Consider the following 72,089-nt stretch of genomic DNA (forward strand, 5'->3'; position numbering starts at 1 on the left):
ATCTTTAAAAATGCAACAGGTATGCCTTGCACCACACTTTAATGTCCATATTCTAAAAATAGTCACAACTCAGGTTTTGTTTTACTATGGGCAACAGGACATAATTTTAAACATTGTCAGATATTCTAACCAAAGATAAAAGTTTTATTTAAGGAAAAAATTAAGTGTATGCTGCATTATGTTGGTCCTGATATTTGGGATATACAAAGGTAACATTTTATGTAGTTTAGATGTTGCTGATGTAGTTTTGAAGTTTTGTTAATTTCACTTGTTTGCATTTGGTAGTATTCAACACATTAAAACATGCACTTAACATGAATGTTTATCTAAAAACTTGACTCACAATAAAAACCTTATTTGGCAGCGTTACAGATTTATAGGTGCTTAGAATAAACATGTAATGTGTCCACACAATTGCTGTTTGCAGTACTTCAGCAGAGCAGTGTTTAGCAAGTAATTGGACAACAGATGAATGGGCTCTCCAATTAACTGCTAATTATTGCATACACACTTGTAACAGTACTTCGCAAATGCAGAGTAACTGCAGACCTACTCGGCTGCTGCGTCAAGATTGCGAGGAATTGCTATGTTAAGTTTAACTGCGAAAACACGCCTACTGCTAGTTGCATACTCCCACACTAGACGCCCACTTTAACGCCCATGTCGTCAGATTGCGAAGTCGCGCCTCTGTCACGCCTTCGCCACTCCCCGTTTTCGTTTCTGTGTAACGAGCAGTTTTCTTTGTAGTATTTCTGCACAAGTGTCGTATCGCTATGCTCGCGCATGCGTATATCCGCTTTTGCGCATGCGCGTTTAGTTGTTTTCTGCCCGTTTGCGATGCGATGATTCACTGCGATCAACTCGGAATGAGGGCCCTTATGCATATCAATCAACGTTATAAGTGCTTCCTTAGTGCCCGTACATAATAATAACAGGTCGTCTATAAATCGCAAATAAAGAAATATGTTAGAAGAAATTGCAGTATCTGAAAAAAATAGATCGTCTTCAATCTGAAACAAAAAACTGTTAGCGAAAGATGGGGAAACATTACTTCCCATGAAACAACCTTGTAGTTGAAGAAAATATTGGTTATTGAACATAAAACAATTACGCTGTAAAGTGAGTTGTTACAATTCCATAAAGGTATCAATATTGGGTCCCTTATATAGAACATTATCTGTAATTAGAGACCTCACTGCCGATAGTCCCCGATCATGGGGTAAGCACGTATACAGATTGCTAGCATCTATAGTAGCCAATATACAGTTGGATGGAATCACCAATAACTTATCAAGTTGGTTAAGTAGATCTGTGGTGTCCTTTAGGCAGGAGTATCAAGCTTGGATACAAGGCTGTAAATAAAAATCAAGAAAAATAGAAACAGATTGATAAAGAGATCCGCGTGCAGAAATAATTGGTCGTGCTGGTGGGATTTGACTATTCTTATGAATTTTAGGAATGGAATAGAGGATAGGTGTGACTGGAAACTGAGTTGTTATGTATCACACAGCTTACGCTGTTAATTGTTTACACTGGTGATCCGGGGCTCTCAGTGACGCCGCAGCCGGCGCGGCTCCGTGACGTCATCATTGATGTACTGAGACCCGGCGGGCGGTGGGCGCCACGGACTCCCTCGGACGGGTATAAAGGTATGTACTGTGATTGTATGTCTATTATGTCCTGATGAAAATGTTTATCTGAACAACATTGAAACGTTGACCGCACATTGACTGTGTCTCATCATTTCCCTATTTGGGAACCGTGAGTGCCACTGACTGCTGTGTATATTTATGGACACCCAATCCAGGGTTGTCATGTGGAGGGCACCGGCCTATTTACTATGAATTATTTTTGGATGGAGTGCTGCTGATTTCTATACATTATATTGTGACATGCTGCCCTTGCTGGAAAACATGTCTATCTGCGAGCACCCACAGCAAGTACCTCATTTATTCTAAAGGAGCTTACCTTTTATTGGACACTGTTCGTTCCACTGTTTGTTATTTCACACCTGTTTGTCATGTCAGCACAATTGCACTTTAAGCGCTGGGATCTCCCCTTGGCAGCAACTATAGTGTTCAGCTATGACTACCCAAATTGATGCAGGTGTGGATGCACTTATCGCTGCTATTGAATTATCTCAAGGAGAAACCTTTAGTTACTCTGACACAGATGCGACCAATATACGTTTTAAAGAGAACCTAACCCCGACCAGTGACGGCATTGAAAATATTCAATTATACAGAGAATTGCTTAAGATGAAACGTAAAGAGCAAGATTATTTCTATCACGGTGTAACATTATCAGATTACCACAGAGAGGGTAAAATCCCTTGTGGATTTCGCATAAAAAATGTCCCAACCATCGGACGTTTTAACGTTCAGTTATGCAAAAAATGGATCTCCATTTTAAATAAGTGTTCTTATGATTTAATTATTTTAGTTATAGAGGAGGTTACCCGTGAATTAACAGCTATATGTACAAAAATTGACACGTTTGAAACCTCCCATAAAGTCACTTTAGAGGCTGATGCCTCTAATGATTGGTATAACGAGATCAATACTCAGATTGACAATTACCGCAAGGATATTATCCAATATAAGAGAAATAAACTGGAGAAGGTCAATAATGACTATCTAAAATGACAAGTGTACCCATGGATCTCTGGTACCCAACAAACAAGTGGTCCTTCCAGACGTCATCCGTATAACCGATTTCGGGTAACACAACTTGATACAGAAACGTCTACAGATGACTCAGCGTCCGTTAGTGAAAATGATCTGCAAGAAGGTTTCCCAGGTCGTCCCCCTTTAGGGGTACGTACCCGAGCACAGCGGGCAGACCCCGACGGCGTTACACGAGGAGGGGGCAGAACCAAAGGGAGAGGAAGAGGAACGGGACGAACCCCGTACACACGACGGAAGTAATACATAATCTGTCCAGCAGAACTTTCTCTTCCATTGAAAACAAGCTTCTAGCAAAAGACCTTAATTTTGTTCCCACTAATAAAATCATTCCTTTTGAGTGGAAGGTAGAGCAATATAAATTAGGCCGGCAATTAAGACGAAAAGAACATTTTAATTTGAGCCAACCTAGTGCTACAGATGACATCACGTTACCCCCTACATTACGTAGAAAATCAAAATTTGACCCAACTTCATTGAACCAGGCAATACGTACTTACTGTAAAACAGTGGATCATCAAGTACAGGACTGTATTAAACATGATCGTCACAATTATTCCAACCTTACAAAAAATGAATGGGAAGCTCTACTTAGGCTTAGCAAAAACGACGATGTAGTATTTTGCCCGGCTAATAAAGGCGGAGCCCTAGTGGTCCAAAATACTTCTGAATACGTCACAGAGTTGAACCGTCAGTTGGACGATATTCATACATACCGTAAATGAACACACGATCCCACAACACGTTTTAAGCTAGAATTGGACCTTATTCTATCAAGGGCCCTTAATGATGGAAAGTTAACTAAGGAAGAATGTGATGTTTTAACAACTCCGTTTCCAGTCACACCTATCCTCTATTCCATTCCTAAAATTCATAAAAATAGTCAAATCCCACCAGCACGACCAATTATTTCTGCATGCGGTTCTCTTTATCAATCTGTTTCTATTTTTCTTGATTTTTATTTACAGCCTTGTATCCAAGCTAGATACTCCTGCCTAAAGGACACCACGGATCTACTTAACCAACTTGATAAGTTATTGGTGATTCCATCCAACTGTACATTGGCTACTATAGATGTTAGCAATCTGTATACGTGCATACCCCATGATCGGGGACTATCGGCAGTGAGGTCTCTAATTACAGATAATGTTCTATATAAGGGACTCAATATTGATACCTTTATGGAATTGTAACAACTCACTTTACAGCATAATTATTTTATGTTCAATAACCAATATTTTCTTCAACTACAAGGTTGTTCCATGGGAAGTAATGTTTCCCCATCTTTCGCTAACAGTTTTATGTTTCAGATTGAAGATGATCTATTTTTTTCAGATACTGCAATTTCTTCTAACATATTGCTTTATTTGCGATTTATAGACGACCTGTTACTATTATGGACGGGCACTAAGGAAGCACTTATAATGTTGATTGATACGCATAATGAGTCTTCATCTCCTGTAAAATTGACATATTGTATTGACATGACCAGTGTCAATTATGTTGACGTACAAATCACGATTTGTGATAACAAAATTGTCACTAACATGCATGTGAAACCCACTGATCATAATAACATTTTACTTCCTTCCAGCCATCACCCTATTTCATTACGGAAAGGGCTTCCATACTCGCAAATGCTTAGAGTACGAAGGATAGTAAGTGATGAGACAAAAGTAAGTGCAGCATTAGATAAAATGATAGGAAAATTTGCAGATAGAGGTTATCAGCTCTCTGAACTAGTAGAAGACTAGAAACAGTCAGACAAGTCCCCTGGGCGCAAAGCCGCCTGTACACTTCTGGTGTCAGAATAAATGCCACCACATTTACAAAACACAGATATTTAACACAACAAATAGACACCAGATTGCGTCCTAGGCGCTTAAAGAAATAGATAATTTGTACAATACGTTCCTTTTTGGAGATAGGATGACCTCAGAATTGGTTCCCGCCTTGTATTGTAATCTCGTCCGATTGTATTGTGCCGTGATTATTCAAACATGCGGAAGAAAAAAATAGCATACAATGTGTAGTATTTCTAATAGTCCAATAATGCCAGACAAATGAGGAATGGTTGTAGTGAGAAAGATGCTCCACAGATATCTTGCGTACCCCACTCACAATAAGGTGAATGTAGGTGTATCCATAAAGGTATCTTTTAGTGTGGTGATGTTAACTGCATCCAGACAACCAGACACTATATTGTGATGGTTTAATCAAACACAGGCGTACCCAAAACTCACACAAAGGAAGCAGAGGGCACTCCTTGAAAGGTATCTTTTACATTCAATTTTCTTCAAAGAAATAAAGCGTACCCCAACTCACACTGGCACAGAGAGTTGTAATCCCATCAAGGTTTCTTTATTCCGTAGTAGTGCTGTCAATAGACTTCAGTGCTTTGGTTTAATAACTCGCAGATATGCGGAAAAAAGGAAGTAACAACAAACAATGTGTGATATTGTTTCAAACCAAAAAAATGCACAGGATAGAAGGCACCGATACTACGTATGACAATCGTGTTTAACGTACCCCACTCACATCAAAAAGGGTAATGGTAAGCCCATAAAGGTATCTTTCACATGGAAGCTGCCATACACTATAAAGTAGAGGCTTAATCTAAGATGGATTGCTGTATGCAGGCGTACCCCAACTCACACTGGATAGATGGCATACGTTCCTATAGCAGTATCTTTCACACTGTGGCACTCAAATATAGGCGTACCCAAACTCACGTTGCAGTGGAATAGATGAATCCTATCACGGTATCTTTTAAGGGCTCAAAAGCCTTCTCCAATCAGTGTATAATGGTGGGCAGATTCACAAAAAAATATGTACAAATTTTTCCAAAAGAAAATAAAATGTCCATAAAAACAAAAATGTGCTTTATTCCAATCCAACAGAACAAAAGGTTTTTCAGATAAGAGAAAAATCCAGGTTCAATGTAAAACAATAAAAGTCCATAAAAAATATTTTCTATTAACCGCTAAAAAATACTTGAAAAAGAAAAATGGAAATCTTGCTACTCACAGTCCAGATAATGTCGACGCGTTTCGGTCGTGAGACCTTTGTCAAGACATATCTGAACTGTGAGGAGACTGGGTATTTATAAGGCCACTGGCCTATCTGTGAGTAGCAGGAAGTGATGCCGTCAATTAGCCAACTTCCTGTTCCTTAATTTCATTAATCATCACATTATGAGCAAAAGGCATAAAAGATATAGAATACATTGCAGTTTAAATGATGTTATTAAAAACATATCCATAGAATTCATATATTTGGCACAGAAGCATTCATTCTTAATCAATCGCACTGGTCACGCTTGGCCTTATGGGATTCGTAGTTCTCTGCATCCGATTTGAGGTCCATATATGGTATTTCCGCCGGAACTGGAAGCGGAAATGACGTCACGGTCACTCATGCCAGCGCAATTTTCCGATGCATTCTGGTCTTTGTAGTTTGGTGTCCCGGACTTAATGGATAGCTGTGTACCATAACAATATGGTATTTCCGCCGAAACCGGAAGCGGAAATGACGTATCGGCCGCTCGTGTCAGCGCAATTATCTCAATGCATTCTGGTCTTTGTAGTCTGGTGTCCCGGACTCAATAGATAACTGTGTGCCATAACAGTAAAGAGAGCATTTAGGGGAGAACACAAAGAACAATCACCGCATTATAGCAATACTTTAAAAAACAGTGTAATAAAACAATATCATATATTAGTGATTAATATGGACACTAATGACATCAGTTAAAAAAATATATAATAATGGAAATTACAAAAAATAAAAAAATATAGTGAAAGTAGGGCATAAAAACCGCTACTTAATGAAATGCTTCCCGGTCTCATTTGTAAACATATAATGTTAGCAACCCTCATACAGCCCATAATTCACGTTATTTTCAAATATATGTATTAGGGTATTTCTGGTTGTATCATATCTAAGATATGTCTATAAGAACCATTTAAGCTCAAAGTCACTGTTGAGCCCTGTTGGAATGAGGGTATTATATGTGAAGATAGCCTTCATTTCTGCTTTGGCAAGTTGGGACAATGTGTCCCTGTATCTGATATTATTTTTTATGTGTTTAATTCCATAGAAGCCCACAATGTTAGAAATTGCACAATTGTGGACCTTTTTGAAATGCAGTGAGAGAGAATGAGTCTCCAGGCCTTTTTTAATATTTCTTATATGTTCGCCCATCCTCACTTTTAAATCTCTAGTGGTTCTTCCGATGTAAAAAAGTGAGCAGGTACATTTTATAGCATAAACTACATTTTTAGTGTGACAAGTGATAAAATCTATGATTTTCACTTCAGTGTCGTTTATGCAAATGCTTTCGATCTTATTATGTCCCTCACTGGTGATATTTTTGCAACCTAGACATCCCCCACATCTGTAAAAACCTTTTGAGGTGATCCTTGATAAAGGTTGCACGGAGGGGAGACTGCTGGAGACAAGTTTGGATTTCAAATTGGGTGCTCTACGGTATATGTGAATAGGTTTTTCTGGGACAAGGGTGCCTATGACAGGGTCTTTCCGTAAGAGATCCCAATGTTTCCTGAATACCCCTTCAATCATACGGTGTTGAGAGGTGAACCCAGTGATGAATGCCCAGTCGAATTTGGAATCCTTTTTTAGGTCCAAATCGCTGTTGGTTTTTTTCTCAAGGAGGCTCTCTCTATTGATGTCCACAATTTTGGCTTTGGCAGTATCAATCTTGTCTCGATCATACCCACATGCCACAAATTTTTCTGTCATGGCATGTGCCTGTAATTCGAAAACTTTGTTGTCAGTACAGTTGCGTTTAAGACGTTTAAATTGACCTGTGGGAATCGAGTTCAGCCAGTTGTTGTGATGACAACTGGTAGCCTCAATAAAAGTACTAGAATCCGTGGGTTTGGAGTATGTTCTGGTGTGAATTGTATTGTCTTCTATATAGACGGTTATGTCCAGAAAGTTGATACTTGTATTGCTGTTTTCAAAAGTGAGTTTAATATTTAAATTGTTGGTATTCAGAAAGGAACAGAATTCAAACAAAGAATTCATCTCGCCCTTCCAGACGAAAAATATGTCGTCTATATATCTGGCATAGGACACCAGATCCGCCCCAAATGGGTTGTTGGACCAGATGTTGTTCAGTTCCCACAAACCTATAAACAAGTTTGCATAGCTTGGGGCGAATCTGGTGCCCATAGCCGTGCCCGTTTTTTGAATGTAGAAGTCGCTCCCAAACATAAAGAAATTATTATTGAGAATAAAGGTTATACCTTCTACCACCAACTCTTGAAGGTTTTTGGATAAATTGGACATGTTAAGAAAGTGTTTAACTGCTTGTATGCCGTCTGAATGGTCAATGATGGTATAAAGCGAGCTTACGTCCGCTGTTACCAAAATATAGTTACTCTGCCATTGGATCTTTTCTAACTGGCATAGGAAATCCCCAGTATCTTTCAAGTGTGATTTGTTTTGAACCACTAGTGGTTGTAAAATAAAATCAATAAACTTGGAGAGATTGGATGTTATCGAATCAACCCCTGAGATGATGGGTCTCCCCGGTGGTGCTGTTGCATGCTTGTGTATTTTCGGTAGAATATACATCACTGGTACTGTGGGATTCTCGATGTAAAGAAATTTCGCCTCCTTGGTGGTGATTGTACCCTTTTTCTCAAACGTCTCTATCATTTCCTTGAGTTTGGATAAGACTTGTTCAGTGGGGTTGTTTCTTAATTTCCTATATGTAGATACGTCATTGAGTTGGCGTAGGACCTCTCGTTCATAGTCCTCAAGGTCCATGAGGACTATGCCTCCACCTTTATCTGTAGGTTTAATAACCACAGTGTTCAAATCTTTTAAATCCTTTAGAGCTTTTCTTTCCTTGTATGTAAGGTTACATCTTGACTGTTGGTTCTTTTTGGTAGATTTGTCTGAAAGATGTTTGCAATCTTCAATGACCAAAGAGCCAAAAGTCTCTATAAATGGGCCCTGTAGATATTTGGGGTAAAAAATAGATTTTGGCTTGAAAGGGGTCACTGGTGATGGTTCTACTTCATTATTAGCTTCCTGGTTTGCAAAAAATTTCTTAATCGTTAATTTCCGTAAAAATCTTTGTATGTCAAGATAAATGTCAAAGGGGTTGGTGAAATTAGTAGGGGAATACTTCAAACCCTTTTCCAACACCTTAGACTCAACATCGGTAAGTGTATGTGAACTCAGATTAAAAATTTTTACTGCTGAAGAGGTTTGTGGGGATGCCTCTGGGGTAATTTGAATCGGTTTCTTATTTTTCCGAATTCTTTTCTTCTTGCATTTCCCTTTGTGTTGTTTCTGCTTCCCCCCTCTCTTACCCCTGCGGGTTTTGTGACTAGCTATCTCGGGTTGTATGAATCTCGATTCCTCCCTAAAAAATGACTCGTTCCCTCCAATGGTGAAAAGACATTAGATGTATACACAGAGTCTCTTCGGTTTCTCAGAGGTCTTTCTCTATTGTTTCTTTTGGGGATTTCTCTCCATTCTGGTGTGTGGTCCCTTGTGGACTCAACCCGATTCCTATAAGTATAATGTTCTCTATAAGGTCTATAGGTTTGGGAATGGAACCCCTCATTTTTGGATGTATACCTATTGCCCAATTCGTTTTGTTGTTGTATGGGACTCCTCCCCCTCCTTGGTCTAAATGGAACTGTCCTTTTTAATGGCTTATCTGATATTTTCATAAGTCTTGGGCTAAGCATTTCTTGTGAGGCCTCATTAGGAACAGTCAATTCCTTTTTGTCCCTATTGAATTTTTTTAATTTCTTGTCTATGAGTTGTTTTTGAGATCTTTTTATTTTTACTTCAATGTCTTTCTCAAATTCCTTGTATTCCTTAGAGTCACAATATGGGGTTACAAGGGATTTGAGAATGCCAATTTCATCTTCTAGCTTGGAGAGTTCTTTCTTTCTTTCTCTGATGATTAATTTCATCAGGGAAAGGGAACAGTTCTGTAAAATATTGTCCCATTCAGTCCTAAACTCCTCATTAACTGAAGTGAAAGTAGAAGTTTTTATAATTTTAAGACCCCGTGGGACAAGGTTATTATCTAGGTATTTGTCCAGGGTAGCCACCTCCCACCAGATTTTACTCTCCTTTAATAGGGTGGTTTCTAACTTTCCCATAACGGAGTCTAGGTTGTAGTCTAAAAGTTCAGTGACTTCTCTATTGTCTCCAAAGACATTTTCAAATAGTGCAGAACGTTGGTCTCTGTATGTGAACATTTTAAAGAAGTTGCTGCCAAATGGGACTCGCCTTAACAATGGTGAGAAAAATGAAACAGTAGAAGACTAGAAACAGTCAGACAAGTCCCCTGGGCGCAAAGCCGCCTGTACACTTCTGGTGTCAGAATAAATGCCACCACATTTACAAAACACAGATATTTAACACAACAAATAGACACCAGATTGCGTCCTAGGCGCTTAAAGAAATAGATAATTTGTACAATACGTTCCTTTTTGGAGATAGGATGACCTCAGAATTGGTTCCCGCCTTGTATTGTAATCTCGTCCGATTGTATTGTGCCGTGATTATTCAAACATGCGGAAGAAAAAAATAGCATACAATGTGTAGTATTTCTAATAGTCCAATAATGCCAGACAAATGAGGAATGGTTGTAGTGAGAAAGATGCTCCACAGATATCTTGCATACCCCACTCACAATAAGGTGAATGTAGGTGTATCCATAAAGGTATCTTTTAGTGTGGTTATGTTAACTGCATCCAGACAACCAGACACTATATTGTGATGGTTTAATCAAACACAGGCGTACCCAAAACTCACACAAAGGAAGCAGAGGGCACTCCTTGAAAGGTATCTTTTACATTCAATTTTCTTCAAAGAAATAAAGCGTACCCCAACTCACACTGGCACAGAGAGTTGTAATCCCATCAAGGTTTCTTTATTCCGTAGTAGTGCTGTCAATAGACTTCAGTGCTTTGGTTTAATAACTCGCAGATATGCGGAAAAAAGGAAGTAACAACAAACAATGTGTGATATTGTTTCAAACCAAAAAAATGCTCTCTGAACTGTACTCCTTAAAAACCAAGGTTATGAGAATACCCCGATCAAAATTGTTGAAACAAGCAAAGAAAAAAACAGGCCATAATAAATTTATTTGGGTTAATAAATTTAACACCTTAAGCCATAAAATGAATCACATTAGTAAAAATTTTTGGCCAATCATCCAATCTGACAAACAGTTGAGTTCAATATCTAACACTCGTTTGATGCCAGCCTACAAACGTGGACGCAATTTGCGTGACCACTTAGTTAAAACTAACATCCAATTTCCACTACCTGTGGTGGCATCCACTTCTAAAACCTTTCTCAATCCACAAAAGGCAGGATGTGTCAAGTGCCTGGGTTGCACTACTTGTAATCACATGATAGTGGGCACCAGTTTTTGCCACCCCTATACGGGCAAACGTTATAAAATCCGGTACAGGTTGACATGTTCCACCAAATTTGTAATATACCTGTTAAGCTGCCCTTGTGGCCTACACTATGTCGGCAAAACTGAATGCTCATTTAAAGAGCGCATGGCGGGGCACCGTACATCCATCAGAGCAGCTTTGTCAACTGGCAGAAGTGACCAACCAGTCACACGACATTTTTTAAATGCTAAACATTCACTAGCCGTCCTCAGATATCAGATTATAGATCATGTTCCTCCTCTTAAACGAGGCGGCAACAGGGGACTCTTGTTACTCAAAGCTGAAGCCAAGTGCATTTTCCTATTGGACACACTGTCACCTAGAGGGCTCAACGAGTATTCTGGTTTACATTGTTTCCTTTAAAAAAAATGACATGCCTTTTGGTCCATATATATTTATTCATTGATTGACATTCCACTATATAATTCTAATATATTGTTTCCTACAGGGTTCTAACTTTGTTTTCTTTTAACCCTAACAATTTACCAGCATGACAAAACAGGGTTTAATGTCACAAACCGTTTTTCTTTGATTTAATGCAATCCCTCACTTCTTTTTAGAAGGGTTAACAGGGTGCATTATCAGGTTAATATGTCAAGTCTCTATCCCTACCATTGCAGCTTTTTAGCAGACCTTGCATTACATTGTATCCATATACAGTATGCAGTTATATGTTGCTTCATTGTATCACTTCGTACTTAGAATGTTGCTAACCATCCAAGCTTATCCCAAACATTGAAGAGCAATAAATTTGTTATGTATCACACAGCTTACGCTGTTAATTGTTTACACAGGTGGTCCGGGGTTCTCCATGACACCGCGGCCGGCGCGGCTCCATGACGTAATCATTGATGGACTGAGACCCGGCGGGCGGCGGGCACCACGGACTCCCTCGGACGGGTATAAAGGTATGTACTGTGATTGTATGTTTATTATGTCCTGATGAAAATGTTTATCTGAACAACATTGAAACGTTGACCGCACATTGACTGTGTCTCATCATTTCCCTATTTGGGAGCCGTGAGTGCCGCTGACTGCTGTGTATTTATATTTATATATATATATATATATATATATATACATACAGTGTGATTCAAAAGTCATAGTACACCCTTTTGTTTCAAAAACTGTTGCAAGAAATGGGAAAACTGAATACTCCAGTAAGGTACGGGTGAGGTGGGCTATCTTTTAGGGTTCAGAACATGGGTGCCATCTTGAAATCGTTCATCTTGAATCTAAGTCAGTTATTGCAAATGGAAAGGGGTCATGTAAATAGTCAAACAACATCAAAATTTGCTGAAAAGTTTATTGCTGCAAAGAGATTTGAAATAGCAGTTATGATTCCAAAGTTACAACAGTTTTCTTGTTGCAGATAACTGAAGATGGCTTTGACAAAAGAGGAGAGAATTGAGGTAATTTTTATGTCAGGAGAATGAAGTTTCCATGCCATATCTGCAGATTTGCAGTTGCTATGGAACTCTTAATGGATGGATCCTGTTTCATTAAGCCCTTTATATCAAGGTAGCAGCATGAAACTCTAAATTTGTCATATATTTGCTGTGCTGTCCATGCGGACAACATTATGTGGGAAAACCGGAATATAGTTTTAAAGTGCGCAATACTCAGCACAGGTTGGCGATCACAGCGGACATATCAACAGAGGCAGCTGAACAACCTGTGGCCAGGCATTTTGCTATGGCCAAAGATAACTTGTCAATATTGAGGTACAGATTAATAGACCAGGTTTCCTACTCGGTTAGAAGGGGGGGGGGGGGTGCGATAGGGCGAGACGCCTGTTCCAACTAGAATCCCATTGGATTTTGCTGTTAGAAACACTCAGTCCTAAAGAGCTTAATGAAACAGTTGGCATGAACAACTTTTTATAGTTAGCAAGTCCAGATGTGAGAACTTAATCTGATAGTTAAATTCTTTTTTGTAGTAGCTCAGGATACAGGGCAGACAATTTTTGCTTAGTTTACCTCATCTACAGTGATGATGGTGACTCTTTAATATAACTAGGTTTATTTCACCATAGTGTAATAAGCAAGAGGACACTGAACAATCAATACAGCCATCATATCAATACAGTGAAATTTTCCAGTGATCAATACATATGTATATTCTTGCACACTGAGATGCTTTATGGATGCTGATTTTCCATGATGAATAACATGTTTTGAACATTAATAATATGGATGGCACATTTTGGAGCAACATTCTTTACTAATGAAAAGAGGTGATATATATACAAGCTTTAGCAATTTTTGTACATGTTTATACTGAGTCTGCAAGACAAACAATTTGGGTTTTTGCATTGATAAAAATTATAATATACCTTGGTTCAACCGTATATTAAGTAGAGATGAGCGGGTTCGGTTTCTTTGAATCCGAACCCGCACGAACTTCACTTTTTTTTTCACGGGTCCGAGCGACTCGGATCTTCCCGCCTTGCTCGGTTAACCCGAGCGCGCCCGAACGTCATCATGACGCTGTCGGATTCTCGCGAGACTCGGATTCTATATAAGGAGCCGCGCGTCGCCGCCATTTTCACACGTGCATTGAGATTGATAGGGAGAGGACGTGGCTGGCGTCCTCTCAATTAGAATAGATTAGAAGAGAGAGAGAGAGAGAGAGATTGTGCAGACAGAGTTTACCACAGTGACCAGTGCAGTTGTTGTTAAGTTAACTTTTATTTAATATATCCGTTCTCTGCTATATCCGTTCTCTGCCTGAAAAAAACGATACACAGCAGTCACACAGTGTGACTCAGTCTGTGTGCACTCAGCTCAGCCCAGTGTGCTGCACATCAATGTATAAAAGCTTATAATAATTGTGGGGGAGACTGGGGAGCACTGCAGGTTGTTATAGCAGGAGCCAGGAGTACATAATATTATATTAATTTAAAATTAAACAGTGCACACTTTTGCTGCAGGAGTGCCACTGCCAGTGTGACTAGTGGTGACCAGTGCCTGACCACCAGTATAGTAGTATATTGTTGTATACTATCTCTTTATCAACCAGTCTATATTAGCAGCAGACACAGTACAGTGCGGTAGTTCACGGCTGTGGCTACCTCTGTGTCGGCAGTTGGCACTCGGCAGGCAGTCCGTCCATCCATAATTGTATAATTATATACCACCTAACCGTGGTATTTTTTTTTCTTTCTTTATACCGTCGTCATAGTCATACTAGTTGTTACGAGTATACTACTATCTCTTTATCAACCAGTGTACAGTGCGGTAGTTCACGGCTGTGGCTACCTCTGTGTCGGCAGTCGGCAGGCAGTCCGTCCATCCATAATTGTATTATTATAATATATACCACCTAACCGTGGTTTTTTTTTCATTCTTTATACCGTCATAGTGTCATACTAGTTGTTACGAGTATACTACTATCTCTTTATCAACCAGTGTACAGTGCGGTAGTTCACGGCTGTGGCTACCTCTGTGTCGGCAGTCGGCAGGCAGTCCGTCCATCCATAATTGTATTATAATATATACCACCTAACCGTGGTTTTTTTTTCATTCTTTATACCGTCATAGTGTCATACTAGTTGTTACGAGTATACTACTATCTCTTTATCAACCAGTGTACAGTGCGGTAGTTCACGGCTGTGGCTACCTCTGTGTCGGCAGTCGGCAGGCAGTCCGTCCATCCATAATTGTATTATAATATATACCACCTAACCGTGGTTTTTTTTTCATTCTTTATACCGTCATAGTCAGTCATACTAGTTGTTACGAGTATACTACTATCTCTTTATCAACCAGTGTACAGTGCGGTAGTTCACGGCTGTGGCTACCTCTGTGTCGGCACTCGGCAGGCAGTCCGTCCATCCATAATTGTATTATAATATATACCACCTAACCGTGGTTTTTTTTTCATTCTTTATACCGTCATAGTCAGTCATACTAGTTGTTACGAGTATACTACTATCTCTTTATCAACCAGTGTACAGTGCGGTAGTTCACGGCTGTGGCTACCTCTGTGTCGGCACTCGGCAGCCCGTCCATAATTGTATATACCAGTGACCTAACCGTGGTTTTTTTTTCTTTCTTTATACATACATACTAGTTACGAGTATACTATCTCTTTATCAACCAGTCTATATATTAGCAGCAGACACAGTACAGTGCGGTAGTTCACGGCTGTGGCTACCTCTGTGTCGGCACTCGGCAGCCCGTCCATAATTGTATATACCACCTAACCGTGGTTTTTTTTTCTTTCTTTATACATACATACTAGTTACGAGTATACTATCTCTTTATCAACCAGTCTATATATTAGCAGCAGACACAGTACAGTGCGGTAGTTCACGGCTGTGGCTACCTCTGTGTCGGCACTCGGCAGCCCGTCCATAATTGTATATACCAGTGACCTAACCGTGGTTTTTTTTTCTTTCTTTATACATACATACTAGTTACGAGTATACTATCTCTTTATCAACCAGTCTATATATTAGCAGCAGACACAGTACAGTGCGGTAGTTCACGGCTGTGGCTACCTCTGTGTCGGCACTCGGCAGCCCGTCCATAATTGTATATACCAGTGACCTAACCGTGGTTTTTTTTTCTTTCTTTATACATACATACTAGTTACGAGTATACTATCTCTTTATCAACCAGTCTATATATTAGCAGCAGACACAGTACAGTGCGGTAGTTCACGGCTGTGGCTACCTCTGTGTCGGCACTCGGCAGCCCGTCCATAATTGTATATACCACCTAACCGTGGTTTTTTTTTCTTTCTTTATACTATCTCTTTATCAACCAGTCTATATATTAGCAGCAGACACAGTACAGTGCGGTAGTTCACGGCTGTGGCTACCTCTGTGTCGGCACTCGGCAGCCCGTCCATAATTGTATACTAGTATCCAATCCATCCATCTCCATTGTTTACCTGAGGTGCCTTTTAGTTGTGCCTATTAAAATATGGAGAACAAAAATGCCACTCCTAGATGGGCCCGGTGTTTGTGTCGGCCACTAGGGTCGCTAATCTTACTCACACAGCTACCTCATTGCGCCTCTTTTTTTCTTTGCGTCATGTGCTGTTTGGGGAGGGTTTTTTGGAAGGGACATCCTGCGTGACACTGCAGTGCCACTCCTAGATGGGCCCGGTGTTTGTGTCGGCCACTAGGGTCGCTTATCTTACTCACACAGCGACCTCGGTGCAAATTTTAGGACTAAAAATAATATTGTGAGGTGTGAGGTATTCAGAATAGACTGAAAATGAGTGTAAATTATGGTTTTTGAGGTTAATAATACTTTGGGATCAAAATGACCCCCAAATTCTATGATTTAAGCTGTTTTTTAGTGTTTTTGGAAAAAAACACCCGAATCCAAAACACACCCGAATCCGACAAAAATAATTCGGTGAGGTTTTGCCAAAACGCGTTCGAACCCAAAACACGGCCGCGGAACCGAACCCAAAACCAAAACACAAAACCCGAAAAATTTCAGGCGCTCATCTCTAATATTAAGGTGACACAATAGCATTTAACAGTAAAAGGCACCTTTTTTATGCATAGCACTTTGTGAAGGCTATATATAGATTCCACACAGAGAGACTATACATGATATGGTTATAACTTGCAGCTTAATTACACGATGCTGATCTGTAAGTCAGAATCTGTTATATTTTGTGTCAATGTAGTGGGATGCCACAAAACTTTGGAGTAATTGGATAAGACAAGTTACTGATCAACTCTATGTGTAGAAATAATTTTTGAATATGGCTGATATACTCTAATTCTATATGAAGAGCTAATTTCAATTCTCTATGATCATTGTATTTGCTTTTTTCTGCGTGTTTCTTTTGAGTGTGTCCCAAAATGAACCATTATACTAAACTGATGTTTTCTTTCAATGCTACTCATCTAAATGCAGAAATCTCTATCATTGTAACTGTTTTTTTTATTCTGTTGAGAGTATATACAAACTGTACACAGAGAGACCATAAAATGATCTGTTGTATCAAATGAATGGTGTTATTAATGCTTCCCAATTTGGTGCAGCAATTTCCCTCTTTCTAAATAATTCCCTGTTTTGGAGGGTGTATACAAATGCCACAAAGAGAGTTTAATTATTAAACCCAATTTTTATTTGCATGGTGGTTGAGGGGAGAGTATAGAGAAGCCTAATCTCTCAAAGTAAAATAATGTCGCCATGTCGCTTTGTGTGATAATTTAACTATAAATATTAAAAGTTATATTGTATATTAACAATTTAAATAAAGTGTGCCATAGGAGACGGTAAGAAAATTTAATGGATAGGTAGAGTGGGAGTTATTAAAATAAATATTTTACCTAGAATCCTGTACCTTTTACAAACTTTACCAGTTGCTATTTCCCTGGTCCTGATTTATTGCATTGCAGTGAAAGATCAGGGATTTTATATGGGCGGGCTGTAATCCTTGATTTAAGCTCAAGATACTTTTTAGACATAAACATCAGGGGGGCCCCAATTGCTACACTTTATCTCTTGTTATCATGCTGTACTCCTTATGAGAGTCATGGAATGGAGTCGTGAGTCTATTAGGAAACATTGTGTAGATATTGAACTAGCCTCACTGCCCTCTCTCCACTTGGACTCCCACTGGCTCTATAAAATCCCCCTTGTCTTGCACCCGCTTGCTGGACCCACTTTTGCATGCTGGTGCCACTTACATGTGCAACTTCTTTTTCACCACTTCCTTCCCCACTCACGCCACTGTTTAGGAACCCTGCATTCCTGCCAGGTTACCAGTCCTCATCGTTCCAGCTATGGCGAGATAGAGGTTTATGGAGAGCGGATCAGCTGCTGGACTCATCAGGCATAGTGAGCTTTCCTGAGTTGCAGACTAAATGGGATCTACCGAACAAGGAAATTTGAAGGTAGCTTCAGATTAAATTTTTTCTCATGAGTCTATTTGCTCTTGTGAATGGTAGACGGGCTTTGACTTTGCTTGAATGATTGTGCCTCTCCCAAACGTATCCACGCCACACCCTCTCCTCGTTCTACAAATTGTTAATAGATCAAAGATTCTCTTCCCAACCTAAATTTGCTAAAGATTGTGAATTAGTATTTTCAGTAATACTTTCTCATCCTCAATGTTTTGGTGCTGGAAACACATTATAAAGTTCTCATGCATTAGTGCCGTTGTCCAAATATACCAGCTAAAATTTATCCTGGGGTCCCAAATACATGATGAGAATGCAAGACGGCAGTTGACACCCCTCTACATATCTGGTGGGAGTGTTCCCTCGTTCAGCCTTATTGGTGCAAAGTGGTAGAAGCTGCTAACATTATACTTGGAGAGGACCTGCCTTTTTGTCCCACCTTTTGGCTTTTAAATCTTACACGCAGACCTCAATCTCAGTTTAAAAAAAACCTGTTACTCCACCATGTCCTTAGTGGCTCTAAGGCAGTCATCCCTGTGCATTGGAAGTCAGACATGATCCCATGTATGAAGGAGTGGAGCGCCCGCTGAGATAATTATATGGCAATGGATGACCTTATCTCAGCATTAGAAGTGAGAAATCAATCCTTAATGGCTACCTGGTTACCTTGTCTGGCATATAAAGAATCAGACCATTATAAATCCTCTCACTAGGTGACACCGTGTTTTCGCAAGCTTGTTCTGAGTCTTCTATAGAATTGCTCTAGCCCTCATTAGGTGGGAGGAGAGAACCTTCTTGTTTCTTACTTTCTTTTCTGGATTCTATTTCTTTCGTTCCACTTGTATTTCTTTTCCTCATGTTTACTTTCTAATTTTCTTTCTATCTGCTTCTGATCAGCTATAAAGTTAGTGAATATTACTACTTGATTTATATGTTCAAAAAAAGTGTGCCCCAGGATAGACTTATAGTCCCCTCCATTTCTTTACCTCTATGTAAAGATCTATATATATTCACTTAGTGCTCCTCTGATTCAAGTAATGAAAGATGGAATAAGAGAGAAGTGGATGTATAACAAAAAGGAGTAATAAAAATAATACATTCCTGAGGATAGGCCTGTGTCCTGTTAGGTGGTTCCTTTCAAAAAAGGACTCCGATGTATTGGGATATACAAAGAGAAAACAAGTATGCAAACTACCAAAAACAATATGTAGTATTGTCAAAGATGGAAACTCTCCTACATAAAAGAGATTATGAGCATGGCAATGGCAAACCCCAACCTACAAGTGTTATGAGTTAAAGATACCTTAAAGGGTTTCCTTGTTTAACCACATTATGTGAGTTAGGGTACACATCCCTATGTTTTAAAACCTCATTGAGATAAGATGTTCGAATAGATCTACCTACTATCAAATTTAAATATACCCTTACATGTTGGATATAACTTATTCACTTGTAAGTTGGGGTATGCCATTACCCTGCTCATAATCTCTTTTATGTAGGAGAGTTTCCAACTTTGACAATACTACACATTGGGCCTAATTCAGATCTGATCGCAGCAGCAAATTTGTTAGCTAATGGGCAAAACCATGTGCACTGCATGGGGGGCAGATATAACATGTGCAGAGAGTTAGATTTGGGTGGGTGTGCTCAAATGGAAATCTAAATTGAAGTGTAAAAATAAAGCAGCCAGTATTTACCCTGCACAGAAACATTATAACCCACCCAAATCTAACTCTCTCTGCACATCTTATATCTGCCCCCCCCCCCCCACAGTGCACATGGTTTTGCCCTTTAGCTGTCAAATTTCCTGCCACGATCAGATCTGAATTACCCCCTTTTTTATTTGTATTTTTTGCATTCTTGTTTTCTCTCTGTATATTCCAATACATCAGAGTCCTTTTTTGGACCACCTAACGGGACATCCTTTTACTAGAGAAGATAGAATACATACAACAAAGACCTATTCCCCCGTAATGTATTATTTTTATTACTACTTTTTGTTCTACATCCACTTCTCTCTTATTCAATCTTTCATTACTTGCACTAAATAATGGAGCACTAAGTTAAGTATATCATCTCCCATTTCTTTCACACTGTACTGAAGAGCAAAACTAGATTGAACAACCAAGCAAGTGTACTACAGCTGGTCACTATTCTCCTTGGCCTGTTCATGCCTGGCAAGCATCTACCATCATAAGGAGGGTGACACCAGGGTGCTGGCTGCACCCCCTTTCTGAGGCTTCTTGACAGCATATGTGTGCTTTCATCTTCCAAGGATAGGTGATTTGCTCTCCTAACACCCCCTTCTTCCCCTACCCACTGCATTACATCTTTTTCTCTGCATCTTCTCTCATATACGTGCAATGAAATGTGTATAAACTGCTGAAATGTTACAAAAAGTATTATTTGATCACAGCTAGTAATATAAGCATAAACACAAGATATTTTTAAACTACACCACATTCTAAGTTTGAATTATAGGAGGCATATAGTCTGATTTTTTACTTTTTCAATTAGATTTGATGTCTGTTGTATGATGTTACAATATTACATTTTAAAGACACCACAAAAAGTTTTATTTTAATAGCATATCAACTTTCGCAAGAATACCCCCAAAAAGAGTTGTGTTTATTTTCCTATTTTGTATACATGATATCAACTGACTCTTGGAAGCACCACCAACCCAACAATCATGGCTACCACTATCTATAGACCTATCACTCCATATGGTTGGTTAGTCATGACCACACACTTTCAGAATTTCACTAGCTAAGATCCAGTGTGGAGTCATCCTTTTGTCCTGTTAAATTTATTTCATTCTCATAGAGTAAAAGGATGCTGTACAATTTGAATGGAAAGCAGTGATGTAAATCAGCATATTATTTGATCAAATATTTGTAACCTCATTAGGGTTCATATATACAAAAACCTCACATTGTTGTAAGTTACATCAGAAGAAACAGTGTTCACTTGTACAAAAATAAATGTTTTATAAAGTTTGTCGTCTCATTAACTTCAACAAGTAATAAACTCAAGAAACTGCATGCACATTTCCTTAATCTGGGTCCTAAAAGTCAATTGATGTAAATGTCCAGATCTAATAAATAATGCCTTTACCAGACTCTTTATAATTGTCACAATTTAGCCAAGGTAATTAACATAATTGCAGTAATAATAGACTAAGTAACAATTTGAAAGTGCTTAAAAGTTCTAAATTAAGTATTATAATGAGCCAGCACAGAGCAGCCCCGCCACACCAACTCAGGGTGCCCTGCGCTCCAAACTCCTCACTAAAACTGACAAATTGTCTACATTTTTAAGACTTGCCATTATTGTGACTTTCAATATGCAGTCTATGAATCATAAAGACCAATCCTAATTAAAAACACTAACGGCAGGTGAGAGGGGTGTCAGTCCAAACTGAAGGAACCTTGCCATTCAAATCTGCCATGTACACAATATAGAGTATATGGGGGAGGGAGATATTGGACTGCACACCCTAATTGCAAATATAATAAGAGGTGCGATCATGCTGATACTTGTAGTTCCACAATGAAAGAGACTTATACCTTAGCCTCTCACTAGTGTGCTGCCCTGTGGTGTCTGACCTTTGCCGTCTTGATGGGGGTCCTGCACCCCTAACTTAAAATTAGTGTGAGGGACCCACCAGAGATGTGGTCATTTGGATGCTGGTTTGTGGGATGGTATTTTTTTGCCAAAAGTTATTCCAAGCACCTCAATTTGATCTATGTTAGATTGCACAGTTTATTATAATTATACAGATCGGCATTGCTTGGTACTATATAGTGTGCACTAGCATTAAATTTTCTCTTTCTTTGTGGGACAGCACATATGAAAGTAGACTGTCCACTTAATTACTTCACATTAGCAGTGCCTTTACTGCTTGCTTATGGCAGTATTGAAGGAGATATTTGTACTAGGCATGTGTGAGCAGTATATCTGCTGGTAAGAAATCTGAATTGTCTTAATTGTCATACTGTAGCCCATCTGTGATAATGACATCTGAAGATGGCATTATTATTTTTTATATGCTTAGAAAATCTTTAATATGAGGCCAGGATACAGGTTTATGTCTAAAATCTAAAGCAGCTCACAACATGTAAAACAAAGATTTCTGTTTTATATTAAGATGAATCTATATACAACAAGACTCTCCTCTAGTCTCCAAACCTTCAAGCGTTCCCTGAAAACTCACCTCTTTAGGCAAGCATATCAAATTCCAGAACCGCCCACATAACTTTGATAAATCTTCTTATCAAACTGCATCCACTCTGTACAGTCCACACATATCCTAACATGTCTTCTCATTCTTCACTTACCCTTCCTCTCAAACCCGGTTCATCATTGCTGTATGGCCATATCATACAGCCCTCCAAGAACCTTTGCAATCTAGTGAACAACTATGCAATAGATAGCACCTTTCCTTGTGTACACATGCCTATTTCCCTATAGATTGTAAGCTTGCGAGCAGGGCCTTCCTACCTCTATGACTGTTTGTTATCACCCAGTTTGTTATTGTTATTTGAAATTGTAAAGCGCAACGGAATTTGCTGCGCTATATAAGAAACTGTTAATAAATAAATAAATAAATAATAAATCTATATATACAGGATACCACAAACAAGGCTAAGGGATTAATCCCAATATACATAATTAAAAAGAATTACATTTGTACTGCTAAGGGTCCTAGGTGAAAAGCTACATCCATCAGATTTTGGCATCTACAAATTTAAATAAAAATATCTGGTTACTTTCATTATATTAGATAACATGGAAACATTGATTGTTGTTATGTAAAGTGTTAATCACTTTAAGTTACAAATATTAAACAAGTAATTTAATATCTGTTTTTAAGAATTAATTGAAATCATGATTAAAAAGTATGCATAGGAACAGTATTTAGGAGGTTTAAAGGTTGATAGGCAATGCTTGCAAATTGTATTATTTGTTTGGTTTTAAAATCGATTACATTTTATATTGAAGGTGAACAAACTATTAAAATGTGAGAATGCAGTGTGTTGACTTTGTCCATCATACTTTGTAATTTTGGAATCTATCTATCTATCTATCTATCTATCTATCTGTCTGTCTGTCTGTCTGTCTGTCTGTCTGTCTGTCTATCTCAGCAGCTAAAGTGTATGGCTGATGTGCATAACATTATCTCTGGATTAAGTGGGATGGGTTTTAATTTAAATAGAATAGCATGCAGCAATTTATTTGTAGAAATGTATGCTTGGCCAGACATATCTTCTAATGAAATATAAGAGGCATTCAATACTCTAGAGGGTGCCATTAATTGGACACCTATTATAGAAAAACTCCCTCTGTTTCCTATCTACTCCAGATGATTACTGTCAAAACCGACATTTAGCATATACAGTACAATTAACATTGATACGGATGTGTCCTCATACACCTAGTATCCATAAGCCATATGGCACGAGACGCTCAGTGTGACTAAGCCTCTCCAAGATGATTAGCTTATATCCTTTTTTCTATAAAGTAAGCATTTTATTAACAACACAGATGCAGTGAAACACCACAGTACACTAGAGACACTAGGTTGCAACTTTAACAGCACAGGTAGTACTTTAAAAGACATGCAAAGTTACACATGAAGCACAAAGGAATTTGGCATGAGGAAAAGCAGCAACCACTGCATTGTAGAATTTTGTATTCACTCCCAGTTCTATTATTTAAGTAAATATGATGCATAAAACAAAGAATCCATAGACCTGGTTTGTCGAGAGGGGCTATTTACCATAACTAGAGCCATAGTGTATGAGGATGCAAGCTATAAAGGAGCCTTCCTCCCAACTTCTCTCAAGCAGGCCATTTAGTAGAACTGTATCTTGTTCAGTTGTCTAATAAATAATTAAGATGGACCACTGGTGACCTATTGTATCAAAGCTTAATTAGTAGACATATTTAAATGTTTCTTCTTAGTATAAGACTGAGTGTGCTCTTTGAAGCACTGTATACTCAATATTATTTTTTTGCACAAATTGTAAAATAATACTTATTTTACACATTTCATGAATAATTAAAATCAATGATTATAACACATTAAAGAAAATTTAGTTGTAGAAATAGAAGGCTGTAAGTCACAAAACTTTAAATATAATGTTATAATTTATAACTGTAGAAATCTAGCCTTTACTGTTTTGGTAATTAATTATTTCTAAAATTATGTATTATTGCATATTGGCTAATACTGTAGTTGTACTATTCCTCAGTGGTAAAGTATGTTACTATTTTAAAACTATAAAGACTCAAAAAGATATTTATGACATTAGGGATATGCATGGGAATATTATAAAATGAAAGCATGGCAAATATATTTAATGATAAATGAGTCGGGGAAAAATATATATATTTCAAATCTGTTTTATATTCAAAATGTATATATTCTGTAGATTATTCAATATAAGTGGAAAATCTAAATTGAAGGAACTCTTTAGGGCTTTTGATCTACAGCTGTAATCATCTATTTATGAAGTATCTGTCCTCATTTCTTCCTGTAGTAGGTGCAAAGCTTCATTGAAGGTCAACAATACCTGCCAAGGAATCATTAAAATATGGAACTTGATAAATGTTTCTGCTTTAAACATTATGTTATCTATTCCCCTCTCCTTCTTGTCACCAAGCAGCAGACTACTAAGGGGCCTATTATTGTTATAAAATACATCCAGAGAATTGTACAGATTAGATTTAGATTTTAAGTAGCCATTTTGGTCACATCCCAACACTGAATTAATCTCTGCCTGAGGCTAAGCTTTGATTTGTGAATACTGTATATTTTTTCCTTTATGTTTTTTACAACAATAAGGTGTATTTGTCACATTGTATGCAAAATTCAGTGATATTTAATTTTATTATTAAATAAAAACAAATGCATTTAGGAGCTTTTACTAATATTAGCTCTAATATTCCATTTACACATTTATTTATTTATTAACAGTTTCTTATATAGCGCAGCATATTCCGTTGCTGTTGAAACTATGTACTTATTTATTAGTTCATAATAATATTGCAAATAAGCAATTTAGTAAATAGCAAGTAATGTGAATGAACGCAATGTGTAAAATGATGACTGTTTGTTTTGAAAATAAATGAACCAATAAATAATTGTCAATATTAGCTACTTCTTTATTTGCTGATTATCCCTTTTATGCCAAACAAATTTTAAGCCTTAGGATGTATCTATTTCATTGAAACACACTATAATTAATGAATTAATGATTTTTTTATTACATTTATCAATGTATGTTGTTTTCCCAGGAGAGATTAATTAATTTACCTGCTATAGTTTACCATTTCTTTCAACAATACTGGTAGCAAATACAGTATGTTTTTTTTAATTTGTTTATTGCTTACATTTTTAGTCTACTTTTTTATTGCACAAGACTTTTTTTCTAGTCTCCAAACAATAGAATAACAAATATTTAGAGGGATGCACATCAAAATAAAATAATGCGACTACAATTGCATATGAGTGTTCAACCAAAACATCATAATCATTAACGTACACCAGTAATACAAAAGTATATGCAATATGAGGTCACCTTACTTATTAAAATATTTTTAAAAAAACTTGAAATACACCTAAGTGTCATACAATAGAGGTTGTGTTCTCAACAAAAACAACAACAACAAGTAAAACTGAGATAATTCACCCTTAAAAGTCCATTGATATGAACTGCAATAAAATAGGCAAAATATTATCCTTAATGATGTAAACTTCATTGATTACTGAGTACAATCAACATAAATACAGGGTAGTCACTTTGCTCCTTTATCCTTCTTGATACTGTATATCTGAAACAGCATGTGAATTACCACTATGGGTAGGAAAAACACATAACAGAGTAGTGCATAGATCCTTTCAAAGTTTAAAACATTTAATGATACATTGCACCTTCAATACATATAGCCTAATTCAGGGTTTATTGCAAAAGCTAAATCTTCCTCTAATGGGCAAAACCATGTGCACTGCAGGGGGGGCAGATATAACATGTGCAGAAAGAGTTAGATTCAATGGATTTTTGGTGCCAGGGAAGATTTGCTCATATATAAAGAGGGTCAAGAAAATAGAAATAAATTCAAAATAGAAATAAAACAGAAAAAATATGTAAAACTACTCAAATATAGTTAAAGAACACCACCCATGTGACAGGAAGGATTAAAGCCAGTACACATAGATCAAAACAATATATAATAGGCAGACCTCAAGATGTCACATAAAAGGACATTTGACTTCAAATTCACTGTAACCCATTAGGTACAAGGTTTCTCAATTCGTGAATTCGAGTGAGAGTTTTTTCCCCAAAAATCTGTCATTCTTCAAATGGGGAGGATTTGCTGAATACCCTAATTTTTTTGTTAATGAAACACTATGGTTTTAAAGTGCAAAAAAAATGTAATAAATGATTTCCAAGTACAGAGCATGCATTTTGTTCTTAAGAAACTAACACATCCTAACATACAGATGTAGCAACATTCATTATTGTTTTGAAGTGGCTCCACAGGCAATCCTGGCATGCCTAGTTGCACCCTCACCGGGCCGCGCTGGGTTGTGCCTTTTGCTGCTCAACGCAATGTTCATGGGCATAGGCTTGACTGAAACACACATTGGTGTGTGCACACATCGCAGAAAATGAGTCACACCTGTGCTTAGTTGCATACACAATGAGCATGGATACATCAGTAGCAACAACAACTTTTCTAAGGTACACAACATAAATATCACATGTCATATATTTTAGCATACTGTATGATGAGCTTCACAAAATGGGAAACTTAGAATCTTAACATTTAGCATGTGCCATATTTCTATATTTCATATAACATGGAACCAGGAGAGCAGGTGCACCATACAACCATTGAAATTATAATAAACTGAACCATACATCATATTTGAGGTTCTTGGCATAAAAGTGGCCAATATTATGAGCTTGTCCACAATTGTCAAAGTGACCTCATCTGGCAGGTCCCAAAACATTATAGGGGTTTCCCTCTGGGGTGCTGGGCACCCTCAAACCAACCCAGGCCTCCACACAAGTAAAGGATAGCAGTGAAAAATCAGAGTGTAAAGTAAGTGAAATTAGCTGCTGAGTGTTAGAAAGAGGACAGCAGTAAATTATCAGTGTTAAAAAGGTGAGGAAAGCTGATCAATGTTAAAAAAAAGTGTTCAAAAAGTGAAATATGTGTGAAAGATGTTTAAGAAAAACAAACAAAATGGTGGATATGGGTGTTGGCAGTGGTTAGTTATATTTACCATATATACATAGCTTGTCAGTTAGGACATCTTTGATAAATAATGCATTATCATCATGATATGTATATATTCTGGTGAACAGATGCAAAATATTACTGTAATGAAGTCATTTTGTTAAGATGAAGAGTATAAGCAAATATTATATGATTTGCATGATACAGAAACTCTTTTGATCCCTATTGTCCATTCTGCATCAGTGTTCAAATGCATTTGGTGGCAGTATTACTAACAGATGTGGCACAGTACTTTATTAGTTTCATAGTTACATAGTTAGTGAGGTTGAAAAGAGGCAAAATGTCCATAGGGTTCAACCTGTATTTTGTGATTAGCTGTTCATATTATAATAATATATCTGCTGAAGTAATGGCTTAGTACCAATTGAAAACAATGATTCTTTCCACTCCCAGATTAATGTCAATATGTTAAATGCTATAGCCCTGTATACCCTTTCCAGTTAGAAATTTGTCCAATTGGTTTTTAAATGCATTTACAGAGTATGCCATTATTACCTTCTCTAGCAGGGAGTTCAAATTTTTATTGCTCTTACCGTGAAGAACCCTTTCCTACATTGTGTACAGATTTTTATCTCCTCTAGCCTCAGCGAATGCCCATGTGTCCTATACAGAGTACTTTTAATAAACAAATCCCCAGCTAAATCCTTGTAATGACCCTTTACATATTTGAAGATATTAATAATGTCTCCTCATAGTCGCTGCTTTTCTAGTGTATACATATTTAACTTAGCATGCCTATACTTGTACCCCAGTGTCTCTAGCCCTTTAATCAATTTAGTAGACCACCTTTGAACCCTTTCTAGTTCCATGATATCTTTTTTATAATATGGTGCACAAAATTGAACACAATATTCCAGGTGCGGACGTACCAATGATTTGTACAGTGGCAGGATTACACCCTCGTCCCTTGTCTCAATGCCCCGTTGTATGCATGCAAGCACTTTATTACAGTACCATTAAGTTGTTCCCTATCCAAACATAAGTACAAAACAATTCAGCCTTATATTCTTAAATTGTGCAACAGATCCAAAACAACAAATCATAACCTGCTTATAGATTTGATCATCTCCAAGTAGAGAGAAAGTTTAGTTGCCCCAATTCAGTTTCATGCTGAAGATTATTCTGGACAAAAATCTCTAGAACTGTTGATAATATTAATTGTATTCATATTCTACAATTGTTTAACTCTACAATGGGATAGTTCAGGATAACATGAAACAATTTGGAATAATTTATCTTGCTTTACTTTCAAGTTTTTTCTACACTATATTCATGTCCACAGGTAGATTATTTATGCTCCAGATGCATCTACTATAAGAATATAGTGGTTCAACTTTATATACATTCATAACCATGCTGGGAACTATAGTAAGTAGAAGTCTTGATCTATACTACTGCTAAAAATGAAACAGTGTTACAAAGTTTGCAAGATGCTATTGTTTTTCTAGTCCCTTTCTCAGGCTAAGTAGTTATATTATACACTACAGTCAAGGCAATCACTTTTTTTTAACACTAATGACATTTGTAGCACTTATAGACAGAGGAGGGAGCGAAGAAAATGGATGAATGACTGACATAAAACTGCCAGTACAAAGGAAAATTAAAACCCACCTTTTTCTGGGTCAATTTCTAATGATCATAGTCACTTATGATGAGTTACAGTGGGTTTAAGTGGAAACAAAATATAAAATAACATATTTTGGTATCAAAATGTATACCTTTTCTGTAACATTCATTTTAGTTATATACTCTATTGTTTCCTACATCATTTTGTAATTTAATTTCATCTGCCGAGTAATATTATCAAAGTTTTACTAATGCACCAGTCATGGTTTAACATTATATTGATGTAATAGCAAAGTATATTTTGCTGCTGAACCAGCAGTCTTACTTTTCTTGTAGAGTAACTTTTAAGGTTACTTAAAAGTCAGATCATCTATCATATTTACATCATAGTTTCTGCTTAGATGATGTATTGCCCTTTAAATATGAATATCAAACAGATGTTTAAATTTCATTAATGGCAATGTTTATACAAATTATTTAAAATCAATCATTATTACAATAACAGCTTCAAAAACATAATCTATCTTTTCACATGTCAAGCTAGCAGAATATCAAGATAATCTATTTTTCTTGTAACAAAGACAAAGCTTAAATGAAATAAAATGCTTCATTAAGATTATATCAAAATGAAAAAGAAGGATATGTACTAATAATAATCTTATGTGTGGGATTAACTGACATCAATAGACAACTGTCTTATATGTAAATAGAATCATGTCTTCTTTTCACTTTTGAAAAGTACGGCACCTTCATGTAAACAATAGGCAGTACTTTAACTAAGCATTGCTTTTGTTGTTATTTGCAGACCAATTGCATTACCATTAGATCGGGTCTAAAAAAAAGTCTGTATTTACTATCCATAGTATTTGCACATAAATAGGAATCCGACGTAGAAGTCAATTGGCTATAGTTGTCCAAAACTATTTTCTGAGAGAATCAAATGACAAATAGAAGTAAAATTTTGATGGAAACCAATGGACATCAAATAAAAAACCAACAGTCATTTCATAGAGCTTTTCTATTGGTTCAAGGATAGCATATGCTATTTTGACATCACAGACCCATTATAAAAATGCCCCAAACCATGCCAACACATTTTGATTGTGTACTTAGGGTCTAATTCAGCAAGACTTGTAATTGTGCAAAAATTCTCACAACTACAACTCATTCCACTAACATGTGTGAGGATGGCCAGCACAGGGCAAGTCCGCCCCACATGCCGGGTCCTCCCACCCCCCCACTCCCCGCTAACATGTGAATGCTTTGCTGATCAGCACAGCACTCACATGATAAGCATAGCCCATGTCTGCACAAGCCTAGCTGCATAGGCAGATGGTGGGCCACCATGATTTGGGGCACATTGGCTGCGTGTGATGTCACGCAGCTGCCGCGGGCCCACCCTGCAAATGGTCCTGGCACACCTGCAATATCCAGACCATGCCCCCCAACACCACATTGCCACCCCAAAAACACTTTATCAATGCCCCCGCCCACCCTGATAATACCTATGCCTGTCAATCAGACAGATGCCTTTGCATAAGTGAGATGCCGTCACATCTCACTGTGCGCACGCAGCACAAGGGCTGCAGTATGCAAATGCATCGCTGATGCATTCCATAATGAATTAGTTCCTTAATTCACTGGTGGTGAGAGAAATTGCAGTTGCTGCAGGTGTTTCAAGGATTTTCATTATTTGCTTAGGTGATTGCTGTAAGTTGTCTTATGTACAGTATTATATCAGAGTCTAGTATACATCTGAAGTATGTCCTACTGTATCTTTTTAGGAGTGTCCTTATTAATTGTCTCATGTCAGTATTAATTTGTGTATGTCTGTGGTGTGCTTGTGTAGAGTGATGTGTTAGTTTAGGGTTTTTTAATGTTTGACTTGTCTGTCTTATTTTTATTTGTTCATATACAGTAGATAGAGGAGGAGGAAAAGAGGGAAAAACAGGGACACAGAAGTAGGAGAGTAAACTCAGGTGGTGGATTCTGAGTCAGAGAAGAAGAGGGTGTCAGAAAAAAACAAAATCTGTATAGAATGTCCACTTCTCGTTTAAGTAAAATGTGACCCTGTTCAATTTACTTGTTGTAAATGATAACGTGCAGTTTGGGAGGTAGGCAGCAAATACATCAGGGAAGAGGCAACTATGAGCAGCAGTACAGGCTACAAATGCTGATGGCCATGCTTACCCAGGTTTGGACTGGCCCACTGGTAACCCCCGGTGTGCACCCAAGCCTGCCCCCCCCACACCTACTCTTCTAGGGATCAGGTTTCAGACTGTGCACTTGAATTATGTATTATATATATGTTACATTATCCTGTACAGGACTGTGGTAAATTTTCTATAGTGCATTGTTATTATTAATCTGGTACAATGTCATGCATGTGCTACCAGTATTTACTACATATATTTAGCAAGGGACCTAGACATGTATTCTCTAATGCTTAGCCAAGCCTCTGTGGTGTCTGGCCACACCCCTAACATATACCCTTACCACTGCATTCTCTCGGTGGGCCCTTCATGCCTCAGTCCAACACTGTTCTTACTATACTGTGAATCACTACAAGAAGCATTACTCAGACATCAAGGTGAAGGTGAAGATACCAGCTGAGATTATAGAGAACATCGATGTTCATGGCAATGATGCACCCAACAGCTGTCACTGAGTACAAATTTTAGTTTCTGTATATACCGCTGATAACATCTGCTATACCTACATGGCATAATTGTTAACACACTTAATATGTGTTTTGGTAAGTATTCAGAATAAAGTTAGGCACACAATATATAGTTTCACCGGTGCACCAAATGACTCCTGCAAGAGATCCAGCAGTAGGCATTCCTGAGTTTTTATGGTATACATGTCAGCAGCGTCTAATGTACTGTTTCAAATAGTCTGCTTCTTGCATAGAGAATTGGCACCTCTCTATTCAGTAAGGCAGCTGCAGTGTGTATGACCAACAGGGTAATTTACTGATTGCCTTAAAACGGGCGCATGGACTATTTAGTTTGTTTGTATTTCTGAGGGCATAGCTGCCTTTGAAAATACATATTGCATGTTAGGCAAAAGTAGCAAATGTCCAGACAAAGTATAATTTACAATTCTAAACTATCAAACATGAACAATATTCAGAGGTTGTGTACAGCCATAAAAGGACACATATCTGTTATCATTATCCAAATCAAATGCTTTACTTGGAGTGTAAAGCCTCATACACACTGGGCCACACACCTTCTTTTTTTATAAGATCTCTCGTTCATATCGTCCAGTGTGTATGGAAAAATGATGAACGATGCACGCACATTCTCATTCATCTATGATCTACCGAACATGCAGCTCAATGTTAACTATATCTTTGAGCTGCATATTCGGGGAGTGAGGGGGGATGACATCACTGAACGATATCGTACATCGGTATTCAGTGTGTATGCACTGGCTATATCCCATAATTAGCAATAAGCAAAATAGTGCTGACTGCTATCTAGGGGAGGTTGCCCATTGTGTACTCGGCTTAAGAGTCACAAACAAATGCAACAAGGAAGCTACAAATGAATATTATCTTTAGGTTTACAAATTGTTGCTTGCATGCAGTACCTGCATGCAGCAAATTATGCAGTACCTGCATGCAGCAAATTACTCTGCACAACCATCTCTGCCCAGTGCTGGTCTCAGAATGAGCAGTGGTCGCACACAAAGACACCATGATGATCCCTTTTCTCCGTTATTTCCTAAAAGGAAAAAAATACTTAATAATTTTATATTTAATAAATGTTTGTTACATTTATACTTTCCTTATACGGTAAATACAATATGTGATATTGTTTACTCAATATATGTTTATACAATATTATACTGACAAATAATATATCCTTGTGAGCCTAACAACATTAAGCATTGTTGTATTCTATTCTGTTTTTAGCAATATATTTACACATGCACAGTAAATCCTTTACTGAAATATTATATTCAAGTTGACTTTCTGTCTAAAAATCAGTGGCTGAAACTAAACTGAGTTATGGTTGCAATTATAGATGTGTCCTGCTACAGCCTTGCTGCATATAGCACCATGCTGTAGCGGGACTGGTATGCAAATGTAGCGCAGCATGCAACATCTGTTTACATTGCTGCCAGCTCCCATAGGAATCAATAGGAGGCAGGCAATGCACACGTGGCTCCCATTGAACTGAATAGCATAGAGGGGTGTACCCATAGCATACAGCCCAATATGCTATGAACAGTGTGCTGTGATGCGGAAACACTGTATAAGGACACATCTTTAGTTTTCGACTAGCATAAAACACAAAGATAACTACTAATTACATCTGAAGAAGTTGTTAATAATTGATTTCCTCGAATGCCTCTGACTTACTGTGCTCTAAGTGTCACTTCATGGTAACAAGACCTCTTACCTGCTCACTCTAGTCTGTATAGCATAATCTGATGGAGGAGGTTGAGGTAATGCCAGACTATGCAATAGACAGCAGCAGTGCAAAATATCTGAGACTTTTTCTAGGCTAAATAACAATACACCACCAGATGCATAGAGACTAGAGCTACACCCAAAGTAAAAGCTTAAATTATTAGTACTTAAATAATTACAATAGCATACAATACTGTATTGTTATCTAGCATTAAAAGTGTAAGAAAGCAGTACCGCTAACATATCCTGCAGCAACCCCTTGGGCATTTCTTCAGATACTAGGAAAGCCAGCTACAGCGTGTGTTTTTTTTCAGCACACAATACCTGCATATTCAATAAAAGGCATGGTTCCTAAAGATATAAGTTTCAGTCCATGTGATATATTTACTTATTTAAAATTTGTATTCAATTTTGCAATGTAGAGATTTACTAATGGCAAAATTGAAAGTAAAATTTAATATAAGACCAAATGACTTTCAAAATCGAATATCGGTAAAACACTGGTTATTTTTCTTAGTAAATGAAGGGATCCTATATTTGTCTAACATTCAATATGAAAATATAATACAAATCAAACACAAAATCAACATACTGTATAAATCCCCAAAATAATAGACTAATACCAGACAGGTAAATTTAGCTTCTAAACAACATTCTATTCCCTAATCCTTCATTATGATGCATATAAAAGTTGAAATGATGGACACTATGCCAATGTTTTTGCTATTGATCTATTATTGGTAAATTGCAGATGCATATGTTTCTCACTGCGCATGCACCAAAGTCTAAAAGCATACCTCCCAACTTCTTAGTTGGGAGGGTCAGAATGGTTGTGTGGCATAGCCGCGCGTGACCTGAAATGGGGGCATGGCAGTGGGTGAAGTGGGCATTGCCTTGAACCACTAACCCGTTTTCTGGCATTTAGGGGCATGCCCAGTGCTCCTGAAGCAGATGGGCAGCACCCTGCTCCTCTCCCGGCATTGAATAGATGTGATGCACTTGCGCATAGCATCTATTCAGTTGCTACTTTGCATATCAGAGCAACGGGTGATCAAAGCCTTCCCAACTGCCCCCCCCCATACCACCCAGGACGATGATGCCTGTGGGAGGGACAGCGGGGCACTGTCCGAATAGTGGGAAGGTTCCGCTGGATTTAGGACAATTGGGAGGTATGCTAATAGATATGCTGCTCACAGTGCTTACCTTTACCCAGAGTAACTGACAGTCAGACACCATTTGTGGGCATGGACGGGACAGTGGTGGAAAATTGCAGGCATATCACAGCTGTTTTGGGGGTATATCTAAGGGTGTGCTTGCAAATCTATACTCAAACAGCATGCCTCCAGTGCCTCTGTTCGGGCTGCTATGCTGCGTGGCTGTTGATTTGATCGAGCTGACAATTACTGAAGGATGTGCGTGTGCACTGGGAATTTGCACGTAGTTGTTGATTCTTTGCGATTGTTCCACTGGGCATCTCTGTACTTTTCAGAACTACTGGGTTTTTTCAATTATTTCAAATATCCTCAACATGTACAATCGCAGCTGTAATTGCCTTAGCGTCCGTCAATGAATCAGATCTGATATTATTAATACTGTAAAGGCTCTATGTGACTGATCCTTTCAACAATTTAAAAAAAAAAGAAGAAACACTTTAAGGTTTGTGCACATTGCTAATAACAAGGGTCCCAAACCTGTGGTTCACTGTGTCTGTAGGAATAATGGATGCAGATGGATATAGTCCACATCACTCCTATGTCTTTGGATTCCATGCCCCCAAATGGTGACAGACTGCAGCTTAGGGAGCAGTGTGTGATGATGCAGATGTGCCCCATCATGGAGATGTATGCAAACCAGCATTAGAGGAATCACAGCAGCTTCTTGAATGTGATACATTTTGTCCAATATAAATACATAAGGAAGTGTTTGTTCTATTTAATTTGATTACATATTTGATTTTATACAGTAGGTGATTTTAGTGTATGTTCACATTCAAAATGGACATCCTAGTCAATATCGACAAACATTGAATTGGATTTTGTATATTATCAATTTGGACAGTGAAAAAGAATGATGATTCAATTTCTGTTGATTTAAATCAACCTTTAAAATCAAATACAAAATCAAACATTAGCAAATATACCTCAGGTGCGCTTATGGATAGATTATAGATAAAGGTATATACCTCTTTAAAAAACCCTTTTGTTATATAGTCACTCTGATTTAAAAAAAAAAACATGCTAATAACATCTAGACAAGTTCTAAAATAATTTTCTTTAAAAATGTACTATTGTTTTGTAGACAGATGTGTGTAACAATTTTACATGAAATACAATACAGAAATTATTTTCATGAACAACAGTGACACACAAACCTGACCCAATTACAGGGTAAGATGTGTGTGACTATATAAATGTATGAGCATGTGTGTGACAGTATGTATGTGTGTATAAGTGTGTGATTGTTTATATAAATGTGTGTGACTGACTATGTACTATATGTATGTGTGTGTGTGAAAGTATGTGTATTTGTATGTGATTGTATGTATGTGTGTGACAGTACATATGTAGGTGTATAGTGTATGTGTGTGACTATGTATGTATGTATGTATGTATGTATGTAAGTAAGTATGAATGCATATCCCCCCAACCATCACGATTTTAGTGGTACAGTCCTTTTTTTAGTACTATCCCACCTGCTGAAGAAAGGTAGAGAAGGGGGGCATTCACGGGGCAGTCAGAGGTAGCGACATGGCTTTGCAGGGGTGTGTGTAATAAAAGGGTTGGGTCCCATCCGTTTTTGGGATGGCCACATGACATCACATGCAGCGGCACAAAGCAAAACATGGCAGCGGTGCATCTGCCTCTGCAGCTAGGCTGTGCATGCAGGGGCTTTCGTTTGTTTTGCGGGGTCAGTGATTTGATGGTATCACTAGCAACCATAGGCATGCTGGGTGGCATTGTCCTGTGCTGGGTGGCCCCCAACATGCGATCGTAAGCAGTTTTGCTTAAAGAGAAAAACTGCAGCTAATGCTACTGTAAATTGGGTTAATGACTATAACCCTTAAATCCAAATGTTAATCTTTAGGATCCCCCAGACCGCCAGAGTGCCCCCTTCCACCCAGCTAAATTAAAGTCTGCTCTGAGGCTGATAATGTTTGGGGAGATGTACTTAGCTTTGGAGAGTGATATAGTGTTGAGAGATAAAGTACCAGCCAATCAACTCCTACATAACTTTTCAAACAGAAATGTGATGTTTTTTCATGTGTATCTTTAAGCCACAACCAGAAGTTTTGCAAAGCATCTTATACAGTACATTGTTGTCAATTTGTAATCTAAATTTGGAATTGGTAGTGACAACAATGGTGCAGGTGCACCAGGACAATTGGTGTTGATCAGGAGAGGGAAGTCCATCTGTTAGAGTAGTTCTCTTATTGATGAGTACCAGAAATACATCAGAAGCATCTTTATAACATTTGTCCAACAGTTGTTTCACAGAATGTACTGCTCTTTCTGCTAATCTGTTGGACTGTGGATAGTGAGGACTTCTGGTGACATGTGAAATGTACCATTCGCTGGTGAAAATCTTATACTCACCACTCATGAACTGCATGGCATTGTCAGTATGTAGCTTGCATTGTATTCCACGTGCAGAAAATTGTCTTTCATTTTGTTAATGATAGTGGAACTTATCAGTTAGGGAAAATAATTTGTTTGCGGCTGAACAGTGTTATTATTAAATGCTACTTGCACATTTAACATAAAAACACACAACTAAGGGGGTCATTCCGAGTTGTTCGCTCATTTCCGATTTTCGCAACGGAGCGAAAAATACCCCAGCTGCTGATCTTACCATTGATAAGAACTCTTAAGTCTTAAGCAGGTAATAGGCTTTAATGTGCTGTATGATTTCATTACATTTATGATAATTGACACAGAACATCTACTTCAATTTCAAGAATGGAATACTGCTCATACAGTAGGTTGTAACTTTCCTGCATAATCTTTGCCCCAGAGATTTCCGTGATCCTACAATATCTTGAACTGTTCTATTCATGGCTGTAGCAGTGGATGGAAACTTTTCCACTTTGAGCAGATGATTTTGGCTATATACTCAATGTTGCGCTGTTAACCAAAGTGTTTTTTCTCTGTATTTCCTTAAATACTGTATATCCATGGTGCTGAAATCTAATTCATCCCACTCATCTGTAACTGTGTAAATTGGTTGTATTGATTAGATATTTGGATGTATTGATTAGATATTTTTCTTTCATTTATACCCCTTTCACACCACATATATAACCCAATATCGACCCGTCATATTGCCGGGTCGACGCGGGTCGGCGTGCGGTGTGAAAGGGGCATAGCTGAAATTGCGGGTCGCCTGACCCGGTAATTCAACCCGGGAATAAAGCAGTGTTATACCCGAGTTAAATACCAGGTCAGTGGCTGGTTAAATGGGCTCCCGGGTCAATGCGTCCCGGGACCCGTTTACTACAGCAGGGAGAGGTGGCGTGGAGATGATCTCATCTCCCAGCGCTGCCTCCACCTCCGCCCACGCCACCGGCTCCGCCCCCCACTGCTATGGCAACCATCCCAGCATATTGCCGAATCAGGGAAGCCTGCAGCAGTGGCCAATGCTGGATCCCACCCGGGAATGACCCGTTTCCAATTCCCGGGTGGGATCTGGCATTGGCAGTGTGAAAGGGGTATTATTTTTTCTTTCATTTAAAAATCCAGGTATAATATCACAGGGTGATATTATATCTGGATTTTTAAATGAAAGAAACAAGCTGTTTACCAAATACCGGTTGAGAAACCTAACTGTACTTGTGTATTGAATATTGTCCTGTTAACAAGGCTACAGGTCTAGGGTCCAAAAAATACACTAAATCTCTAATATCCATTGAGTTTCTCCTTCAAAACAACCTAGGTTGTTCATTTCATTAAGTCCAGATGGAGAAACTGTCCTTAAACAATGGATCCAACGAGCCTCCATTCGTAATAGCTGTGTGTCCCGGCCTCCATATTGCTGATTCATCGGGATATGGTCAATGATCTTAGAGCGCAATGTTGCCAACGAGTGTTTTGCTTCTCTGAAGAGTCGGGCTACTGGTTGTTCATGTTGTTTTCCCTCGAGGGCTTCCCTGATTGCCTGACGATGGAGAGCCATTCTCTCCCTGAAAGACCTAATAGTTTTAACCACATATATTAACCCACAAGGGCAATGAATAAAGTAGATGATATAGGTGACAGTACATGCTTAACCTTGATAGTGCTCCCTGTATGTGGGTGCGAGAAAGTAGAATCTTGGATAGATGGTATGTCCTTGGAATTGTAGGACCAGAGGCTATGATGCTATGAAATTGAAGATGTAAAAATCTATGTGACATATTTGTATGGAATGACATTTTAGGTATGGGAACAAAAAGTCCATTGAATTTCCTTACCAGATTGCCAGGATGCTATAAGTGCCTGGGGTGCACTACTTGCCACTATATGGAAAGCAGCTCTACTTTCTCGCACCCACATACAGGGAGCACTATCAAGGTTAAGCATGCACTATCATGCCAAAGTACCTATATCATACACTTTATTCGTTGCCCTTGTGGGTTGATGTATGTGGGAAAAACTATTAGGTCTTTCAGGGAGAGAATGGCTCTCCATCGTCAGGCAATCAGCAAAGCCCTTGAGGGAAAACAACATGAACAATTAGTAGCCTGACACTTCAGAGAAGCAAAACACTCATTGGAAACATTGCGCTCTAAGATCATTGATCATATCCCGATGAATCGGCGAGGTGGAGACCGGGACACACAGCTATTACGAATGGAGGCTCATTGGATCCATCATTTAAGGACAGTTTCTCCATCTGGACTTAATGAAATTAACAACCTAGGTTGTTTTGAAGGACAAAAATAATGTCATGCTCGATGGATATTAGAGATTTAGTGTATTTTTAGGACCCTAAACCTTCCTATATAATGTTATCTGAGACTCATGGTGTCTGCATATGTATAGATCCTCTGAGGGTACTGCAGAGATCAATATGTGCTTACCTGTCCAAGATCATGTTAGTGTCATGTATTATACCCCCTATTCTAACATACTATATATTTATGCATTAGGTATCTGTTGTTTTAGTGGTCATTCTTTATTGTATGTTGTCACTATGCAACAATCACTATGGTGTCCTTTTGTATACAGTACTTCGTACTGGTTGCCATGGCAGCAGCGCAGAGCAGCGCACGTCACAGAGACTGTGACGTTAATGAACCCAGATGGAGGAGACGCGGGTGACGTGATGGTTCCGGTGCGGGGTATCCTCTTTTTCTTTGGTATATAAGGTAAGATTTTTTACTGTGCTCCTTTGTTCTGATGAATTGTAATATAATTAAATGAAACATTGACTATCATCACTTGTCCCGCATCTTCTAATGGTTTGGTGCGGGGGTTAACTTTTGTTTGAAAGACCTATGAGTGCCGCTATACTACTATATGTATATATATATATATATATATATATATATACTGTATATATTGTGTATATATAAAACTTTTTTTTTCATGAACACATACTGTATAATATTATTTTATATTACAAATCTTTAATGAATAGTAGCTTTATGTTTTTTTATTCAGGTCACTGTGAAAATGACAGGAAGTGTAAAAGCATTAAAGTCTTATATGCAATATTCCCTTGTTGTTAAACTGATTCATGAAAACTATAGAGAAATTATTAAAGGAATACATGTAATTGCTCTCCATGTTTCATTTTCTTCTATAAATATTGAATGCTTTGTGTGCCAGTAAACAGACCCTAAGGAGTATAAAATAAGTTGTCCTTTTTGCAGCACTGTTTCCTGTAGTATTTTCTATCTCATTGTTTTAAGAAAATAAGATTATTACCAGCGTATTGCTTCACTGTATCTTATAGAAAATAATAAAAAAAAACACTGACATTGAAAATATTCACATTATAAAAATAGAGAATTGTTAAAGATATTAATGTCTGTTTAAAATATCAATAAACTATTTTGCTGATACAGACACAGAAGATTAAAAAAATAAATGCTCCAGGACAGTAGGTATTAAACTGATATGAAGTTGTTATGGTGAAGTTTTTAACATAATGTCACCTTACTTAATATTATTTATTCTTTTCATGTTTTTGGTCATTTTTAATGTTTGCTTCATTGAAAGATTATTGTATTAAGAATATGATAAGGCATCAAACATATTTTCCCCTTGATTTTGCTATCAGTATAATAATTGCTAATGATTTTGTTTGATATGCACACATTATGTATGAACATCATTAAAATCAAAATATGAAAAATGAACTGTTTCTTATACAGGTTGAGTATCCCTTATCCAAAATGCTTGGGACCGGAGGTATTTTGGATATGGGATTTTTCCATATTTTGGAATAATTGCATACCATAATGAGATATCATGGTGATGGGACCTAAATCTAAGCACAGAATGCATTTATGTTACATATACACCTTATACACACAGCCGGAAGGTAATTTTAGCCAATATTTTTTGTAACTGTGTGCATTGAACATTGTGTATCTACATTCACACAATTCATTTATGTTTCATATACACCTTATACACACAGCCTGGAGGTCATTTAATACAATATTTTGAATAATTTTGTGTATTAAACAAAGTTTGTGGACATTGAGCCATCAAAAAACAAAGGTTTCACTATCTCACTCTCATTCAAAAAAGTCCGTATTTCGGAATATTCCGTATTTCGGAATATTTGGATATGGGATACTCAACCTGTATGGGATATGTTGGTCTGCTTTTTACATTATATGGATATTACAAGTCAGTGAGGAATTATGTGACTATATAAAAGCAATAGACTATATATAGATTGCTTAATACATAACATAAAATACTGAAGCAATAATGTATATACAGTAGAGTATATACCAGTTATTTACAGTATACAGTGCACACAATTCCGCAGTACCTTACAGAGAATGTTTGGCCATTCACATCAGTCCCTGCCACAGTGGAGCTTACAAATTATATTCCCAACCATATGTACATGCACACATTCATGCTAGGGTTAATTTTGTTGGGATCCAATTAATCTACCAGCATATTTTTAGATTGTGGGAGAAAACTGGAGTACTGGGAGGAAACCCACGTAAATACGGGGAATATACAAACTACACACAGATAGGGCCATAGTGGGAATCGAACCCATGACCTCAGTGCTGTGAGGCAGTAATGCTAACTATTACACCATCTGTACTGTCCCACATAAATAAAAAAATCACAGTAATAGTAACAATCGAGGGGCTCATACACATCTCAATGTATGTTTTTTTTCCATGTGCTATGCATTTCCATAGTGTATGTGCACACTAAAAAAGTGTTCAGTGTGCATGTACAGATTTGGTTGCATATTATTTATGTGCACCAAATGTAAAGATTAACAGGAGATGAAATGCACACATAAGTGTAGGTCAAGTACAGTATTTTTTGCGAGTACAGATGTGACCTCATACTCCTGGGGGTACATTTGCTAAATGTCATTTTCTAATGATTTTCAGAGATCTAAAATAGATGGTAAGCATCTAAATCAACCTTTAGTAATTATCCCCCCAAGTCTCAATATGTCATGAGGCACAAGAAGCCCAGCTCGACTGAGCCATTTTCTTTACATTTTGCATCTAATTTGCATTGCAGACTCACAGTGTTCCACAGATTCTAGGCTGTGACTAGAACCACACAGTAATTAGTTTTAAGCACGGACAAAATACATATAAAGCACAACAGAACTTGGCATGATCGTTGCATTTCCTATACAGATTTATTCAAACACAGATGTACAATTGTATTAAATTGATCAGTATAATCTTTTAAAGTAGTTTTGTCACTTCCAATTATTTCATTTGTATAAATAAGATGCACAGTTTAAGTGAAAAAGACACTTAGTGCGGCTGAGCCACCCAGTACCTGGTGCTTCTAGAGGGGCTGTTTGTCGTGACTGAAGACACAGTGTACTAAAAGTCTGGTGTAAAAATAAATGCTGATGATAACGGCACCAGCATCAACATGTAGGTGCTTCTGATTGACTGCTTGTGAATAGAAACATGTAGAGTAGACAGTGTTCATTCATCAGCATTACAGCTGTATTATGTCATGGTACAGTCATCTACTTGAATTTCTTATTTGCCATTACCCTAGTGTAGGGTTACTGAGTTTGCTGGATTTATAAAGAGAATAATGGTGGATGTGTGGTACTTCATTTTATATGGCAAATTCTTTAGCAAACATGTTACGGCTCATGCATGGAGTGTGTTTACCGTAACTAAATACATCTGAAAAGGCTGTCAGTTCCTGAAAGCAAACTCTGATAATTTTCCATTTTTAGAATTTGAATAATATAGGTCCCCATACTAGTGTATTGGGATGTAGCGCTGATCAGGGGCACATTAAGAGAGGAGGAGACCTGTGTGCAGTCTCCATCTGGGCCCCCTCCTCTCTAGCCAGCAGCTTTGTGGCTGCTGAGCACTAGGGTGACTAGAGACCCTAGTGCTGTACCAAAGTTAGTGTAAATTCACAGGGCTGCAGGGATATGGTGCTGCAACAATGTTCCAGGTTATTTTCCTACTGCACATGTGCAAAAATGCAGGAAAATGACTATGTTCCTGTTGATTTGTGCAGCACTTCTGCTGCTGATGTGGGACTCCGGAGGGGTAACTATTCAAGAAATGGGTGCAGGGTGTGTGAAGGCCCCCCCTGGACCCAGGTACACTGCACACCTTCCACCCATTATAGAAATGCCACGGTGCCACTTCCAGACTGTGCTGTGCACAGGAGAGATCAGTCATGTTTCTTGCATTATTGCAAAGCTGAACAATGAAATTACTAGCATCTGGAATACTACTGTTTCTGCTGATATCATAGTTCTATTCAAATTGAGGAATAGGCCCCTTAAATTTAACAGTGGTCAAATGGCTATGCTGTATATTGATGTAAGGATAAGATTCTGTATGTCTGATGAATGCTATTCTGTGGTTTACTGTAAGTTTCATGCTTGTGACATTTTTTTCTTAAAATACGTACATAAGATGACAATTTTTTTGTGAGCAGATAATAATGCAAATATTGGGAACTACAATTGTGTCCAAACTTAAATGAGGCCAAACTGGAATACTGTTTATTGAACAATAGATCATGTATCTGTGAAATACTACTGCTGTTAATTCTCCTGACCAATACTTGTTGATTGTCATTTTTTTTCTGTTTGGATAAAAATGATGAATAGTAGTTTTGGTAGATTGCCTACTGTAGATGCCAAACAAAATTGATGAGTTAATATGGAAGAGATTACTTGGTTTAATGACAGGAATAGGATAACCATGAGGGAGCATTTTCTCTCCACATTTAATATGAATGATATTCTAATGTGTCTGAACCTGATATGAGAAAAAGTGTTTTGGAATTTGAATTCCTACTTTTAATTTAAAATCATCACTAGTGGGACAGTGTATTTTTGCAGAAGTACATCAATCTAGACAGAATCCCACAATGATTAGAGGTTATTACAAATCTATCCATTTTAGATGATTCTAACAGAATGAGAACTAACTTTCCTTAGTATCGCTAATATAACATTTAATCAAATATAGGGAAAAGAAGTCCAAAAAACAATGGTGACATTGAGAAAAATAGAACTCAGTTATTCATATATAAAGATGCCCCTGACTTCACTAAAATAGAGAATGAACTTAATCACAAGCAAGAATCATTTAAAAAGGAATTGATTAAAAATAAGAAGAAAAAAGACATGAATAAAAACTAGAAGAACCTCACACTTTTAAAAGAGAAATAGATCAAGATCCAGAAACCATCATCACTCTTTAAGTTGAAACTGTAGGGCTCTGAAAATGTCACCTTAGAGAATATATCAGTACTTTGAAAAGGGAGAAATGAGAATTATGTAACTAGTGGGAAAATTATGTGAATAGGTGGGAAATACTGGAAAATACCATTACATTGCAACCAATATGAAATATTACAGATTTGAACACCAAAAAGATTGAAAATTTTAGCGTAAAGAGAAGGGCAGGAGGCACAAGATTTGAGAAAACCAAGTTATAGATAGAACATAAAGGAAAGTTTAATCTAAGAGAGTTTTTCCTGTCATTGAGTCAAAGTTTCTCTCTAAGGGGTATATTTACTAAGGTCCCAATTTTAACCGAGATGATGTTTTTTCTTCAAAGTGTCATCTCTGGAATTTACTAAACTCAAATCACGGCAGTGATGAGGGCATTCGTATTATTTTGGAAGTCCTAGGAAAAAATTACAAATCAATACACCATCGGTCAAATACGCCTGGAATTTGGTAGAAATCGGTCATTTACTAAAAAGTGCAAATCACAAACACTGCCGACAATAGCCAAACACTGCCGTGCTAAAATACAAATCATGAAAAGGTGCTAAAAAAAACACCTGCTTTTTTTTACCGTGTTCGGATAGGCATGCACGGATCCATGAGATCCGTGCATGTTTTTCAGTGGGAAGGGGTGGGAAAGTGTTATTTTAAAAAAAAATGCGTGGGGTCTCCCCTCCTAAGCAAAACCAGCCTCGGGCTCTTTGAACCGGCCCTGGTTGAAAAAATATGGGGAAAAAAATTATAGGGGTTGCCCCATATTTAAACAACCAGCACCGGGCTCTGCGCCTGGTCCTGGTTCCAAAAATGCGGGGGACAAAAAGCGTAGGGTCCCCCGTATTTCTGAAACCAGCACCGGACTCCACTAGCTAGCCAGATACATAATGCCACAGCCGGGGGAAACTTTTATCTAGGTCCCTGCGGCCCTGGCATTACATAACCAACTAGTCAGCCCTGGCCGTGGTACCCTGGAGGAGTGGGGACCCCTTCAATCAAGGGGTCCCCCCCCCTCCAGCCACCCAAGGGCCAGGGGTGAAGCCCGAGGCTGTCCCCCCCATCCAAGGGCTGCGGATGGGAGGCTGATAGCCTTTTTGTCAAAAAATTTATATTGTTTTTAGTAGCAATACTACAAGTCCCAGCAAGCCTCCCCCGCAAGTTGGTACTTGGAGAACCACAAGTACCAGCATGCAGTGGAAAACCGGGCCCGCTGGTACCTGTAGTACTACTACTAAAAAAATACCCCAATAAAAACAGAAGACACACACCTTGAAAGTAAAAGTTTAATACATACATCCACACCTCCATATACACATACTTACCTATGTTCACACGAGGATCGGTCCTCTTCTCCATGTAGAATCCATGGTGTACCTGTTGAAAAAATTATACTCACAAAATCCAGTGTAGATGGCTCCTCTTCTTTTCTATTTGTAATCCTGGTACTTTGCAAAATAACAAAATGGACACCCGACCTCGCACTGAAAGGGGCCCCATGTTTTCACATGGGACCCCTTTCCCCGAATGCCAGGACCCCCCCAGACTTCTGTCTAAGAGGGTTCCATCAGCCAATCAGGGAGCGCCACGTTGTGGCACCCTCCTGATTGGCTGTGTGCTCCTGTAGTGTATGACAGGCAGCACACGGCAGTGTTACAATGTAGCGCCTATGCGCTCCATTGTAACCAATGGTGGGAACTTTGTGGTCAGCGGTGAGGTTACTTTCGGTCAACCGCTGACCACAGAGTTCCCAGACTTTTATTTAAAGGGGCAATCACTTCTAAGGCATGGTTTTGCCTTGTAAGTGATTGTCTCTTTAAAAAACATCTGAGTTCGGTCGGCATCCCGCATGGCCACTGAACTCAGGCATCATGTTTTCGGTAGAAACAGCCCTGTTTTCAGATGAAAGTGGGGCTATTTCTGGGGATTTGTTTTTGCTTCCTGAGACAGGTGAAACAAGATCCCCGATAAGCCATGGTTTGTGCCGGCTTATCGGGCTAATGGGATAGCTCCCGTTGGGACAATTAGCCCCAGATAATGAATAACAGCTATTTGAATACCCCCTAAACCTTTGAGTGTCCACTGTGGTGTTAGTAAACAATAGAAAACTAAGTCTTATATGAATGCATTACCTAGAGTGTAACAAATAACACAATATTGGGTGAACAGCAACATATTATGGAGGATGAACAAACACATAAACTGAATGTAGATAGTTATATATGGGGACACGAGGATAAAAAGTAAATATTCAATAGGTTTTTTTTGACATAGGAAATGAGGCAATTATGTTACATTTTCACAGACTTTTCATTTCATAACATTTCTCTCCCACTGTTTAGACTGAATGTCCAGGCAAATTGTAGGTACAGTCTTCATTGTACAAGGCAGGATGCTAAGACAATTCAGTAAGTTTTTCCCTGGGTCCAGTGAGAGGGTAATCAGCAGTTCCTCCCCAACTTTTTAGCCCTATGCACAGGCAGTGCAAACTATAGTAGCTGGTGCTACAACCTTACTTGGGACAAATGGGCTGAGGGCAATGCTGATCTACATGAAGAGTCTAGTGCACAGCCTTTTGGGTCTGGTGGAATTATGATTAGCAGTCCACAATTTTTCAGTCTTCCACCAGATTCACAATTACATGTCACTGGTAGCAAATAACTTTGGGCACAAAACACACTTGTTCATGGCTGCCCTTCTCCCACTTGTTCTGTGGGCTCCCACGTGAGAACAAGCAAATAGTGGGATGCAGTTTCCCTCCTGGTGGTGTATTAACATAGTAACATAGTATCTAAGGTTGAAAAAAGACAATTGTCCATCGAGTTCAACCTATTTGTGGTCTCCTATGCACGATTATTTTGTATAAATTTTGACTGAAGTTGATGACTGCTGTTACGTTTTACCCCTCTTTTTTATAATAACCATAGTGCATGACTATGCCATGTAACCCTGGATATCCTTATCCATTAGGAATTTATCTAACCCATTCTTAAAGGCGTTGACTGAGTCGGCCATTACAACTCCCTCAGGCAGGGAATTCCAAACACGTATCATCCTTACCGTAAAAAAGCCTTTACACCGTATTGTGTGGAATCTCCTCTCCTCTAACCTGAGCGAGTGTCCACGAGTTCTCTTTGTTGATCTAACCAAAAACAGGTCCTGCGCAAGATCTGTATATTGTCCCCTTATATATTTGTAAATGTTGATCATGTACCCTCTTAATCTCCTCTTTTCCAGTGTTAGAAAAGTGCCAGTGTATTACATCCCTAACCACTGGCACCATGTGAACCAATCATAAATTTGACAATTGCATAAGGATGGACACATGCTAGCTCTTGAATATGGCTCCTGATACAGTGTGGGGATCTCCTCCCACCTCCCCAGCTTGCATTCCCAAAATGTGCCCAATGGTAGTAATATGTTGGGCCTTCTGCACTACTGCCAAAGACAAATTGAACTTTGGCTGCATGGAAGTAGTGAGACCCAACAATTTGCTTCTCAACTCTTTTCCCTCAAAAGCCACTTCCACTCTTCTCCCTCAAAAGCCACCATGTGGCTCCAGAAAAGCTAATAGGACTGATTAATCCCTGTCCGAGAATTCTTCCTCAAAAGTAAATTCCTCCTCCCCAAACACAACACTGTGAATGGCTTAGTAGCCAGGAGAGGTTGGTGCTCACCTGAGGTATTCAGTTGGAGGTTCTGTTGCTTGAGTGGTAGGATGACTGTGGTGACTACTTCCTTGATGTCTTGCTGGAACACTGGGATTATTTCTATATCCTCCAAATCAGTGTAAGGGAAACTCAAAGACTGTTGCTCTGAGACAGTATTGGAGACAGGCTGTGCAGATACTTCTCCCTCAGCTGTAAAAGCAATTGCAGGTGGTGTGTCCTAACATCCATCCAGCTGTCGGTCCCATACTTACATGGGTCATTGTAACAGCCCTGATCCTGAATTTCCAATAAATCCTCTGTGACCTGTCATTCACTTGTCAATTCCTCATCCTTCAAGCCCACAAATGTCCAGTGGTAGCAAAGCTCAGGCTGTTCACAGAGTGTTTCATGGTGACCTTTCTCCAGGGAGGAGAGATGGGGTTGCAGGCAGTGCTGCCTTGCATCCATAATAAAAGGAAAAAAAACACTAGATAAAAATGTATGTTATTAATCCAATAAATCAGAATACATATAACTGGCCAGTATTAAAGAAATTGTTTTTGGTAAAATTATACTTAAAATCAATAATCCACTATTAAATATATAGTATTAATTTGCACAATCCCACTCACTATGACCATATAATTGTAGCAATTAACAGCAATATTTATCCCTTTGCTATAAGTAATGATAATGCAATCACTATATTAGTTGTATGCAAAATTAACCCAATGTTCAAACTCCAATCAGTGGGCCTAATTCAGACCTGATCGCTTGCTAGGGTTTTTTTACACTGCTGTGAACAGATAGTCGCTGCCCATAGGGGAGTGCATTTTTGCTTTGCAAGTGTGCGAACGCATGTGCAGCTGAGCACTACAAAAAAGTTTTGTGCAGTTTCTGAGTTGCCCAGAACTTACTCAGCCACTGCGATCACTTCAGCTTGTCTGGGGCCGGAATTGACGTCAGACACCCGGCCTGCAAACGCTCGGACACTCATGTGTTTTTCCAAACACTCCCAGAAAATGGTCGGTTGACACCCACAAACACCTTCTTCCTGTCAATCTCCTTTGTAACCGTGCAATACACCTGCGCATTGTGGTGCATACGCATGCGCAGTTCTGACCTGATTGCACAGCAGCGAAAAAAACTAGCGTGCAATCAGATCTGAATTACTTCATTTGTTTTATGGCTACGATGGAAACATTATTATACTATTGTCCTGGCCTCTTGATACATAACTAGACAATGGATGCATTTTAATCAGTCCTTTAAAATTACGGTTGTGTTCCATAAATCTTATGTTTAGGGTTTGAGTGGTTCACCCCACGTGATGTTCCCCACATACACAGTTGATTAAATACATGGCATAGGAGGATTTACAATTCATAAAATCTTTAATATTAAATATCTCTTCAGTAACATTAGAGGTTAATTCCATGTTTTTTCTTTGAGCCTGTGCACATCTAGGCAGCCAGCTCTTCCCACTACTGTTAACCTGTTCTATCGGTCGCAAGAAGTGACTGAAGACAAATCTGGGTTTTAGGTTCTCGGATTTCTGAAAAATAACCTTGCCTTCCAGATTAATCACCTTTTTGAGCACATTATCTAAGTTTCATAATGACATGTTCTTCTTTCTACCTGTTGCTGAATGGTGTCCTGGCTGACAGAGGAGCTGAACAGAACAGTGATGGCTGGCGATCGCTAGTAAAGGTGAGTAAGTGGGGTTGCAATAAGAGACAGCTCTGTGGGGGGGGGGGGGGGGGTTGCAATAAGAGACAGCTATAGAATATTGTAAGAGAAGGTAGGGGTGCAAAGACAGTTATGCAGGAGAGGGTTGGGCTGGTAAGTAGAGTCAAGAAGGGGGTGTGGGGTGGAATGGAAACAGAAATGTGTAGAGTTGTATAGTGTGCACAGTGAAGAACTTTTTCATATACATTTCTTTTCATGTAGAAAAACATGCTAATATTTATGCAAACAAACTTGTTATTTTATTTAAGTTATTTTTGAGTTAAGAGGGTGGCCATTATCTGAGATGTTGTGCAATAAGACCAGACCAGACATCAGATGTTAGCTGCCACATGGTGCTGAGTGCCACATTCTATAGAGAGAGGGCTGCATAGGGAACTTTGGGGGGTGCAGCAATGAGAGACATGGAGGAGGGGGCTGCAAAGGGAAACTGAAGACACATGGAGCGGCAATGGTAGAGAGATGGAGGTGGCAATGTCAAGGCCAAAACTAGGGGCAAAACAGTTATATGGCCAGATGTAATGATGGGCAAGTTAGGTGGGTGTGCAGGATGTTGGACGAACTCGATATTTTTTTTAAAGGGTCAATCACTTACAAGGCAAAACCATGCCTTGTAAGTGATTGACCCTTTAAACAAATGCCAATTCATTACACACAGCCACCTAACTCGGGTTTTCTTTACATGTGGCCCATATTGTTTACATTTACTGCCACTTGTAGCACAGGACTGAAACAGCCAGAGAATCCAACCCACAAACAGTAAAATAAACAAATTAATTGATCCAAGATCGATGGCATATATCATAATGCATGCAACCCAAGACAACACCGGAACAGTGTCAAAAGCACAGTAATAAACAGTTGGCAAAGTGACAACCAGCACCATCAGGGTGCATCCAACACACATTCCCTAGGAAAATGGGTAGGAACACATGAAAATGAATATGCACTTCAGATACAGTACAGTGATATACTGATGGTTTTGAAATTATATATTTCCATGTGTTTCCCAGAGACATAGATCATACTGCTGGTGTTATATACCTTATTTAAGCCATGCATTCACTGTATCACACACATAGAGGGGAGTGGAGGCTCTGGCTGGCCAACTGCTATAGGACTACAAAACACAGCATGCCAGCTGGGACCTAGAACTGCACTTTGGGAGGCAGCAGCTTTCCTGGTATATAGAGACCTCACCTCAGTGCCTATACTGATGACTGGCTGCTGCTGCATCCTCTTTCCCTGTCCTACTCTGATGGAGCTGCCTGGTGAGAATAGGGAGGCACTGGGAAGCCTAGGAGCAGACATTGCATACACAGACAGCTCAGTGTGAGAGCAGCCATGGACCAGCGCTTGGGAAATTAAAGGGTGCTTGACCATGGCTGGACCAACTAGCTGGAGAGTACATGGTCACCGCCCCTGCCACATTCATTCAAGTTGTATTGCATCTGCTGATTATCTCAAATGAATACCATGATTGCATAGTTCTAGGTACATTGAAAAAGAGTTTTGTATTTGTTTTTTTCCCTTTGTAAAGATTTGGTTGTCTGCCTTGTTGGTATGTAATGCTTGTTTATCTAAGCTAATTTATTGACTTAGCTTTAAAGTGTGATTGTATTGGGAGGAGTTTGCAATCATTGCATTCACATGGCAAATTTTCCTACTTAAAGTCTAGTATAAGGCTGGTAGTGCTTGTGGCTGGTAGTGCTTCTATAGAAGTGCTGACATAAAAGTGTTATTATAAAATTAGCATTATACCTGAGTTAAACTGAAGGAAAATAGAAGGGAAACATCAATACACCAACACTTCCACATATGGACTGCCTAAATGCCTCAAAAGTATGTAATTCATCTTATGCATATTATCTCTCTTTTAAACTATGTAAAAATCCCCAATCTGTTCACTACACTTCTCTCTTATGCAAACTCATGTATGTTTTTTGATGTAATGATTTGCTTGTAATTGGCATTGCATGTGTGGGGTAGTTGCTCAAGGAAACACAGTTTATTATTGCATGCTGTTTGGTGTTACCTCCTGTGATCATTTGGTCATTTTTGGTCAGGTGTACTATAACTTTACATTTAGTGAGTTGTAGTCATGGTGTAAAGGACAGAGTGCAATTCCTGATTAGTAAAAATACAAAAACAAATACCAAACACTGAGCAACATCACCAAACAGGTAGTTTCAACTTTAAACTTTTCATTTATTATGTACTGCCTGGACACGGCTACTAATAACAGATGAACAGACAAAATTCTTACAGCTATGCGTGCAAACGCTAGGAGCTTAGGAGACAAACTTCCTGAGCTGTTTGCGATAATGATAAGGGATAACCAGGATATTGTGGCAATTACAGAGTCATTGTGCAATGAGAATCATGACTGGGACATAGCTATACCAGGACACCATTTATTTAGGAAGGATAGAATGGGAAGAATAGGAGGAGGGGTAGCTATGTATGTGAAAAAAAGCATAAATGCTACTTTAATACAAAATATTGAAGACAAAACTGAGGCCCTTTGGGTCACCATAGAAACCAGGGAGAAGGACATTATTGCATTGGGGTGATCTATAGACCACCAGGCCAGGGGCAGGATTTGGACATCACTAAGATGGCTTTAAAGGAAGAAGTCAAAATCATGGGAGACTTTAATTTACCTTATGTAAATTGGAAGGGGTCTTTAGCAAGTTCAGCTACAAGTGGCACATTTCTAAATTCCTTACAGGGAGCATCTCTCAAGCAATTGGTGAGGGATCCCACTCGCAAAGACTCAATATTAGATTTAATTCTTACAAATGGTGACAGGATATCAGACATACAGTATATGTGGGTGAGCACCTGGGATCCAGTGATATTCAAGCAGTATGGTTTAGTATAAAGAGAGGATTCATCTCCTGTCACACAAAAACAAAGGTGTTGGATTTTAGATATGCTGACTTTGCAAAAATAGGGAGATGTTTAAGTGATTCATTTGCAGACTGGAGGAACTTGGAAGGAGTGCAGGAGAGATGGGAAAAACTGAAAAGTGCAATACTAAGGGCAACATACCTTTGTATCAAAAGGGTTAGGAAAAGCACCAGGAAAAAGAAGCCAGTGTGGTTCACAAAAGAAGCATCACCTAGTGTGAAAGAAAAAAATATGGCTTCACGGAAATACAAACAGACTCAAAATAATAATGACAAAGAGATATAACTTGACAGATGGAAGGATGCTAAGAAAGTGATCAGATGTGCAAAGTCAGAAGCTGAGGAGAAAATGGCCCAGTCAGTAGATAAAGGGGGCAAATCTTTTTTTAAGTATTTAAATGAAAGGAGAAAATCAAATGTAGGAATAATAAAACTTAAGACAGAGTGTGAGAATTTGGTGGAGGGAGACAAGGCAATAGCAGATCACCTAAATAATTATTTTTGCTCAGTATTTACTACAGAAGGAGAAGGGAAGGGGCTACAGTTAAGTTGCAAGGACATTCATAAAAATAAGATAGATGAAACTACATTTACAGAGGAGAAGGTCCTAACAGAACTTTCAAAACTAACAGTGGATAAATCAATAGGGCCAGATGGGATACACCCAAGGAAAATAAAAGAGCTAAAAGATATGCTGGTGGCACCATTAACAAAATTATTTAACCTGTCACTAAATACAGGTGCCATTCCAGAGGACTGGAAAAGAGCGAATGTAGTTCCACTGTACAAAAGTGGAAGCAAGGAAGAAGCAAGTAACTACAGACCAGTAAGCCTTACATCAATAGTAGGGAAAGTAATGGAAAAACTATTAAAAGAAATAGTTTGTGGAATATCTTAAATCAAACAATTTACAGGATCCTAAACAGCATGGATTTACTAGTGGGAGATCATGCCAAACAAATCTTATTGACTTTTTTTTAACTCTGTAATGAAAATAATAGATCAAGGGGGAGCTGTAGATGTAGCATATCTAGACTTTATTAAGGAATTTAACACTGTCCCACATCACAGACTGCTAAATAAACTTTAAAGCGTGGGGGTGGATTATTAACCAGTTAAATGCATAAGGACCTGGTTGCAGGATAGGAAACAGACAGTTGTAGTAAATGGAGTGCAATCTATGGACAACATTTTTACCAGTGAAGTACCCCAGGGATCTGTACTTGGACCAGTTCTCTTTAATATCTTTGTTGATGACATTGAAAATGGTATTGAAGAGAAAGTATGACTTTTTGCAGATAATGCAAAGATTTGCAACAGGGTAGACACATCAGGAGGGATAAAACAAATTATTCATGACCTAGGTAGGCTTGAGAAATGGTCAAGAACATGGCAACTACAGTTTAATGCTAAAAAATGCAAAATCATGCACTTGGGTCTAGTATCAAGGGTACTATAATGGAAACTACTGAGGAGGAAAGGTATTTAAGAGTCACTATTTTAAGTGACTTAAAGGCAGGAGAGCAATGCAACAAAGCAATGAGAAAGGCAAGTCAGATGCTTGGTTGCATAGCGAGAGGAATCAGTAGCAAGAAAAAAGAAATAATAATGCGACTGTATAGGTCATTGGTACGTCCTCATCTGGAATACTCTGTCCAGTTCTGGAGACCATATCTCCAGAAGGATATAAATACATTAGAGAGCGTACAAAGAAGAGCAACTAAAATGGTGCATAGCCTACATCACAAAACTTACCCGGAAAGGCTAAAAGATCTTAACATGTATAGTTTGGAGGAGAGAAGGGAAAGGGGGGACATGATAGAAACTTTCAAATATACCAAGGGTTTTAACAAAGTTCAAGAGTGAAACATTCTTCAAAGGAAAAGGAGTATTAGAACTCGAGGACATACACTGAAACTGGAGGGAGGCGGGTTCAGGGGAAATTTAAGGAAAAATTACTTCACAGAAAGGGTACTGGACAAGTGGAATAGCCTCCTATCAGAAGTGTTAGAGGCTAAGACTTTAGAGCAATTTAAACATGCTTGGGATAGGCATATGAATATCCTTACAAAGAATTAAGGTTCAAAAAGGGCTGAGATTACCTAAAGGAAAAAAAAGGGGGCAGTCTAGATGGGCCAAGTGGTTCTTATCTACCATCAAATTCTATGTTTCTATGTTTCAATAATGTTCTAATTGCCAATGCGGGGTTTCCCAGGAGTCCACATTGGTGGAGATGAGGAGCAGGGACCTGCAGTGGGGGTTCTGGGATCCAGCATAAGGTATCCACATAAGGCTGAGAGGAGAAGGGGAGGCAGAGTAACCATCTTGGCATCCCCTCAGATTCTCAAGCCAGGGTACATGTCCCCCCCCCCCCCCCCACACACACACACACAGTTGCAGTCCAGGCAATGGGAGAGAGATGGAGGTGGCAATGGAGAGACAGACAGAGGTGGCAGTAGGAAAGATACTGAGAAGGCAATGGGTAAGAGTAGCAGTTTTTCTATTTCTTTTTTATTTGTATGAATGATGAGAAAATGTATGCCTATGATTTTAGATAATAGGTGCGCCCCAAATCCTTTATCCAGCCCTGCTTAACAAGACTTCATGCAGTGCTGTTCTGCTCCACCCTGACAGGCTATACATTTGCATACCAATGACCCAAATTTGTCTGCTACTTGAACCCAACTTCTTTAAAAAAGGAACCACCCTGTAATCATTTTGGCTTAAGGATGCCTTGAAAAATCTTGAAGAACCTAAGGATGCCTTGAACTGAAAAAGTTTGAGAACCACTGATCTATACCAAATGCAAATTGTGGTATTGTAAATTGCATAAGTGTGTGATTGTGTAAGAAATACATATTTATAAATGGATGCATGCATGTGTTATGGTGTTACACAGCCACATTAGGTATTAATTAACAAAATATAATAATAAAGTCTTCATAAAAAGAAACCACAAACTAGCGCTAGCACTATAGCCTGTGCTGGTTATCGCTAATTGGGGACAATGGAGGTCATTCCGAGTTGATCTCTCGCTAGCAGTTTTTAGCAGCCATGCAAACGCTATGCCGCTGCCCACTGGGGAGTGTATTTTAGCTTAGCAAAAGTGCGAACGCTTGTGCAGCCGAGCTCTGCAAAAAAAGTTTGTGCAGTTTCAGAGTAGCTCTGAACCTACTCAGCGCTTGCAATGACTTCAGCCTATTCGTGTCCGTGTTTTAACGTCATACACTCACCCAGCTAACGCCCAGCCATGCCTGTGTTTTTTCAGACACGGCTGCATTTTTGCAAACACTCCCTGAAAACAGTCAGTTGACACCCAGAAATGCCCCCTTCCTGTCAATCTTCTTGCGGCCGTCAGTGCGAAGGAAAACTTTGCTACAACCTGTGCACAACCACAACGGGCTTTGTACCCGTATAACACGCATGCACATTGCGGAACATATGCATGCGCAGAAATGCAGTTTTTTTTGCCTGATCGCTGTGCTGCGAAAATCGGCAGCGAGCGATCAACTCGGTATGACCCCAATGAGTGTAGGATTCATCAGCAAAAAGGACAACAATCACCAAGGCACAGTATGCCAGGCTGTGCTTGTCAGACTCAAATGAGCTAATGAGCTGATTCTTACTTAGTTTGGAATTAAGCAAAAGAAGCAAGTAACTTTGTATCTGGATCAGAATAGACCAAAATGCAATGCTGGGGGTGCAAATAATGTTTTTTAATGTTATTTTAATTCATTGTAAATACTGGCAGATTTTAACTGTAGCCCTCAAATGCCAAGATGCTTTACAGATGTCTTCTTATACCGCAAACCTCAATACAGCATGAGACGCAAGATACAGTACCTGGTGCAAGTAAGCTGCAAGGTTTCTGTGCGACTGCTTGCGCTGAGCATCTTTTACATGAAAAAGCATTATTGTAGTTGCAATATGATTCAAGTAGGACACATCAGGAGACAAACTGCACTAAATAATTTGATATGTAACACTTGTGTATCTGTGTCTTTCTATAAATTATAGCATAAATTGGCATATAAAAAAGCCACAGCCACTGCATCATAGTACTACGTAGAAAAGACTCAGACTCAGTTGCACACAGATTTACAAGTGTTGATATCAAATTAATAAGCACAGTCTCCTGGTGCATCTTAGTCACATCACATTGTGACTAAGATGCATTTTTGGGTCATAGAGATGCAAAATAGAAACTTTGTGCAAGCAAAGTATCATGGACCTGGTGCACCAAGAGGGGCTGTTTGGTTTCACCAATGTTAAATAGTTACTTATTCCACTAACCAAGGTGGTTAGTGATTTGATCACAGTTAAATTAAAGGTCCCTTATTTACTTCAATAATTTTTGTATGTATCTGCTGCATTTTTTACACTGTGGACCGAACAAAATGTTACATGCCCTAGATCTTCAGCACACTACTCTATCCTGGTTCTCATACTACGTTTGAAAATGCATCTTCAGAGTTTGATTTCTGGATCTGCTTCCTTTAAAATGTGCTGTACAACATGGCTCAGGCCAAGGTCTTCTGATCGTTTCTATCGATTGCATACTTCTCAGAAAACCAATAAGCTCATTTGGGTTTCAAAATCAGCTCTATGTGTATGATACTCATATATAATTACTCATTCTGAATCTTGTTGATTTCCAATGTCATGGACTGTCTTTCTAATATTTCATCTAGGATTTATTCTTATGCTGGCCATACACTAGTACAGTGATGGCTAACCTTGACACTCCAGCTGTTGTTGAACTACATATCCCAGCATGTCCTGCATTAGTTTTAGCATGGCCAAATAACAAAACTGCAGCAGGGCATGCTGGGATATGTTGTTTAACAACAGCTGGAGTGTCAAGGTTAGCCATCACTGCACTAGTACAATATCGCGTACGAATGTACAATTTAGACGCGTCGTATGATGCATTATGTGCACATCGTACGTGTTTTGGGTATGATTATGATGCAATGTACAGCCCTGTGGGTCCCATGTCGCATACTCAGATCATATGTGCAGTCCATATTATCCGTCGTAATCGTATGCACATCGTACCTTGTTTTATGCACATACAATTCATATACAATCAGCATAATTTTTGAGTGGCACTTCCTTCCAGGTGATCACGTGCTTTTTGTGAGGCACGCAATCAATTGATAGATTGTATGTTTCATCGAATGCACATAGAACTGCAAATCGTGTGCTAGGGGCTCCCGGGGGGATTGAAGGGAAATCTTATGAGGAATTGGATAGGAAGCTGGTTGTCCTAATGTATGGCCAGCTTATCTACCTCAAAATCAATTTGTCAAAAACAGAGCTAATAATATTCCAACTAGTTAACAGAAGTTACCTTCCTGACATCTCAAACTTATACCACTGCTGCTTTGCTCTGCTAGTCCTAATACTGGTGCTTGTGTCCTATTGAATCCAATCTACAATACATATAAGGCCGTAAACAACACAGCTCCAACCTAAATTTTTACTTTGGTCTTAAAATATCTCTAGACTTCTCCATCTGCTCTAAACAAGATTTGTGTCAGTCACCCACAATCAACCCTTAACTTACTGTAGCTAAAGGAAATACTGACATGGCCACAACAGCTTGTTGTATAAGGTCAAAGCTTTTATCAATTTGCTGTAAGAGAAAAGGTTACAAAGAAATTGTTGCAGTTTTCAGGTTTAGCCTATGAAGTTGTTAAAAAAAATAGGGGATGACTAAAACCCACTGATGCATGTTTGATGCAGAAGACTTACCTCTACCTGGACACAGTCTGAACTCTTCTGTCACCCCACATATGGCAGCACAAACTTGTTATGTTTCAAAGTGTAAATGCCGCACCAGGGCCCCAACTAGGGGGGGAGGCTAAGAGGCCATGTACCCCGGGTGCAGGATTTGAAGGGGTGCCAAGGAGTTACAGAAGAGCAGGGTTTTGGGGGGTTTATTTACCTGCAGTGCTGTGCTACTCCAGTGAGACAGCTCCCGGGCAGTGTCTCTGACCCACCTGTCTTCCCGCAGCTGGTTCCGATGCTGTGTGGGTGAGCTCCAGTACCTGTGGTCTCTCCTATGCCAGCTACTGTCTTAAACTCTCTTCTTTGCCATGCAGTGCTGTGACTAGCATGTGGTGCACCGTGCAAGCTATAGAAGCGAGCTGTTGGTGCTGTGTTTTTCAGCAGGCTATGATCCAGAGCTGCCTGCCCAGCACCAACCGATAACATGCTGCAGGGTACACACCATTGAGAGGACACACTTCCCCAGGCTTTTGCTTGTTAACAGGTGCAGTCACCGATGTAACAGAAATAAAAGGCCCACTTTGCTAGCTATCCAATTGACAGTAGAAATTAAGAGCCTGGACAACCTCCAACTCTCACCGAGTATCACTATAGTAGTTTTGTGGTGAGTTTAAAGACAGACTTTATTATTGCCACTGTGCTCCCAGTTAGAAGTATCAAACTTCGATTTGCCTCCTAGATTGGTGGGATTTGGTGTAGCTTATAGGGGGATATAGTGTAGTGATGTAGTGTACCATGTAGGTTATGATATAGTGTAGTAATGTATTGCAGTATATAGGGGCATGTAGTGCACTGATGTGGTGTATCATATAAGGGGATGTAGTGTAGTTATGTAGTGTAGCATATAGAGTATGTAGTGCAGTGTATAGGGACATATAGTGTAGTAATGTAGAAAAGCATGTAGGGGATGCAGTATAGTGATGTAGTGCAGTGGTGAAGTGTTATGGTATAGTGCATTGTATGGGGGGACACAGGGGGGCATGTAGTGGAACACGCTGCTGGGGGGGGCGTGTGACGCTTATGGCATTTGGGACACATAGGGGAATCTTGTCAAATAGTGTCCCCTTTTTATTTATTTTTTTGATAATCTGATTATTTTAGTTTGACATGTTTTTTTTTGTGGGGGGGGGAGGGGGGTGGCGGGCGCCAACTTTCTGCCTTACCCCGGGTGACGAAAATCCTAGTTTCGGCCCTGGCCACACCAAGCATCCTTGTCTACCTAAAAAGATAGACGTTTTAGGTAGACAAACTGAGTTTGACTGATTTTATTGCTTGGTGTGAAAGTTGGAGTAGCATCCTGGACACAAAGGCTCAAGACACTGCATACAGATGTTCTTAGTTTTACGTGTACAAGCTGAATCATGGCACCTTTTAGAATATTTTGCAACTGTAAGCTTTAGCCACTGATTTCCCACACTGAACCTGATTTCATGGGGTGTCGCCTTTGACATGGCCTTGTGCTTCAACAGAGGTAGTGACTCACCTGGGGGTATATTTACTAAGGTTCGTATTTGTAGTGATTTGGTGGGAGATTAAACTTGAATGACATCGGTTGTGTAAATTTGCAACTTTTTTTTTTACATGTCATTTACTAAGCTGGCGAGTTGTTTTCTTTCGTATTTTCCGATGTCGACGTATTGTCGGACAGTGTTTTACGGGAGTGATTAGTAAAACACTGCCGGACTTAACACAATGAATCCCGGACGGATCAGTGAGATCCGTGCAGGGCTTCATTGTGTACATTATATAGAGTGTTGAAAGTGTTAAAAATCGGAAAAAAAATTGCGTGGGGTCCCCCCTCCTAAGCATAACCAGCCTCGGAGTTCTTTGAGCCGGTCCTGGTTGAAAAAATACAGGGGGAAAAATGACTGGGGTCCCCCCATATTTCATCAACCAGCACCGGGCCCTACGTCTGGTCCTGGTTCAAAAAATACGGGGGACAAAAGATGTAGGGGTCCCCTGTTATTTTCCTGCATGCTGGTACTTGTGGTTCTCCAAGTACCAGCTAGCGGGGGAGGCTTGCTGGGACTTGTAGTTCTTCTACAAAAACAATATTCTTTAATTTTACACAAGGGCTATCAGCCTCCAATCCACCACCCACGGATGGGGGGGACAGCAGCGGGCTTCACCCCTTGCCCTTGGGTGGCTGGAGGGGGGACCCCTTGATTTAAGGGGTCCCCACTCCTATAGGGTACCCCAGCCAGGGGTGACTAGTTGGGGAGGTAATGCCATGGGGGACCCCAGACATTTTTTCCCCTGTATTTTTTCAACCAGGACCAGCTCAAAGAGCCCGAGGCTGGTTATGCTTAGGAGGGGGGACCCCACACAATTTTATTTTTTATTTTTAAGCAATTCACACCCCTTCCCACTGATAAGCATGCACGGATCTCACTGATCTGTGCATGCCTATCAGAATACAGATAAAAAAGCAGGTCTATTTGAAAACTGCTTTTTTTTACGAATTTTAACATTTACCGGCAGTGTTTGGCTATTGCTGGCAGTGATTGTGAATATGAATTCTTAGTAAAAATTACCGAGTTGTATAAAATAACAGGCGTGTTTGACCGATGGTGTATTCATTCGTATTTTTTTCCTCTACCCTCAAAAAAATACGAATGCCCTCATCACTGCCGAGATTTCTGTTTAGTAAATTCCCGAGATGACACTTTGGAAAAAAAAAAATCGGTCAAAATCGGGAGCTTAGTGAATATACCCTCTGGTATGCTGCACCACAGAGCAAGCAATGATCAATTCACCAGCAATAAATGCTTTGAAATCCAACTGATTCTTGTCATTGAATCCAGGCTTTCAATATAGCATCTATGCTATTAAAAAAGTCACCCAAAGCAGGTGAAAGAAAACCTGAATGTTTTCTGTTTTGCGTATGTGTGGGTACATCCCCACATGGATCCATATAATCTACTCCCTCCATGAGCATGTTTTACTACTTTGCACCTAACACTGTTGCAAGATGCTTTTAATATCTGGAGAAAATAAAAAAACAATACTACCACAGTTGCTACTAATGGTAATAATCATTTTAAATCATTTACAATTTAAATAAGTTAAAATAACATAAACTTTGTCACCAGAGTGGACAAATACAAGTATTCCTTTGCTATCTGTATTTACCTTAGTAGTTATTGGTTAACAGAAGAATATATCACTAGAACAGTACTCAATGTCTCTATTCATATTTTCATGTAGTAGAGTATTATTTTACTGTATAAGTACAATTTAATAACTTCCTGTTCATGAACTATCACAATTATGAAAACATTTCTTGGTGAGAAGCAAATTATATAGGCTCTTATAACTATACATTTGGGTGGTGAAATGTTAATATTTTAGACTGCTGTTTAAAACACTGTGTCATACAATAAAAAACACATGGGGACTTCTGTCATAACCTGCGAGATGCAGACAGTGGCATGATTACTGCAAGTTAGCCCTCATTTTTAAGCACAAATATTTAAAATGAAAAACTAATCAGGTTTTTCCTTTGAATTTATTGCCACATTATAAAAAAAGAGATAACTCACTGGAATTACAGTATGCCTGTGCCTAAATTCCATTTGTTGATATTATTATTATTATTATTATTATTATTATTATTATTATTAATAATAATAATAATAATAATAATAATAATAATTCTTCATTGATCATGGCTATAGTTGAATGACATTGTGGTAAAATGTTTTTCTTTAGAAAAAAATATATAGTATAACTGTCATTTTTAGGTTACTAAACTGGCTTTAAAAGTTAATGATTTTAAACAATTTAGACTATACATCTAAGACTTTGAAACTTCCTCAGCTGATCAAAGAGAATTTCATGATCAAAGGTGGTATATAATTTAGACACGTCAAAGAACAGAGACAAAGTCAATTTGTGTTTATAACTACATTGATTTTGTATTCACCTCATGATTACATGATTGTTGATAGTATATCATTTGTGATTCCTTATGTGTCCTTGAATATAGTAATATTTAAACTGGCACATAACCAACATAATTATAAATAAAAGAACTTGTCAAAATATTTTGTCAAAATATTTTATCTAGATATTATTATTATTATTATTATTATTAGTAGTAGTAGTAGTAGTAGTAGTAGTAGTATTTATTATTTATTACAAATATACCAATATGATACTATTTAGGTCTAATATCAAACACATATTACAAATGATGAAAATGGAAAATATATCATATTATTATATTATATCATAATTTTACACAATATTGTTTGTATCACCACTGTTGAACCCCAGGGGCTATATTTAGTAAACAAAGGGTTTTAAAAACCCAAACAAATTAAGTATAATAATAATAATAATAATAATAATAATAATAATATACTGTATACTGCAAAACCAAAGCATTAAATATGATTCCCATTTTAAATCATGAGGGCAAGTTGCTGTTCATTGTTGACTTTGAAATCCTGACACTTGTTAAATATAAACCCAGGTGTTATCACAGCCTTGAAATTAAGAACCTCATTTAAAGTAGAAAATACATTTTATGCCAAAAAGCAGTCATACAATTATGGCAGCAACACTGAATTTGAACAATAAATACATAAAGTAAAAAATATCCGTAAGTCCAACACAAACTACCATTGCATGTATGCCCAAAGAATGTGATAATAAAACCACAGTAAATTTGATAACTACTGCTGCACATGAAGAATATATAAATAAATAAGTAGCCCCTGCTATAATAATGGATTGGGATAGTTACTACTGAAGTTCGTTACAATTAGAGATGAGCGGGTTCGGTTCCACGAGAACCAAACCCCCTGAACATCATGTCCTGAGCCTGGATTTGAGTCTGGCTCGGGACTTCCCGCCAGACTCGGAAACCAGAACGAGACAAAACATCATCATCCCGCTGTCAGATTCTTGTGGGATTTGGATCCCATATAAACAGCCGCACGTTGCCACCATTTTCACTCCAGACTTGGAGAGTGAGGGAGACATATCTCTGTCTCTCTCTGTGGGTGGTGGCATCGGGTGTGGTTAATATGTACTCTGTAGGGGTGCTGCTGCAGTCACTGTGGTGTACCTGTGCTGTGTTAGGGGTGCGGTCCTGGCTGTCCTGGCTGTCACTGGTGTTTTATGTACTGCATCTGTACATGGGTGTTGCTGTCCTGGCTGTCACTGTGTTGTACAGGGTGCAGAGGCACTGTCCTCCTCCTGTATACTGTAAAATATAAGGGTGCTGCTGACCATGTATTTTTGTAAAAATTCAGAGGTGCAGTTGTTAAAAATTAAAAGCACATGGATCCTGAATGCTGTAAAATATTGGGGTGCTGCTGGCCCTGTATATTGTAAAAATTAAGGGTGCAGTTGTTAAAAATTAAAAGCACACTGCTGTGTGCTGTAAAATATACGGGTGCTGCTTTTTAAATAACATTACACTGGCCCAATATGCTATTAAAATTCAGGGGTGCAGTTGTTAAAAAATAAAAGCACACTGCTGTATGCTGTAAAATATGGGGTTGTTGCTGTTCAACTAACATAACAATGGCCCTGTATGCTATAAAAATTCAGGGGTGCAGTTGTTAAAAATTAAAAGCACACTTCGGTAGGCTGTAAAATATAGGGGTGCTGTTGTTTAAATAACATTACACTGGCCCCGTATGCTATTAAAATTCAGGGGTGCAGTTGTTAAAAATTAAAAGCACACTGATGTATGCTGTAAAATATAGGGATGTTGCTATTCAAATAACATTACACTGGCCCTGTATGCTATACAAATTCAGGTGTCAATGTAAATCAATGTACACTGGCCCTGGCTTGTATGCTGCAATAATTCTAGGGTGCAGAAAAAATCAATGTACACTGGCCTTGTCTTGTATGCTGTAATAATTCTAGGGTGCAGTGAAAATCAATGTATACTTGCCCTGTCTTGTATGCTGTAAAATGACAGGGGTGTTGTGAAAATACAGGGGTGCTGGCACTGTCTGTGGTTGTGATGTCTAGGCCTGACCTTTGCAACACTGTATGGGAAGAGGAGGCTCCTACCACCATTTGTACGACCCCTGCAAGTGCTGGGAGGAGCACCACCAGTTCAGTTGCTGATATTGAGATGGAGGATGCAAGTGCACCAGGATGATGAGGATATGGGTGTAGCTGGTGCTGCAGAAGAATTTGACAATGAGGATTCTGATGGTGATGTGGTTTGTTTGAATAAGGCACCACTGAAGACAGTTGTTGGGCATGGGATGAAAAAACCCATTGTCATTCCTGGGCAAAATACCAAAAAAGCCACTTCTTCTCCACAAATCCAGACAACAGGTGTCAAGCCATCTGTTGCCTTTGTCAATCCATAATAAGTAGGGTTAAGGACGTTAACCAACTAGGAACATCCTCCCTTATACGTCACCTGCAGCACATTTATCATAAGTCACTGTCAAGTTCAGAAACTTTGGGTAATAGCGTAACCAGTCCACTGACACCTAAATGATGTGGTTTGTTTGTTTGAATATTATTTCTCTGTGAGGATGAGGATGTAAACACTGAAAGGGAGGGGGGATCTGATGATGAGGATGACATCTTGCCACTGTAGAGCCAGTTTGTGTAAGGAAAGATTAATTGCTTCTTTTTTTAGTGGGGGCCCAAACAAACCAATCAATTCAGCCACAGTCGTGTGGCAGACCCTGTCACAGAAATGATTGTTTTGTTAACGTGTGCATGTCCTGTTTATACAACATAAGGGTAAGTGGGAAGGCCCAAGGACAATTCCGTCTTGCACCTCTTTTTTTTGTATTATGTGCTCTTTGGTGCCTAGTTTTTAAAACTGCTGTCCTGTCTGCCACTGCAGTGCCACTCCTAGATAGGCCAGGTGTTTCTGCCGCACACTTGTGTTGCTTAGCTTAGTCATCCAGCAACCTTGGTGCACCTCTTTTTTTACTTTGCATGATGTGCTGTTTGGGGCCTAGTTTTTGAAACTGCCATCCTGTCTGCCACTGCAGTGCCACTCCTAGATGGGCCAGGTGTTTGTGCCGCACACTTGTGTCGCTTAGCTTAGTCACCCAGCTATCTCGGTGCACCTCTTTTTTTTCTTTGCATGATGTGCTCTTTTGGGCATAGTTTTTAAAACTGCCATCCTGTCTGCCGCTGCAGTGTCACTCCTAGATGGGCCAGCTGTTTGTACCGCCCACTTGTGTCGATTAGCTTAGTCATCCAGCGACCTCAGTGCAACCTTTTGGCCTAAAAACAGTATTGTGAGGTGTGAGGAGTTCAGAATAGACTGTAAATGATTAGAAATTAATGTTATTGAGGTTAATAATACCATAGGATCAAAATAGCTCCCAAATTCTGTGATTTTAGCTGTTTTTATGTGTTTGTTTTTTTCAAATTTAAGGGGCTGTACTGTTGTCACTGTGTCCATCTAAGTGGCTGTGCTATGCTGTGTCCATCAACAAGCTGTGTCCCGTTCCCTTACTCTAATTCCATCACAGTGGTGCTGCACTGACTCTGCAGTACCCAGCAAAAAAACAAAAAACAAAGTAAAAATAATAAAAAATAGTTGTATTTGCTTGTACTGCGGCACTGCACCCCAGTACAATGTAGTACCCCAGTGCAAGTGCATAAAAGCGGTCTGACTCCCCACAGTGTGAGCTAAGCTGCCAATTTATAAAATATAAAATTGTTATATTTGTTTGTTCTGTTCTACGCACTGCATCGCAGTGCGCTCTGTACCCCAGTGTTCATTCTTAAATCAGTCTTCCTCCACACAGTGTGAGATGAGCTGCTAGTTAAATATATATATATATATATATATATATTAGAGATGAGCGCCTGAAATTTTTCGGGTTTTGTGTTTTGGTTTTGGGTTCGGTTCCGCGGCCGTGTTTTGGGTTCGAACGCGTTTTGGCAAAACCTCACCGAATTATTTTTGTCGGATTCGGGTGTGTTTTGGATTCGGGTGTTTTTTTCCAAAAACACTAAAAAACAGCTTAAATCATAGAATTTGGGGGTCATTTTGATCCCAAAGTATTATTAACCTCAAAAACCATAATTTACACTCATTTTCAGTCTATTCTGAATACCTCACACCTCACAATATTATTTTTAGTCCTAAAATTTGCACCGAGGTCGCTGTGTGAGTAAGATAAGCGACCCTAGTGGCCGACACAAACACCGGGCCCATCTAGGAGTGGCACTGCAGTGTCACGCAGGATGTCCCTTCCAAAAAACCCTCCCCAAACAGCACATGACGCAAAGAAAAAAAGAGGCGCAATGAGGTAGCTGTGTGAGTAAGATTAGCGACCCTAGTGGCCGACACAAACACCGGGCCCATCTAGGAGTGGCACTGCAGTGTCACGCAGGATGGCCCTTCCAAAAAACCCTCCCCAAACAGCACATGACGCAAAGAAAAAAAGAGGCGCAATGAGGTAGCTGACTGTGTGAGTAAGATTAGCGACCCTAGTGGCCGACACAAACACCGGGCACATCTAGGAGTGGCACTGCAGTGTCACGCAGGATGTCCCTTCCAAAAAACCCTCCCCAAACAGCACATGACGCAAAGAAAAAAAGAGGCGCAATGAGGTAGCTGTGTGAGTAAGATTAGCGACCCTAGTGGCCGACACAAACACCGGGCACATCTAGGAGTGGCACTGCAGTGTCACGCAGGATGTCCCTTCCAAAAAACCCTCCCCAAACAGCACATGACGCAAAGAAAAAAAGAGGCGCAATGAGGTAGCTGTGTGAGTAAGATTAGCGACCCTAGTGGCCGACACAAACACCGGGCCCATCTAGGAGTGGCACTGCAGTGTCACGCAGGATGTCCCTTCCAAAAAACCCTCCCCAATCAGCACATGATGCAAAGAAAAAGAAAAGAAAAAAGAGGTGCAAGATGGAATTATCCTTGGGCCCTCCCACCCACCCTTATGTTGTATAAACAAAACAGGACATGCACACTTTAACCAACCCATCATTTCAGTGACAGGGTCTGCCACACGACTGTGACTGATATGACGGGTTGGTTTGGACCCCCCCCAAAAAAGAAGCAATTAATCTCTCCTTGCACAAACTGGCTCTACAGAGGCAAGATGTCCACCTCATCTTCACCCTCCGATATATCACCGTGTACATCCCCCTCCTCACAGATTATCAATTCGTTCCCACTGGAATCCACCATCTCAGCTCCCTGTGTACTTTGTGGAGGCAATTGCTGCTGGTCAATGTCTCCGCGGAGGAATTGATTATAATTCATTTTAATGAACATCATCTTCTCCACATTTTCTGGATGTAACCTCGTACGCCGATTGCTGACAAGGTGAGCGGCGGCACTAAACACTCTTTCGGAGTACACACTTGCGGGAGGGCAACTTAGGTAGAATAAAGCCAGTTTGTGCAAGGGCCTCCAAATTGCCTCTTTTTCCTGCCAGTATAAGTACGGACTGTGTGACGTGCCTACTTGGATGCGGTCACTCATATAATCCTCCACCATTCTATCAATGTTGAGAGAATCATATGCAGTGACAGTAGACGACATGTCCGTAATCGTTGTCAGGTCCTTCAGTCCGGACCAGATGTCAGCATCAGCAGTCGCTCCAGACTGCCCTGCATCACCGCCAGCGGGTGGGCTCGGAATTCTGAGCCTTTTCCTCGCACCCCCAGTTGCGGGAGAATGTGAAGGAGGAGATGTTGACAGGTCGCGTTCCGCTTGACTTGACAATTTTGTCACCAGCAGGTCTTTCAACCCCAGCAGACCTGTGTCTGCCGGAAAGAGAGATCCAAGGTAGGCTTTAAATCTAGGATCGAGCACGGTGGCCAAAATGTAGTGCTCTGATTTCAACAGATTGACCACCCGTGAATCCTTGTTAAGCGAATTAAGGGCTGCATCCACAAGTCCCACATGCCTAGCGGAATCGCTCCGTGTTAGCTCCTCCTTCAATGCCTCCAGCTTCTTCTGCAAAAGCCTGATGAGGGGAATGACCTGACTCAGGCTGGCAGTGTCTGAACTGACTTCACGTGTGGCAAGTTCAAAGGGCATCAGAACCTTGCACAACGTTGAAATCATTCTCCACTGCACTTGAGACAGGTGCATTCCACCTACTATATCGTGCTCAATTGTATAGGCTTGAATGGCCTTTTGCTGCTCCTCCAACCTCTGAAGCATATAGAGGGTTGAATTCCACCTCGTTACCACTTCTTGCTTCAGATGATGGCAGGGCAGGTTCAGTAGTTTTTGGTGGTGCTCCAGTTTTCTGTACGTGGTGCCTGTACGCCGAAAGTGTCCCGCAATTCTTCTGGCCACCGACAGCATCTCTTGCACGCCCCTGTCGTTTTTAAAAAAATTCTGTACCACCAAATTCAAGGTATGTGCAAAACATGGGACGTGCTGGAATTGGCCCAGATTTAATGCACACACAATATTGCTGGCGTTGTCCGATGCCACAAATCCACAGGAGAGTCCAATTGGGGTAAGCCATTCCGCGATGATCTTCCTCAGTTGCCGTAAGAGGTTTTCAGCTGTGTGCGTATTCTGGAAAGCGGTGATACAAAGCGTAGCCTGCCTAGGAAAGAGTTGGCGTTTGCGAGATGCTGCTACTGGTGCCGCCGCTGCTGTTCTTGCGGCGGGAGTCCATACATCTACCCAGTGGGCTGTCACAGTCATATAGTCCTGACCCTGCCCTGCTCCACTTGTCCACATGTCCGTGGTTAAGTGGACATTGGGTACAGCTGCATTTTTTAGGACACTGGTGACTCTTTTTCTGAGGTCTGTGTACATTTTCGGTATCGCCTGCCTAGAGAAATGGAACCTAGATGGTATTTGGTACCGGGGACACAGTACCTCCAACAAGTCTCTAGTTGGCGCTGCAGTAATGATGGATACCGGAACCACGTTTCTCACCACCCAGGATGCCAAGGCCTCAGTTATCCGCTTTGCAGTAGGATGACTGCTGTGATATTTCATCTTCCTCGCAAAGGACTGTTGAACAGTCAATTGCTTACTGGAAGTAGTACAAGTGGGCTTACGACTTCCCCTCTGGGATGACCATCGACTCCCAGCGGCAACAACAGCAGCGCCAGCAGCAGTAGGCGTTACACGCAAGGATGCATCGGAGGAATCCCAGGCAGGAGAGGACTCGTCAGACTTGCCAGTGACATGGCCTGCAGGACTATTGGCATTCCTGGGGAAGGAGGAAATTGACACTGAGGGAGTTGGTGGGGTGGTTTGCGTGAGCTTGGTTACAAGAGGAAGGGATTTACTGGTCAGTGGACTGCTTCCGCTGTCACCCAAAGTTTTTGAACTTGTCACTGACTTATTATGAATTCGCTGCAGGTGACGTATAAGGGAGGATTTTCCGAGGTGGTTAACGTCCTTACCCCTACTTATTACAGCTTGACAAAGGGAACACACGGCTTGACACCTGTTGTCCGCATTTCTGGTGAAATACCTCCACACCGAAGAGCTGATTTTTTTGGTATTTTCACCTGGCATGTCAACGGCCATATTCCTCCCACGGACAACAGGTGTCTCCCCGGGTGCCTGACTTAAACAAACCACCTCACCATCAGAATCCTCCTGGTCAATTTCCTCCCCAGCGCCAGCAACACCCATATCCTCCTCATCCTGGTGTACTTCAACACTGACATCTTCAATCTGACTATCAGGAACTGGACTGCGGGTGCTCCTTCCAGCACTTGCAGGGGGCGTGCAAATGGTGGAAGGCGCATGCTCTTCACGTCCAGTGTTGGGAAGGTCAGGCATCGCAACCGACACAATTGGACTCTCCTTGTGGATTTGGGATTTCAAAGAACGCACAGTTCTTTGCGGTGCTTTTGCCAGCTTGAGTCTTTTCAGTTTTCTAGCGAGAGGCTGAGTGCTTCCATCCTCATGTGAAGCTGAACCACTAGCCATGAACATAGGCCAGGGCCTCAGCCGTTCCTTGCCACTCCGTGTGGTAAATGGCATATTGGCAAGTTTACGCTTCTCCTCCGACAATTTTATTTTAGGTTTTGGAGTCCTTTTTTTTCTGATATTTGGTGTTTTGGATTTGACATGCTCTGTACTATGACATTGGGCATCGGCCTTGGCAGACGACGTTGCTGGCATTTCATCGTCTCGGCCATGACTAGTGGCAGCAGCTTCAGCACGAGGTGGAAGTGGATCTTGATCTTTCCCTAATTTTGGAACCTCAACTTTTTTGTTCTCCATATTTTATAGGCAGAACTAAAAGGCACCTCAGGTAAACAATGGAGATGGATGGATTGGATACTAGTATACAATTATGGACGGACTGCCACGGTTAGGTGGTATAAAAAAACCACGGTTAGGTGGTATATAATACAATTATGGATGGACGGACTGCCTGCCGAGTGCCGACACAGAGGTAGCCACAGCCGTGAACTACCGCACTGTACACTGGTTGATAAAGAGATAGTAGTATACTCGTAACAACTAGTATGACGACGGTATAAAGAATGAAAAAAAAACCACGGTTAGGTGGTATATATTATAATACAATTATGGATGGACGGACTGCCTGCCGAGTGCCGACACAGAGGTAGCCACAGCCGTGAACTACCGCACTGTACACTGGTTGATAAAGAGATAGTAGTATACTCGTAACAACTAGTATGACGACGGTATAAAGAATGAAAAAAAAACCACGGTTAGGTGGTATATATTATAATACAATTATGGATGGACGGACTGCCTGCCGAGTGCCAACACAGAGGTAGCCACAGCCGTGAACTACCGCACTGTACACTGGTTGATAAAGAGATAGTAGTATACTCGTAACAACTAGTATGACGACGGTATAAAGAATGAAAAAAAAACCACGGTTAGGTGGTATATAATACAATTATGGTTGGACGGACTGCCTGCCGAGTGCCGACACAGAGGTAGCCACAGCCGTGAACTACCGCACTGTACACTGGTTGATAAAGAGATAGTAGTATACTCGTAACAACTAGTATGACGACGGTATAAAGAATTAAAAAAAAACCACGGTTAGGTGGTATATATTATAATACAATTATGGATGGACGGACTGCCTGCCGAGTGCCGACACAGAGGTAGCCACAGCCGTGAACTACCGCACTGTACTGTGTCTGCTGCTAATATAGACTGGTTGATAAAGAGATAGTATACAATACTACTAATATACTGGTGGTCAGGCACTGGTCACCACTAGTCACACTGGCAGTGGCACTCCTGCAGCAAAAGTGTGCACTGTTTAATTTTAATATAATATTATTTATCATGTACTCCTGGCTCCTGCTATAACAACCTGCAGTGCTCCCCAGTCTCCCCCACAATTATAAGCTTTATATACAATACATTGATGTGCAGCACACTGGGCTGAGCAGTGCACACAGACTGAGTCACTGTGTGACTGTGTATCGTTTTTTTCAGGCAGAGAACGGATATATTAAATAAAACAAACAACTGCACTGTCTCTGGTGGTCACTGGTCACTGTGGTCGTCAGTCACTAAACTCTGTCTGCACTCTCTTCTAATCTACAGTATCACAGCAATCTCTCTCTCTCTCTCTCTTCTAAATCTAATCTAAATGGAGAGGACGCCAGCCACGTCCTCTCCCTATCAATCTCAATGCACGTGTGAAAATGGCGGCGACGCGCGGCTCCTTATATAGAATCCGAGTCTCGCGAGAATCCGACAGCGTCATGATGACGTTCGGGCGCGCTCGGGTTAACCGAGCAAGGCGGGAAGATCCGAGTCGCTCGGACCCGTGAAAAAAAAAGTGAA

The sequence above is a fragment of the Pseudophryne corroboree genome, chromosome 1 (genome assembly GCF_028390025.1).
Source record: "Pseudophryne corroboree isolate aPseCor3 chromosome 1, aPseCor3.hap2, whole genome shotgun sequence".
Classification (NCBI taxonomy): domain Eukaryota; kingdom Metazoa; phylum Chordata; class Amphibia; order Anura; family Myobatrachidae; genus Pseudophryne; species Pseudophryne corroboree.